At 31.8% G+C, this 72,089-nt stretch overlaps 1 protein-coding gene across 1 annotated transcript; it reads right to left on the bottom strand.

Moving 5' to 3' along the window:
- Positions 1-33,235: 33,235 nt before the first annotated feature.
- Positions 33,236-70,751, bottom strand: LOC124369678 (sorting nexin lst-4). Its single transcript, XM_046827729.1, has 11 exons — positions 70,740-70,751; positions 67,896-68,057; positions 64,771-64,869; positions 63,898-64,030; positions 60,814-61,079; positions 58,608-58,722; positions 50,107-50,341; positions 48,076-48,257; positions 42,732-42,904; positions 41,192-41,398; positions 33,236-39,257 (listed from the first exon to the last, which is right to left on the bottom strand). Exons 1-11 carry the CDS (start codon positions 70,749-70,751, stop codon positions 39,210-39,212), a joined length of 1,632 nt encoding a protein of 543 aa, XP_046683685.1. The 3' UTR covers positions 33,236-39,209.
- Positions 70,752-72,089: the final 1,338 nt, after the last annotated feature.

Genomic DNA, 72,089 nt, shown 5'->3' with positions numbered 1-72,089 from the left:
AAGCAGGATCATCTTTATACAGTCTGGCCTTACAAAACTTTTTTTATTAAAAACTAATAGATAATAGTAACATATATAAATAGTAGATCGTAAATAGATTCAAAAACCAAAAAGGAGAACAAAGTACGCAGCTGTGGTGTAAAGTTGCCCCATAAATCAACTTAAACCTATAATATCATGCACGTAACATGGGGGTTTATATCACTGTGACCAGACAGGTAGAGACGTGAATCCCTTTCGACACCTATATAGCTGCATCGGTCCTCCCGGCGGTGTGTGGCGCGCGTGGCTTTATAAAGCGACATTACACGACACCGTCACACCGAGAACTGCATATTTTAACCTCTCTCCCCACTTATATAGTCAAGTGTTTTCTGTCCGTATCTGTATGTTGTTATTTAAAATGTTTTTACCTATAGATTTAAATACAATTTTTCTTTGTGATTAGATTATTTGTAAATTTTATCAGATGGTCAATTTTCACTTTAAAGGCAGGACTTTATTTTTATTTTTGTTTAACGGCATTGACGCTGTAACATATTTTATGACTTTTATATCGTGAAGATTTGAGGAAAAACAGAGTAATTTTCGTAATAGCAGTTACTCTTGTATTCTAGAACCATCTGCCAGGAACACAACAAACTAATATTATACACGATTATTGCTCGTGCATAACAGTTAAAAGTAACAACATTACAACTAGGGCATTTATTGTTAGTCCTGCACATATAAATGTCTCACATATATGTGAAGAGTTATATATATATATCACCGTATACATATATTTATACATTTATGTTTTGTGTGTGTGTGTGTGTGTGTGTGTGTGTGTGTGTGTGTGTTGTGTGTGTGTGTGTGTGTGTGTGTGTGTGTGTGTGTGTGTGTGTGTGTGTGTGTGTGTGTGTGTGTGTGTGTGTGTGTGTGTGTGTGTGTGTAATTTACATCTTATAATAAAATACAATAAAATCAGTTTATAAGATCATGTATATCTTCGAAAAGAAATAATAAAATGTTTATTTAACCGTTTATTTAAACAATATGATAATGTGCAACGTTTTATGTATACATGTATAATTTGGTAAAATTGTAAATTGTTGCAAAGTACTTAATTTTTAATTTATAGCTTTTATGTAGCTAACATTTATAACTTTGAGTTTTTTAAATCAAATTTATCTTAAAACACATAGATCAAAATGTCTTTTTTATTGTTTTATGTATTCAATGAATGATAAAATTGTAGTTATTCATCAAAATAGTATACGTATGTTACCGAATTTTTATATTTGTGCTTCTGAATTACAGGGAAAATTATAACTTTCCTGATATCATAACCTTAGCAGAAACATGGATGACTTCAAACCAAGCTGACTTTTATAAAATACCAAATTATAATTTGATAACTAAATGTAATGATATGTATAGAGCTGGAGGTGCGGCGGTTTATATTAATGGTTTCATGAACAATGTAGATTTTATCCAATTTCAGTTACAATCGGCAGATGCGTTATTGATATCTTTTGTATTTTGTAAAGAAACATTATTTACTTGCTGTATGTAGGTTTGTGTTTAGTGCAGCTGATATTTTCATCGATGAGTTTAGGTCCCAATTTAACAAGTCAAATCGTAATTTTGTAAAATATGACAACGGTTTTACTTATTGGAGACATTAATATAAATATGTTGGACAATTTCTGTGCGTCTGTAGATGGCTATAAAACTCGGATGGCTATAAACGGGGTTTGAGAGTTTAACACAGGAGCCAAAAAAGAAAAGTAAAGATGTCTTATTTTATCAGGCGAATTTAGGGCTAAGAAGCCCTCTCTAACACTTTAACATGTGTACCAACGGCTTATTATTCTCTTATTATTCACTTAAAAGAGAATTACCCCTAACACACTGCTTCCTATCTTCCAAGTAACTCTGAAACCACGCATTCCACATTGATATAATTTGTTCAATAAAATGTTATGGTTCACTGTGTCAAAGGCGTTCAGTACATCGAGCAAAGGACCACTAGTCCGGTCAATTTAGACATTGACCCTTGCAAAAATTCCCAGAAAGCTGAAATTTTGCATAGATGTTAGAGACACCATTGTTATGAAATTGTGAAAAGTCCCCATCCATTCCATGTCTGCAAATTTTTTTATTCGAGGTCAAATTTCACAAAAATAGGTTTTTTTAATGTTTCAGTGAAACGGTTAGTTTTATGAAAAAACTTGTCAAACAAAAATTGTAGATCATACAATTATCTACAAAAAGCTCCTTATGCTTTTTTCATAAACCTAACCATTTTTTAGATAAAACAATTACAAAATTTTCTTACGCTGTATTGTCTATAATATGAACACGTTTCCACGCCACCCATGAGGTAGTGTACCTAGCGCGATTTTTTTAATGTGGTTTCCCCGGTAGGCCTATTCCACAGTCTATTCCAGTAAAATTTAATTAATTTTTGGTTATTATTCTTCTTTTTAGTCGTTGCACTCTTGTTAGTGTGGTCGTTGTCGATCAGGTACATGGTTAGTGTTATGAAAAAAAGTATAAGGAGCATTTTTGTAGATAATTGCATGGTCTAGAATTTTTGTTTGACATATTTTTTCATAAAACTAACCGTTTTGCTGAAAAGTTCAAAAAACCTATTTTTGTGAAATTTGACCTTGAATAAAACGTTTTGCAGACATGGGATCGATGGGGACTTTTCAAAATTTAATAAAAATTGTGTCCCTAACATCTATGCAAATTTTCAGCTTTCTGGGAATTAATGCAAAGTTACCCCTATTTTTTTGCTAAATTTACCGGACTATCCTTAATACAAACACTTATTCACTGATATAGAAAATAATTATGCAATAAATCTACACTATTTAACGATGTGTTATTGTTTGACCACAATAAATCGATACTGGAAGTATATGAGATATAAACTAAATAAAAATATATTTTAAATGATCAAGAATTAGTGCAGATTGTTCATACCAGTTTATTAATAAAAATATTTCTATGAAGTATAAAGATGTTATATTTTGCTTACGATACGTTGATAAATTTTCTTCCATGCATACAAAACAATCAGGTAATAAAGTTTTATTTGTTAAGCCTGACCGTTATTTGGAAGAAACGAAATATATAATTTTATTTTAAACATAGGTCTGTGGTAAAAGAGAATTGGATACAAGCAAAATATAAACATCAACTGTGATGTGTGTAAACTGTTGATGGTTTTTGAAATATCAAGCAAAGAGAATAACAACATAATAACAGGGTATAAGCAATTTAAAACATATTACAGATATTAAAAGAAAACTGAATTTTAAATTTAAGAATTATATCAGATTATTGGTTTTAATATCATACACATTGTACATTTCTGAGTACTACATTTTAAACTCGATTTAATATTAAATCTGCTCTAATCAACAGTTAGACCAGTGTTGTAGTTTAAATTAACGAAATCGCCGATTTTGTTTTTATATACAAAAATTAAGTAATATATAGTTCTTTTAAAAGCATTAATTCATAAACTGGCATCAACTGGTGAAAAAATTGCAATGCATATATAAAATTGTAATACTAATCTTAGAAATGAAATGATAGACGTTAATTTTTATGGAGAGGCTGGTCTCTTTCGAATCCTTATTCTGCTCTTCGTCATGTGCCATTGGCCTTTACGAGGATCTTAACAAAGATTATAAGGGAAAGAGTCGATACAGTACAAGACCCACAGACTGGTTTAAAATCTTACTTCAGTGTATCTTGCCATTTGAAAATAGGTGTCGGTTTTGTTTTGAATTGTTTTGCGTTATACATTTGCGTTTAAAATTGTTTCCTTTCATCTCTGGTTTTGTCAATAAATAAAAGTACATAACTTCGCTTTTTATACACACTGTTTTGTAAAGTACTAAATTTGTTACTGTTATGCATCCATTTACTATTTACAAGTTTACTGTGTATTGGGAGGGGCATCTTGAGGGGGTGTAAAACGTCTCCCTCGAATCAATTTTTGTTCATAATTTCTTAAATTATTGTTCAGTCTGAAACAATTTTTTGCAATATGACCTACTCGATTACAATTATAGCATTTCTTAACTTCCTGAATATTACTAACAAATCTTGGTTTAACATTAACATTTTGAACATAAACATTTCTTCTTTGGTAATTTGCTTATGCCACATTTTTAGCTTGTATACATAACCTATCAAGGTCCACAAAATTTGTTTGATTGTTCATGAATACTAACCTAGTCCTATCTTCCTGATATATTCAAGCTTAATAATTTCCACTAGTTCTGTAGTTACAGTTTAAAATATTTGAGGTTTCTCTAACCTCAGTTATATACATATAAAGGATAGTCCCCTTTGTTTTTGTTGTCCAGTTACTAGTTTCATTTTTAAATTTTCCTTCAAACCTTGTGGTACAAAATAATGTAACATTTCACTATGTAACTCTTGAATGTATTTTTTCCGATTTACACTCCATTATTTTGGAAAGTAAAGGTTCGGTCGCATAACCTAAGCACGATTCTATAGATTCGGTATCCAATAAATGTATTTCGTTATTTAATTTTAATAAGATTTTATAAACTCAAGAAATTAATTAATATTCAAGACACTGGTAATTTAAAGATGTTTAAATGTCTCTCAACAAGATTAGGAAGTTTTGATAATATGGTAGTAATAGTAGCTTCAGCATTACCATACACTCCCTCTTTTCTGCGAGTTAAATTAATTATTGGGGTATTATCACTATTTTTAATTATACTGAAAGTATCTTTTTTTTTCAAAAACACCCCTTAAGTCTTCTTCCTCCATATTTGTGTCACTTAAATTTCTACTTATTATTTTACATTACTGTCAAATTGTAGGGTTTTAAATTTTTTTTTAGCCACACCTAATTTTTCTATACATTTATATAACTATTCCTTTTTGGAGCTATCAAATTTTAATCTTAGCAAATTTTTATTCTAATTTGAATGTGAGTTCATTTTTGTTCCCACGTAACAATGTCGATAGTTGCTTTAATTATTATTATATATTCCACTGAACTCTAAAAGGTTGATGCGTTCAATTTTATTATTTTAAACTCCTCAGCAATTTTAAGATTATTTTGTAGGTTTAAAAGTTCTTTTTTAATGGGAACACCAACTTTGAGTGACATTTTAAAATTTTACACTTAATCAATGACACTAATTAGAACCCCAGGCGACGAAATATCGTCGCCGAGAAGATATGCGAAGATCCCCGCGGCGACGATGTATCGTCGCCAATGAAGTTGCGACAATCCCCGGGCGACGTAATATCGTCGCCATGGTATATGCGTTTAATACATATTTATTTGAAATCGTAAAATACTTATTTTATGAGTATTAATACATATGTATATGTATTTTATTAAAATACTAATTTTTTTTTATTTATTTATTTACTAATTTATTTATTTAGGTAATATCAGTGATTTTTGTGTTGTACGCCTAGAGGTTTTTACAAGTCGCATACTTTTATATAAAAATTCAAAAAAAGTTTATTTTTAGAGATATCAATATAATTTTTTTGTACATACACAAAACTAAATTTAGAAAAATAAAATGTGGGTGCCCATAGTAAAAATATTTCTTATTTTTTAATTAAAAAATCTTAAAATCAATTTTTTTGCCTAAAAATCTATATACATATATTTTAAAATTATTTTAATGCTGTTAAACATTTTTTTATACTTCAGACTAATCTTTTTCTGTGTATACAATTTCATTCTGGACATTTTGGTGTGTAATACAAGACAATAGCATAAAAAATAGCAAAAGTATTAATTTTTTACAAACAGTATGCAAAACAGCTGTTTCTGCTCCGGGGATTCTCGGTAGTTCTTAGGTCAAATGATTATGGTACGTTTTTTCCACCATCAATATTTTGGTCTGGGGTTCAAAGGGTTAAACTGTTCACCTATTTTCGAAATCTCACACTTAAATGGAGATACACAACTCCATGTTTCTTTCCAAAATTGAATTAATTAATTTTTGCAGCAGAGTTGTGCAATTTATTTGTAACATGCTGGGACTAATAAAATATATTTATTAGTTATGTACTGTATCCTCTGGTGGAGATACTCCAATATCTAGACATATAAATAATTATAACCAGATTCATTAATAAATAATGATATTTAAATGGAGTTGGTGTTCTGGTAAATAAATGTATTGTCTCGTCATGATGTTAGCAATTCCTTTTTTATTACTTTTATTTATCTCGTAGTAATCAATTTACAGTTTTATCTCTGTACAAACTGAACTCAATTATTAAATTATACATTTTATATATAAATTTTAGTAACAGCACATTTAAGAATAATTTTTAAACTCAAATTATTGTATAGTTCCTGAATTTAGCTTGAATTGGTATATTCCAACAAAAAACTAAAATACTTCTTATTAAAATTAACTAAAACAACTTACACCTCTTATTGGTAACTTGTCCGGCTCACCGAAAACCCTATTAAGAAACAAATTACAAATCTTGTTATGGTTTAAAATGTTTATTACTTTGTTATAACAAATTTATTTTTCAGTTACTAAAGATTTTTTAATGAAGCTTTATTGATACTTAAAATATATTATGTTAGGGCATTGAATTTAGAGATTAATCCAACGCCGACTAATAAATATATAATTATCGAGAAAAAAATACAAAAATAATCACTTCCGATCGGAATATACTAAGGAAAATGAAATAATACCTCAGTCAGTGAAATCCAAAGTAGTCGGAACTTCTTATCAGTAGAGTTTTTCCGGTGTATTATCTGACCGGAAGCGATTTTTCAATTTTTCTTTGATAATTATATAGATATTAGTCGGCGTTCAATTGATACCTAAAATCAATGTTCTAACATAATTCTAAGTACCACTTTTATCTCAACGACTCAACCAGTGAAATCCAAAATCTGAATCAGTAGAGCTTTTCCTCGGTATATTCGGACCGGAGGTAATAATAATATAATTATAATAATACTTTTTATTGTGTCAACAATAATAAAAATTGCATACAATCGTCGAATTAAATTATTTAGAAATATGTATATCTATTTTAAATTGCCCCCATTCATACCCGTTCATACACAGTCCACACTCATTCCTAAGACTGATACATACTTACAGCCATACGTTTTAAAATCTTCTAAATTTTACCACCAGAAATAGAGGATGATCGAATTACTTTAAATTTCATCCCAGTGGCTCATCATAAACTCTTCCACTGAATAAAACACCCTCGACACCAAAAAGTGTCTCAATCGAGCTTTAAATTTTGTTGGTTCATTCAAATTTTTGATTTCATCAGGGAGCTTGTTGATCAGCTTAACACCAACCTCGGATGGCAAACGTTTGAATGCGGCTGTTCTGTGCGGATGTAACCGAAGGTTGTCCCTGCCTCCTGTCCCGTATTGATAGACGTCACTGCCCCGGACGAACTCGCACTTAAATCGGCAGTACAGGGCGACATCGAGGATGTAGAGACAGGGCAAAGTTAGCAATCCAAGCTCCCTAAAGGCATCTCTGCATGAATTTCGGGATTTCAATTTTGAAATGATGCGGACAGCTTTCTTTTGACTTCTAAATACTCGCTCAAACTTGTATTTAGAAAAGCTGCCCCATAGCCTCAACTCGTACATTAGATGGGGGTGTACAAGGCCGAAGTAGGCCATTTTTAGTACATCCCGGGAGCAAAATTTTGAAAGGTTCCGTAGAGCATAAATGCCTGAAGAAACCTTGCGCAGGTACTTTCAATGTGATTGTCTCAAATCAGACTTCGATTAAGGTACATTCCGAGGAACTTGGAATCAGTTTCCTCTATGAGGACATCGTCCGCCATCACAGCAGCGCGATCCTCAATCTCTCTTTGCCGCAAACAGAAATTAGTGCATTTGATTTGAAGTTGTTAGTCCTCAGATTTAATTTAGAAAAAAACTGAATAAATGAATTCAGTTCTAAAAAGGAAATGATTTCTAATTCATGTTTTGTTGGAGCTTTAATGCAGAGCGTTTGTATCGTCAACATACTGGACCATTTTCCCTCTCAGGAGCGATAGGTTCCGCCTGCTAATGTACACAAGGAACAGACTGGTCCAAGTATAGATCCCTGTGGGACTCACAGGAAAAAAGTCGCTAATTTAAAGTGATTTAATTGGTTTTTTTCTCGATAATTATATATGTATTAGTCGGCGTTGAATTAATACCTAAAATCACGGTCCTAACATAACCCTAAGTACCACTTTTACCTCAACCACTCAACCAATGAAATCCAAAATCGTCAAAACTTGAATCTGTAGAGAGCTTTTCTTCGGTATTTACCGACCGGAAGTGATTTTTTTTCTCGATAATTATATAGGTACGGTGTACAGTTTAATGATAACAAAAATCGTCGTCCTAACTCAATCGAAAACCCCACGTTTACCTCAATCATTGAAGTCCAAATTAGTTGAAGTTCTAATCAGTAGAGTTTTCAAGTGTATTTTCCGACCGAAAGTGATGTTTTTCGATAATTATATACACGTTTACAGTTTAATTACACCTAAAATCAACGTCGTAACTTAATTCTAAGCAGTCACTTTACGTCCCCACGACGAATTTGAACGAAGTGGTCGCTAATTTAAACTGTTCGTCGTGTTACGGTTCAGGTGACTTTGCGACGTCACGTGACCGCGCCCTATAGAAATACCGTGATTACACTACTCTATCCGAAAGGCCGAGCCCAAAAGTATCGTTTGATACTTTATGATTTAAACGAAAGGACAATTATATTTTTAACAACAGTCACTTCAATCAGTGAAATGAATCAATTTAATGTTTGTAGACAAGAGTAATGATAACTGTCCTTTTTTCTCCTGCTCCATGCTTTATTTTTTAATATGTCTTAAAATTTCGGGAGGGGGTCCGGACCCCTTGCTGTGTTCTATACTGCTAGTTCAGTTCCTGTCCACCAGGTGACGGGATGAGTTAGTTTACACTTAGTCTGTTAGGGGCGTTGTTGTAGTTGGGTTTTCTTCTCTAGTTAATACTTATTGGTATTTTAAATAAAATTACAAAATGTTCTTAACGTAAATCAAACGTGGTTATATTTAAAAGTTTATCCCTATAAATATAAATTCGGTATAATACAATATAAATACAAACAAAACTATAAAATTAAACGTACTTTTATACACTCTCGTCCGCAGATTTAACTGTTTATTGTTTAAATACAATCATGCTACATCATTACTTATGTAGTGTGGCACCTGGATGGTTTACTATTATTTAGAAGCTGCAATCAGTCATTCTTACCAGAATGTTGATATGCAGCTCATCTGCTAATCTAGTATAATATTTAGTATTCTTCCTTAACGACTGTATAATATTTTGAGTAGGTAAAGGTTATTTATAGACACAAAAATATAAATAAATATTAAACTGTATAATTCAGTGTTATTAGAATACCGCAATTACGTAGTAAAAATTAATTACTTACATTTTACCATACTTGTATAGTTTTGTAAATATAATTATCACACATGACAAAACAGCAACAATTTTAGATGAAATATTCATAAATAAAGAAATGGGCTACTTAAATAAAACAAGGAGAAAAATTGTCAATTTATTATTATTGTGCCAATATAGTAGTACTAATAAGGCTAGGTTCTTACAATGTAGGGCTATATCTTAGTGCTTGAAATTATATTGAAACATTCAGTTTAAAACCATGAGTTATGTATACCATAACTATAATTCTGGAAGATTTTGCAACTTATTTCTCTTTTCTACCCCATGAAACGGTATATTGTTTTGTTTATCTTGAATTGGTACATAAAAATAATATTTATAAATTGGTCTTCTTATTATAATAAACTAAAACAACTAATACCTTTTAGCTTGTTTTTCTCTGATTTACTATCACCTCTTATCACTTTATTACGTCGTACAAAATAAATTTTGTACTGAAACAAACTGGTTAATACATTAAGATGTCTAGCTTATTTTATAGTCAATAATACCATTCCCACTTGCTTAACAGGACGAGGTGTAAAATAAAAGCATGGGAGCCATGCCTTGAATAAGCACACCCTTCGAGTAAAGGGGGTCCTAATTCAGCGCCTTGACCGTGTCCATGTGCTGATTTAGCACCCCCTTTGAATCAGCGCTTACACCTTGTTGGTGTGAAGAATAAGCACCTCTAACTGAATAAAACAATAAAACTCTAATCATATTGCGATTTGTTAATTGTTGTGATTTGACCTTAATATTAAAAATAAACAAATAATTAATTACCTATAATAAAAAATATACTACCTGTAAAAATACTATGCATCCAATATGCTTACGTTAAAAAATTAGGATCTAAACATTAAAATACAACTTTATTGTAAAGTAAATTTAATTTGAGTCCGTGGTACAAACAACGCAGAGGGCTTGATATTGCTTACATACGGTATGTGTAATAAATATGCATGGTCAGAGATTCTATCAACCATTATCTATTTGTTTTGAATTTTGCAAAGACCAATCAAACTCGGGAAAACTTTGTACTGTGAAAGTGTAATTTTCCAAAGGCTAAGGATCAATGATTTTTAGGGACAGATCAATTTAAATAGTATGGTTCAAACACACTGGACAAAAAATTACAATATTTTGTAACGTTTACAAGAATCAATATCTGCTATCTACATCGTGTTTTTAGTTTGTACAGGAGTTTTTTTTTGCAAGGCGATAAATGTTCGTTAAGTTTGACTGGATTCCGGTTTATACTTCTCATCAGTTTTTTAAACATGTAATCCATCAAAAAAATAAAATTGGCTGTTTAAACAAACCATGTTCAAACACACTGGACAAAAAAAATTTACAAGATTTTGAGTAAACGTTTACCAAGAAATCAATTATCTGCTATCCTACATCGGGTGTTTTAGTTTCGTATAACAGGAGTTTTTGCAAGGCGATAATGTTTCGTTAAAGTTGAACTGGACTTCCGTTATACTCACATCAGTTTTTTAATACTAGTAATCATCAAAAAAGATTACAATATTTTGTAACGTTTACAAGAAATACAATTATCCTGCTATCTACATCGGTGTTTTTATGTTTGTACAGAGGAGTTTTTTGCAAGGCGCGATAATGTTCGTTAAGTTGACTGGATTACGTTTATACTTCACATTCAGTTTGTAAACTATAATAAGCATCAAAGAATTTACAATTATTTTGTAACGTTTACAAGAATCAATATCTGCCATCTACATCGTGTTTTTAAGTTTGTACAAGAGTTTTTGCAAGGCGAATAAATGTTCGTTAAGTTGACTGGATTCCGTTTATAACATCACATTCAGTTTTTAAAATAGTAAATCATCTAAAAAAATATAAATTTGCGTGGTAACTAAAACCATGTTCAAACACACTGGAACAAAAAATTACAATATTTTGTTAACGTTTAACAAGAATTCAATATCTGCTATCTACATCGTGTTTTTCAGTTTGTACAAGGAGTTTTTGCAAGGCGATAATGTTCGTTAAGTTGAACTGGGATTCCGTTATACTCCACATCAGTTTTTAAACTGTAATCATAAAAAAAATAAAATTGCTTGTAACCAAACCATGTTCAAAACACACTGGACCAACAAATTACACTATTTGGTAACGTTTTACAAGAATTCAATATCTGTCTATCTTACATCAGTGTTTCCATTAGTTTTTAGTCTGATACAGGAGTTTTTGCAAGGCGATAATGGTTCGTTAAGTTGACTGGAATTCGTTATAATACTCACATACAGTATTTTTAAACTATAATCATCATAAAAAAATATAAAATTGCTGTAACAAACCATGGTTTCAATACACCACTGGAACAAAAAAATTAACAATTTCGTGATTTTTGCAACATATTTTTCTTTCTATCTACCCCATGAAAACGGTAAATATTGTTTTGTTTTAATCTTGAATTGGGTTATCATACAATTAATATTTATAAATTGGTCTTCTTTTTGATAATTAAAACTAAAACATAACTAATGTACTTTTAGCTTGTTTTTCTCTGATTTAAACTATCACCTCTTATCACTTTATTACGTCGTACAAAATAAATTTTTGTGTTCTGAAACACAAACTGGTTAATACATTAAGAGGTCTGGTTAATTTTATAGTCAATAATATCCAATTCCCCACTTGCGTTAACAGGACGAGGTGTAAAATAAAAGCCATGGGGAGCCATGCCATGAATAAGCAACACCCTTCGAGTCAAGGGGGGTACCTAATTTCAAGGCGCCTTGAACCGTGTGTCCCATGTGACTGATTTAGCACCCCCTTTGAATCAGCGCTTACCACCTTGTTGGTGTGAAGAATTAAGCACCTCTAACTGAATTAAAACAATTAAAACTCGTAATCATATTGCGATTTGTTAATTGTTGTGATTTGACCTTACTATTAATAAAAAATAAACAATAGATTTAATTAACCTATAATAAAAAAATAATACCTGTAAAAATACTATGCATCCCAATATGCCTTATTACTGTTAAAAAATTAGGGATCTAAAACAATTTTAAAAATACAACTTTATTGTAAAGTAAGATTTAATTTTGAGTCCGTGGTACAAACAACGCAGAGGGCTTGATATCGCCTTACGATACGGTATATGTGTAATAAATATGCATGAGTCAGAGATTCTATATCCATTATCTATTTGTTTTGAATTTTGCCAAAAGACCAATTCAAACTAGGGAAAAACTTTGTAAACTGTGGAAAGTGTAATTTTCCAAAGGCTAAGGATCAATGATTTTTAGGGGAACAGATCAATTTAAATAGTATGGTTTTCAAACAACACTGGACAAAAAAATTACAATAATTTTGTGTAAACGTTTACAAGAATCAAAATCTGCTAGTTCTACAAATCGTGTTTTAGTTTTTGTAAACAGGAGTTTTTTTTTTGGCAAGGCGATAATGTTCGGTTAAAGTTTGACTGGGGATTCCGTTTATAACTCTCATCTGTTTTTAAACTGTAAATCAATCAAAAAATAAAATTGCGCTGTAACAAACCATGTTCAAAACACAACTGGACAAAAAATATAACAATAATTTTGTAACGTATACATTGAATCAATATCTGCTAATCTCACATCGTAGTTTGTACTTTGTACAGGAGTTTTTGCAAAGGCGATATCATGTTCGTTAAGTGAACTGGATTCCGTTATACTCACATCAGTTTTAAACTATAATCATCAAAAAATTACAATATTTTGTAATTCCGTTTACAAGAATTCAAATATCTGCTAATCTAACATTCGTGTTTTAAGTTTGTAACAGGAGTTTTTGCAAAGGCGAGTAATGTTTCGTTAAAGTTTGGACTGGATTCCGTTAGTAAACTCAACAGTCAGTTTTAAAACTATAATCAATCAAAAAATAAAAATAAGCTGTAAACAAACCATGTTCAAACCAACACTGGACAAAAAAATTACAAGTATTTTTGTAACGTTTACAAGAATCAAATCTGCTATCTTACATCGTGTTTTAGTTTGTAACAGGAGTTTTTTTTTTTTGGCAAGGCGATAATGTTCGTTAAGTTGACTGGATTCCGTTATACTCACATCAGTTTTAAAATAAAACTGTAAAACATAAAAAAATAAAATTGCTGTAAACAAACCATGTTCAAACACACACTGGGACAAAAAAATTTAGCACAATATTTATTGTAAACGTGTACAAGAATCAATATCTGCCATTCTAACATCTGTGTTTTTTAGTTTTGTACAGGAGTTTTTGCAAGGCGATAAATGTTCGTTAAGTTGGACTGGATTTCCGTTTATACTCACATCAGTTTGTAAAAAACTATAAATCAATCAAAAAATAAAATTGCTGTTGTAACAAAACCATGTTCAAACACAAACTGGACAAAAAATTACAATAATTATGGTAACGTTTTAACAAGATTCAATATCTGCTATTCTACAATCGTGTTAGTTTTTAGTTTGTACAGGAGTTTTTTTTTTGCAAGGCGATAATTGTTTCGTTAATGATTGACTGGATTCCAGTTATACTCACATCAGTTTTTTAAACTATAATCATCAAAAAAATATAAATTGCTGTAACAAACCAATGTTCAAACACACTGGCCAAAAAAATTACAATATTTTGTTAACGTTTAAACAAGAATCAATATCTGCCATCTACCATCGTTGTTTTATTAGTTTTGGTACAGGAGTTGTTTTGCAAGGCGATTTAATGTTCGTTAAGTTGACTGGGATTCCCGTTATACTCACATCAGTTTTAAACTATAATCATCAAAAAAAATTAACAATTATTTTGTAACGATGACAAGAATCATATCGTGGCCATCTACAATCGTGTTATTGAGTTTTCTTACAGGAGGAGTTTTAATGCAAGGCGATAATGGTTTTCGTTAAGTTGACTGGAATTCCGTTTTTAACTCAACCATCAGTTTTTAAACTTTAAATACATCAAAAGTACAATATTCGTAAACCGTTTTACAAGAAATCAATTATCTGTCCATCTAACATCGTGTTTTTTAGTTTGTACAGGAGTTTTTGCAATGCGATAATGTTCGTTAAGTTGGACTGGATTCCGTTTATACTCACAATCAGTTTTTAAAACTATAATCATTTCAAAAAAATTTTACAATAATTTTGTAACGTTCTACAAGAATTCAATATTCTGCCATCTTACAATAGTGTTTTTGTTGTACAGGAGTTTTTGCAAGGGCGATAATGTATTCGTTATTAGTTGACTGGAATTCCGTTATACTCAACACATCAGTTCTTAAACTTTAATCAATCAAAAAAATTACAAATATTTTGTGAACGTTTACAAGAATCAATGATCTGCTATCTACAATCGTGATTTTTAGCTTTGTAACAGGAGTTTTTTGCAAGGCGATAATGTTCGTTTAAGTGACTGGACTTCCGGTTATGACTCATCATCAGTTTTAAACTATAATCATCGAAAAAATTACTAATATTTTGTAACGTTTTTACAAGAATCACTAATAGCTGACCATCTTACATCTTGTGTTTTAGTTTGTTACAGTGAGTTTTTGCAAAGGCGTTAATGTTCGTTTAAGCTTGACTGGATTTCCGTTATACTCACATCAGTTTTAAACATAGAATTCATCAAAACAATTACAATATTTTGTAACGTTTCCAAGAATCAAATATACATGCCCATCTAACATCGTGTTTTTTTAGTATGTACATGGAGTTTTATTGCAAGGGCGATAATGATCGTTAATGTTGACGTGGAATTCCGGTTATATACTAACAATCAGTTTTAAACTATAATCATGCAAAAAAATTAACATATATTTGTAACGTTTAACAAAGAATCAATATCCTGCTATCTACATCGTGTTTTTAGTTTGTAACAGGAGTTTTTTGCAAGGCGATAATGTTCGTTAAGTTGGACTGGATTCGTTATACTCACATCAGTTTTAAAACTGTAATCATCAAAAAATTTAACAATATTTTTGTAACGTTTACAAGAATCAATATCTGCTTATCTACATCGTGTTTTTAGTTTTGTACAGGAGTTTTTGCAAGGCGATAATGGTTAGTGTCGTTACACTACATGTTCGTCGAGAGCTGGATTCCGTTATACTCACATCAAGTTTTTTAAACTGATAATCATCAAAAAATAAAATTGCTGTGTAACAAACCATGTTCAAACACACTGGACAACAACATTACAATTATTTTGTAACAGTTTTAACAAGAAATCAATATCTGCTATCTACATATCTGCTATCTACATCGTGTTTTTAGTTTGTACAGGAGTTTTTTGAAGGCATGCGATAATGTTCCGTTATAGTTGGACTGGATTCCGTTATACTCACATCAGTTTTTAAAACTGTAATCATCAAAAAATAAAATTTGCCTGTAACAAAAACTCATGTTCCAAAACACACTAGAGGACAACAAAATTTAAACCAATAAATTTTTGTAAACGTTTACAAGAATCAAATATCTGCTATCTACATCGTTGTTTGTCGTTTGTACAGGAGTTTTTGCAAGGCGATAATGGTTATTCGTTATGTTGACTGGAGTTCCCGTTATACTCATCCAAATCATTTTAAAACTTATAATCATCAAAAAATGACAATATTTTGTAACGTTTACAAGAATCAATATCGGATGCTATTCTATCATCGTCGTTTTTAGTTTGTACAGGAGTTTTTGCAAGGGCGATAATGTTTCGTTTAAAGTTGACTGGAAATCCGTTATACTCACATCAGTTTTTTTAAACTGTAATCATCAAAAAATAAAATTGCGTGTAAACAACACCAAATGTTCAAACACCTTCTGGACAAAAAATTACATATATTTAGTAACGTTCTACAATGAATCAATAATCTGCTATCTACATCGTGTTTTTAGAGTTTGTACAGGAGTTTTGTGCAACGGCAGATAATGTTCGTTTAAGTTGACTGGATTCCGTTAATACTCACATCAGTTTTAAACTGTAATCAATCAAAAAATAAAAATTGCTTGTAACAAACCAATGTTCAAACACAAACTGGACAAAAAATTACAATAATTTTGTAAACGTTTTAACAAGAATCAATATATGCTATCTAACATCGTGTTATTTTAGTTTGTACAGAGAAGGTTATTTTTTTTGCAAGGCGATAAATGTTCGTTAAGTTGACTGATTCCGTTATACTCACATCAGTTTTTAAACTATAATCATCAAAAAATTCACAATATGTTGTAACGTTTTACAAGAATCAATTATTGTGCTATACTACAATCGTGTTTTTAGTTTTGTACAGGAGTTTTATGGCAAGGCGAATAATGTTCGTTAAAGTTGACTGGAATTCCGTATTAATACTCACATCAGTTTTTAAAACTGTAATCAATCAAAAAATAAAATTGCTGTAACAAAACCTATGTTCAAACACACACACTGGACAAAAAATTACAATATTTTGTAACGTTTACAAGAATCCAATATCTGCTATTCTACAACATCGTGTGTTTTTAGTTTGGTAACGAGGAGTTTTTTGCAAGGCGTATAATGTTCGTTAATGTTGACTGGATTCCGTTAGTAACTCACATCAGTTTTAAACTTGTGATCAAATTCAAAAAAATAAAATTGCTGTAACAAAACCATGTTCAAACCACACTGGACAAAAAATATTAAACAATATTTGTTGTAACGTTTTACAAGAATCAATATCTGCTATTCTTACATCGTGTTGTTTATAGTTTAGTACACAGGAGTTTTTTGCCAAGGCGATAATGTTCGTTAAGTTGGACTGGATTCCCTGTCAATTACTCCATTCCAGTTTTAAAACTATAATCATCTAAAAATAAAAATTGCTGTAACCAAACCATGGTTCAAACAACACTGGACCCCAAAAAATTCACAATATTTTGTAACGTATTACAAGAAATCAATATCTGCTATCTACATCGTTGTTTTTTAGGTTTGTACAGCGAGTTTTTGCAAAGGCGGATTAAATTGGTTCGTTTAAGTTGAACTGGAAATTCCGTTATACTCACATCATCAGTTTTTAAACTATAATCATCAAAAGAATTACAATATTTTTGTAAACGTTTACAAAGAATCAATATCTGCCATCTACATCGTGTTTTTAGTTTTGGTACAGGAGTATTTTGCAAGGCGATAATGTTTCGGTTTAAGTTGAACTGGATTCCGTTATAACTCTCATCAGTTTTAAACTATAAAATCATCAAAAAAATTACAATATTATTGTAACGTTTACTAAAGAAATCAATAACTGCCATATACATTCGTGTTTTTTTAGTTCTTGTACAGGAGTTTATTGCAAGGCGATTAAATGTTCGTTTAAGTTGACTGGAATTCCCGTTATACTCACATCAGTATGTTAAACTAAATATAATCATCCAAAAAATTAACAAATATTTTTGTAACGGTTAATACAAGAATCAAAATCTGCTATCTACATCTTGTTTTTTAGTTTGTACAGGAGTTTTTGCGAAGGCGATACTGTTCGTTAAGTTGACTGGATTCCGTTATACTCACATCAGGTTTTTTTTTTATACTATAATCATCAAAATATTGACAATATTTTGTAACGTTTACAAGAATCAATATCTGCTATCTAACATCGTGTTTTTAGTTTGTACAGGAGTTTTTGCAAGGCGATAATGTTCGTTAAGTTGACTGGATTCCCGTTATACTCACGTCAAGTTTTTACACTCATAATCATCAAAAAATTACAATTATTTTGTAACGTTTTACAAGAATCAATTTCTGCTACTCTACATAGTGTTTTTTAGATTTGCATTGTACAGGAAGGTTTTTGCAAGGCGATAATGGTTCGTTAATGTTGACTGGATTCCGTTATACTCACATCAGTTTTTAAACTATATTCATCAAAAACAAATTACAATATTTTGTAACGTTTACAAGACATCAATTATCTGCTATCTACATCGTGTTTTTAGTTTGTTAGCAGGAGATTCTTGCAAGGCGATAATGTTTCGTTAAGTTGACTGGGATTATCCGTTTAACTCACATCAGTTTTTAAACTATAATCATCTAAAAAAATTACAATATTTTTGTAACGTTTTAACACGTTTAACAAGAATCAATATCTGCTCATCTAACATCGTGTTTTTAGTTCTGTACTAGGAGTTTATTGCCAAGGCGATAATGGTTCGTTAAGTTTTGACTGGATTTTCAGTTATATACTCACATCAGTTTTTTTTTTAAACTATAATCATCAAAACAATAAAATAGCTGTAACAAAACCAGTGTTCAAACACCACTGGACATAAAATTTACCAATATTTTTTGTAACGTTTTTTAACAAGAATCAATAATCTGCTATCTACATCGTCGTTTTTTAGTTTGGTACGAGGAGTTTTTTTTGCAAGGCGATAATGTTCTGTTTAAGTTGAACTGGATCTCCGTTTATATACTCCAACATCAGTTTTAAAACTGTAATCATAAAAAAATAAAAATTGCTGTAACAAACCCATGTTTCAAACACACTGGAACAAAAAATGACATATTTTGTATAAACGTTTTTTACAAGAATTCAATATCTGCTATCTACATCGCTGTTTATTAGTTTGTACAGGAGTTTTTGCAAGGCGATTAATAGTCTCGTTATGTTCGGACTGGATTCCGTTTATACTCACATCAGTTTTATTAAACTATAAATCATCAAAAAAATTAAAATTGGCTGTAAACAACCATGTTACCCCCCCCCCCCTCAAACAACACTGGACAAAAAATTAACATTTTTTTGTAACGTTTTTACAAGAATCAATATCTGCTATCTACAATCGGTGTGTTTAGTGTTGTAACAGGAGTTTTTTGCAAGGGCGATTATTGATTTCGTTTTAAGTTGACTGGATTCCCGTTATACTCACACATCAGTTTTTAAACTGTAATATCAAAAAATAAAATTGACTGTAACAAACCATGTTCAAACACACTGGACAAATAAAATTTACAAATAATTTTGTAATTTTAACAAGAATCAATAATCTGCTATCTACATTCGCTGTGTTTTTTAGTTTGTACAGGGAGTTTTTGCAAGGCGAATAATGGATTTCGTTAAGTTGACTGGGACTTCCGTTATAAACTCACATCAGTCTTTAACTAATAATTAATCAAAAAATTAAAATAGCTGGTAACAAACCATGTTCAAACACTACATGGAACTGGACAAAAAATATACAATATTTTTGTTAGACGTTTACAAAGGAAATCAATATCTCTACTCTAACAATCGATGTTTTCAGTTTTGATACAGCGGTTTTTGCAAGGACGATAAAATGGTTCGTTAAGTTGACTGGGTATTCCGTTAATACTCACATCTGTTTTAAAACTGGAACCCCTAATCATAAAAAAATAAAATTGCTGTAAACAAAAAAACCATGTTCAAAACACCACTGGACAAAACAATTACAATATTTTGTTAACGTTTTAACAAGAATCCCAATATCTGCTATCTACATCGTGTTTTTAGTTTGTACAGGAGTTTTTGCAAGGCGATAATGTTCGTTAAGTTGACTGGATTCCGTTATACTCACATCAGTTTTAAACTATAATCATCAAAAAATAAAATTGCTGTAACAAACCATGTTAAAACGCGTAGCAATAAATATATTGCCATATTGTCAAAATCATTATTGCTCAACGTGACGTGAGTATTAGTCAAATGTTTATGGCGGAAAGGCTAGCTGCAAAAATGTATTATGATAATATCTTTAATACTTTCAAAATTGTAGCTATTTTCTTTTTTAATTTTTACATTCTTAAAATCTGCAATTTTACTATGGTATTGCAAGGACTACATTCTACCACAAACTTATGTACAATAACATACACACAGATTTACTGTGACAAAACACGGTCGACATTGAATTTCTCAGCGAGTAGCTCACAATAAAAAAAAATCAAACAAATGGCAGCTCCACGCCTTTATGAACAATTACAGACAAAAATAAAATTCTTAGTTAACAATAATAAACTGCTTTGCTTACCATAAGGCTTAAAATATTCACAATATATGTTACAAAACTAAATAAAAAAGACTTTAGATTAACTGTTGTATATTAGGAATAATAAACAACAAGCACAACCATACAGTAATTTTCAGACAATAATTCTTTTATAGATGACAACATCATAGATAAGCTGTTTTATTGGAAATACACCTGATTGTCGTTTGACTAAATTTTAATAAGTAAATATGCCCTAAAACAATAAATATTAAAACTAGTTCATAGTAGTAAACAAGTTGCCCGTAGTAATATTAAACGACTAACTCTACGAGATGTCACTTAACATTGCGGGAAAATAAAGAGGAACAGCTTTAATGTGTTCCATTTAATTCCAGAGTAAGTATAATGGTATTTTCTAGGTATAAATAATTAACCATTAATTTTTACTCAATAATATCTTTAGGCGTAAAACATGGGTTATAGCTTTATAAAATGGTCGTGTGTAATTTTACTTCTTTGTACTTAAATGTGAAGTATTGACAAATATGAGATTTATGATGTTTACAGTGAGCCAGAGACCGCGCAAAGATTAATATTTCAACATTTAAGATTAAGGATAATTTTTAAATAAATAATAAATGCAAAAAAACTGTAGCACTACACAATTAATGTAAGTTATTACTATAATCATTAACTAAATTTTTGTTGACTTTTTATTTAATTTCCAATCTATCCCTCCTGAATTTCTTTCAAAATTAGTGTGAGTGGGCATGAATATACGGAACTTTAATTAACTCTGCATCCGAAAAATAATTTAAGAAATTATGAACAAAAATTTATTCGAGGGAGACGTTTTACACCCCCTAGAGATGCCCCTCCCAATAAACAGTAAACTTGTAAATAGTAAATGGATGCATAACAGTAATACATTTAGTACTTTACAAAACAGTGTGTATAAACAGCGAAGTTATGTACATTTATTTATTGACAAAGCCAGAGATGAAAGGAAACAATTGTAAAAGCAAATGTATAAAGTAAAAATAAAGATAAATAATGAAAGTAGTAAAAACTGGTTTACATCTCAAAATACAAGCTGTACTTTACCTAGTGTAGTAGTTGAATTTATTAAAGATTTTGTATAAAATTCCCTTATTGACACAGGGAGTAGTGTTAATTTAATTAACGAGACCATGTTGAGTATGTTAGTTAAGGAAAAACTTGTAAAACATTTGTATCCTTCTGACAAGGAATGTTTTACTGCTACAAATGATTGCTTGTTGGTAGTTGCATTGTTAAAATTAAAATTAGAAATTTTACTTGGTATGTTAAATTTATAATAGGGAAAAATGTTGCTTGGAATATGATATTAGGGGCAAACTTTATGAGAGATGTTGGATTAGTTATAGATTTGAACAATGATGAATGTAATTTTAAATTTACAAACAATTTAAATATTATTATCAACATTAACGTTATTAGTAAAAATGAAAATATCCAAATTATTGGCTGTTTTGAGAAGTCGGATTTGTAAGCTAACGTGATATAATGCAAAACCTTAAGGAATATGCTTCTGTATCTTAGTTATAGTAGAAGTTATAGGATTATTTTTACTAAAATAATCTGAATTTTTTCTAAAATACTTTTGAAAATCATACAGTCTTTTTAACGGTATTATCTCCAGGTAGATCAAAGTATGATTTTGCATTAAAAACTTCATGTCAGAATCAATTGTAAAATACATTGAATAAGTTTCTGTTTAGCTGTTCACTACCATTTTTTTCATATTCGAATTTTAAAGAGAGATATAATCCATGATATTTTTATTATTTCTAAGAATGTTTCCATCAAATATTTATTATCAGGTCTCATTGCAGAAAGGTATGTAAAGAGGTATACCACTTTCGATTGAACAAATGAATTTGTTTGAATATGTTGTTTAAATATTCCCTTAATCGGTGATAAAATCTCGACGGTAATTAGGTTTTCGTTTTTAAACATTTCAACAGTTTCAGATCTTAATTTTTGTAATACATAACTTATCAGCAGTTAATGTATTTTTTATTACTAAATAGATTTTCAACTTTACAAATTTACTTTAATTCCCGTAATATTTCTGTATTATACATATTTTGGTAGTTATTAATTTGATTTTCTTAGGGCTAAATGTAAATAATTTAATTAATTCTCATAAATCTTCTTTTTTTTTCAAGTGAATCTATGAATAATTGTCTATTATAATGATATTCAAAAACTTCTTTATAAATTATACCCATTAGGTTAGAATGAAAAGTTTTAATTGATTATAACAGAATGTTTATTAAAACATACATTTTATTTACTGTCCAGAACAACAGGCAGTTATTTTGTTAATTATTTTTTACAGATATTTCAATAAAAAAAACACGAATTAATATTAATAATATTTTACCAGGTTATATATTTATTCTGTATACACATGTAGTAGGACATATGAGTTAGTTATAACTGCGGCTACTAGGTGCGCTGATTTAGTTCTGCAGTGAGCCGAGAGGTGCGGTAGTGTTTTGCGTAGTTCCGCTGTCCACATAAATACATTATATATTTTAGTATATTGAATAAATAATAATTGATCGCTCCAAGATAAATAAACTGTAAAAAACAATGTAAATCATTAGTGTTTAAAATAGTTGTGCACAATGATATTCAAATCGTGTAATATAATCGTAAATATAGACCCTCTCGTTTCTATAAGATATTATTGTCTTCTACAAGTACCTCCCCATACCCTCACTATGTTATTTTACATCTTCAAAGTATTGGTTTATAATTTGGAAGCTACTGACCTATGTGAGGTTCAGTAGCTCATTAACATCAATTAACCCTATCCGGGCCAGGCGGCAATATATTGCCGCCATAGATCGCACCTGAAAAGCGCCAGGCGGCAATATATAGTCGCCTTGATATTCGTCGTTTTCTTAAATAAATACGACGTCAAATGATTAAAGTTTTATGTTTTTTTATTCCCTGGTATATTTGTAGATAATTAATATGAATATCATTTTTATTATGGAGGTCTATCCATTTTTATTTTATAATTGTCACGTGACATTATCAGCTGACTCGATCTATTGTTGTTACTTCTTTATGCCTTAGTGTAATCGTACTATTGTATGCTGGATTATTCTTAATTATTTTATTTTGTGGTTGTAAATATTAGTAGTGTTAGTAGTTACGTGCTTAGCTATTGTGTGTACTAGTTACAATGACTGAGAATTTGCGATCTCACGGGAGTGAAATTGTAAGTAGCATATTTGTAAATAGAAAAAGTGTAAATAAATTTCAAATAAAATTGTGTAAATATTTCTTGGTAAATTGTGTTTTTAACTGTATTGAAACTGTTTATGGATCCTACAATTATATGTTTACCGGTAGATCCGTAATGTGAATATTTATTTTAAGTTTCTTGCAGTGTAAGAGTCAGCTGCTTTATCACTTATTGCGAAGTACAATTATGCGTATTTATACAAAATGTGTCATAAAAAATTTATTTATGAGAGAAATAACACACAGTTTTGTATGGTTGTTATTTTCTAAATGTACAATATGATAAAATAGCTTCCCACGGTAAAATTATTTTTCCTTTTTAGTTATTTACAAAAAAATAAAACATTTTTATGTAATCTATTAAAAAAATATATAAATCGTCCTCCTCATCAATATATAAACTCTAATATTTTTTACTGGCTACGTTCATGCTTGTTATTGCTACTGTTATTTTAGAGCTATTCTCTCTTTATTGTGGGAATACCTTTGTTATACCTGTAGTAGGCTAACGTTTTAATTTTTAAACACTCGACTACTTATCCAGGCAACGATATAAACTATACAATGTATTCGCATTTAGTTAATTTTGATCCGGTCTGTGGTTGTGAAAAGAAGTTGCTATTTTGTTTACAATGTTTTGTTGTTATAAGAACACACAACAACTGTATATGTGACTGTTGGATTTATTATAGCATCAAATTGGGTTTTAAATTCCATTTATACCCCAGAGTCTCTTACTAGCGTCATGAACTTTTGGATATAATATTCTCTAAATGATGATTTCATGTTGCTATCTTGCTAAAGGTTGCCACGTATGTTATAACTGTGTCGATTCTATGACCCTCACCATAACACCTGTTATTTATAAAGTCCAGGGTGATTGAGTGAGGTTCTCTAAAGAGTCTCTATTCCACAACACTTTTTCTTCATTGCTGTCTCAATGGAAGTGTATACTAACCTGTTGAAAACCGTTTCAATATCCAAAATCAGGCTTATTAGACCTTTTTCATGTATCTTCACTCACCACACACAACAAATTAATGTAGAGTTATTATTGTAACAATGTTAATGGTACATGGAAAAAGGTATGACTACTGGTATGATATTCTTTGAAATAGTTTCAAATAACCAGTTTTGTTGCAAGCAGTATGCCCAGAGATGTGTATTAAAATGTACTTTGTGTCCTCCACGTTTTTGACAACAACTTACCTCCTGCTAACTCATGCACATATTAAATTCTACTTATTTTTATGAAATCATTTTTATGAATTCTTGTTATCAGTAATATCAATGAATCGTGTTATGTAGTGTAGATTATTCTGCATCTCCGATAGTGCATACAAGATCATTTTTCCATTATTTTCAAAAATTGTTTTTGGAAGCCCTCATAACTGATCTGTGTGCTGGTAAACGGAATGTAGGTCCACGTCGTAAAACTGTCGGGACAATTTCTTACTCTAAGGGGTGGACAGTGGGTCCACGGTCCCGGCCTGGGACCCACTGTCCGACTCACGTGTTTCTTATGACGAGGAGTTGACAAGGGATAGTTGTATTCACTCTGCAGCTCTTGAATGAATGTTTCGAAAACTATACTCTATAATGTAAATACTTTTCAGTAGACTACAGAAGAAGACAACTACAGGAAGAATTAAACAAAATCTATATACATAAAACGAAGACAAGTTAGTTACAACATTTATAACTTAAGAATGGCTGTAACGATTATAATGGTCTGCTTTATTGGATACGTTTTCGACCCGACTAGCAGAACAAGGATTAAAGTATCGCAAAAGTGCATGGAAAATCAGGAAAGAGAACGAGACTTTTTTATAATATAATAAGGGCCTTACATTTAAACGTAATTTTACAAGTTTTATGTTTATGCCTACCGACATTGAAAAAATACATGCAACAAAATTATCATGCCGATCAACTCTTTAAACTGGTCATACTATCTTTACAAATAGGAATTATTTTTTAAGTGTTCGTATAAAACATAAATTAATCGAGAACGCACATCTAACGTTCATTTACTTTATCGATACGTCCTCTACGGTCGAGTTCTTATATTTGGGATTTTGTTTTATTTTACTGTCAACAGGACACCTTTGTGCAAAGTTTTAATACGAAAAACTGTATGTAATTGGAGAACGATCGCTTTTTAATAATTAGTTTTATACATTGTACCTAAAATGTAAAAATTGTTACATGGGAGCGGAGAACTACGTGTAGCAGTACAGCGCTCTGGTAGCAGAGTACGGAACTACACTGCAACACCACCTAGTAGCACTTGCCGAAACTAACGGTTCTATAAGACATGGGCAAAACTATTTCATATCCTTCAAGATTATTTAAAATGGTTAGGATGAATCTAAAATGCATCTAAAATAAAGGCTTTGATTGTAGCTGTTGAACCTGAAGTAGGGGTAGATGATATCAGGATGTTTAGATTGGATGTAAGGTCTAAATAGCTGGGTGATGTCAGACCTCTCAAACTAATTTTCAAGAACAGCCAGAATGCAATTACAGTCCTCAATACATTTTCATCTAAGGTTCTTGAAAGCTTAGATCAATGCTTTGCATATGTTGGTCTCGCAAGAGACAGGACCAAGAGAGAGTGGAATTTTCTTTCAAATTTACAATTTATACTAATATTAAAGTATATTACTAATGACAAAGTTCATTCTTGGAAACTTATACACGCGTTTTTTGTGTGCAAAAATATGATTTTTAAATACTTACAAAAGTATTAATTCAACAATCAGGATTAATTCAAAAGTGTAAATAACCACATTTCTTAACATAAAAGAATACATGTTCATGCATTCAAAATTCATATTGATTGTGAGAGTGCGGAGAAAATAATATCAACTACTGCGATTTCTTACCTACTACTTCAGTTCAGTATTTGTAGCGATAACTGCGATTTGTGTGTGTATTTAAATGTAATCGATACAACCATGTCTTAAAATAATAGTAGTAGATATTTTACTTCAGCATGGCTGAAACCGTATATGCTGAATAATTTTGACATGTTTGAAATAACAGCAAACTTGGAAGTAAGGTGACCAGTTGTGAGTGTTTGAAAAATTGCTAGAGTCTATAATACTACAGGGTAGACAAGAGTATAGCTACGCTAGATAAGGTAACAGAAGATGCAATGTTATTACTGTAGAAAATTTAATGTTATTATTGTTTTAAAATAAGACTGCTGAGGTAAAAGCTGTTATTGAGTGACGTGTGGTGTATGCTGACCTCAGTACTTGGGTAAAAGTACGTAGGAGTGGTGTCCTTTCCTTGGGTTTGTGCTCTAATATGTGCTGATAGTATTGTGATTGTAAGATGGGCGTGGAAGGAGCACAAAATAATATTTAAAGTCTTGTATGTGTATGAAATTCATGTTAAATAGGTGGAAACAAAATAAAATTTTGAGTTTTCCATTCATTTATACGAGTAGCTGCTATATGTATAGTCAGGGGTGCTAGCCCCCCCCCCCTTACAAAGGTCTATGATTCCGATCCTCCCCGAATGAACTTTAATTTTAAAAGTATTATTTAATTATAATATGCCTCATTGTACTTAATTTTCTTCAGTATTAAATTTTCTACAAGTTTCTCTTTAAAAATGTATGCATTTACTACCTATTTAAAACATTAACTGTACGTTAAACATGAAAATCGTTTTTTCGAATGCTCTTTTTTGTGTTTTACACAGTACATCACAATGAGAGGGATACAGTAATGGAACAAACTTTATTCAGTTTATCACGTAAATAAACCGTTAGAAAAACTGCATTCGATCCTCTTCCCAAACTCCCAGCAAATGATCATTTAACCTCGTGTACTAAATTGTTGGTGAAATCTTTTGTTGGCCATTACTCAGTAACAAAGCAACCTATGCTTATATAAACTTTGTTCATTATTTTGTATACGGTAGTACAATAAGCTGAGAAAGTGCCGGTAACACTACCCGAATCACCATGTATACTACTAAATTAAAAAACCGTGCATGCCTCTGCAGTTAGCAGCATATGTGATCACTAAGCTCAAGTTCAATGAATTTGCACCACATAGAACATGTATATTCACTGGATTTTGTATGGATATTTAGCATATCCACCTGATATCCATTCTATACATATCCACTGTATCCATTGATGTATTAGTCTTCAACAAAAATACACAGGATACGTATTTACCCAGCTATATGATTCTTTATATACAGTAAAACTATCCACCGTGTACGCAATTTCTAGAATTGGGTTTCCACAATAGTGTGATATACAACTAGAGATTCAGCAAAATTATATTACAGTACAAGCTATATAGCTTACTAGTATATAGTGTAACGGATATGACATTATTAGAAAATCTAAATTCATGCGGATACCAAAATATTGGTACTCACCATTCACCACTAGAGATTCGGAATAGGCTTGGTCCAGGAGTCGTAGGGGGATGCTCAAACGGGGAGGGGGTGTGCGGGAGTGTGATTCGTGTGCGGGAAAATACTTTAGGCGTAAAAGTGTCTTGTGTCAGTGTCCAATAATTATGTAAGTTAAGAATTGTGTATCTAAATATTAAAAAATTAACTTTATATGTAATATGTAATAAGCTTATTTTAATACAAATAAAATTTAAGATCAATATCATCTTAAAACAAGTAATCCCTGAAGTAGCTTGAATTGGACAAGTTCAGCTCTGTAAACTAAAAAAACAATAGTATACATATTGTAACTATTGCCATAGACGGTACATATGTAACACTTCCAAAGTGATATTCTGATCAAAAAATCGGTAGGTAAACATAAAAATACCAGAAACGGTTGAATTGTTTAAGCTTGTCCTGTTTGAAGTCGGTTAAGAAGAGAGACAATGTTAGATAATAAACAGTATTATTGTAATAATAAACTTAATTGGCTGAATCTAACATCTAACATTCTAAAAGACTGTTAGTCTATTTTTGTAACTATAACTTACCTTTGGGTATTTTATGTAGCTGAATACAAGTTACTAATCTTTATATTTATGCTGTAATGTTTAGTTAATAGTAAATTAAATTCCATTAATAAGAAATTTATTAATTGTTATTTGTCCTTCATGTTTATATGGCACCTATATTTATTGCCTTAATATTATATATCATAATAAACATATCCATCTGCAATAATCTAAAAAATTATTTTCTGTTCCAGTTGAATAGATACTATTATATTATACTATTATTATATATTAGATACTATATATAGTTTAAATGTAAATTGAAACAGTAAACTATTAACAGCCGTCTAATTTTCAATTTAAATGTTTATTTTTGTTGGGGCTAAAAATTATAATTTTTAGAGTTGGTTTGAACTATCACAAATTATGTAACTGAAAAACAGAAAAATATTCATTGATGTGGCCAAAAAGAAATTGAAATTAATTAAATGTATTTACTTTTAGTGGATACAGGGCGAGCTAATTCGTTCACCTGGTGGCAAAAGCTCGAGTTAACTCAGCCTTTTTTGTTGGCCAAAGAAAGACCTTGTACAACAGATTGTACTGACGACATCTTCAGAAACGCTTACACCCTAATATTAAGGATTTTAACACATATGTTCTCACTTAATTACTTTAGAGACAAAATAGAAAATTAAAACCATAAACTAGTTCATATTTCTTTCAGAAACATAATAACTAGAGTCATACACTAACATATTATATAGATGTTAAATATTTGAATAGCAGATTTTAAATTGTAGTTATTTTGTATGAGATCTTTTGTTACTATTCATAATAATACTATAATAACCCATTTGTTACACAAGAAATTTGATCACTTCTACCTTAATTTTGACCAATTGTTTTGGAGATACCTCCTCATTTGAATCATATATCTTGAACTTGTCAGCACTCGATAGTAAAAATATTCTTATGATATACTTTGTGTTTATAAAAGCTTTAGCAATATGAGTAGGATCAATATAGAAAACAAACGCTTCAGAACAAGCACGAGTGACACTTGGTTGAACAATTTATTAATTTTAAGCAGCGAGACTAATATTTTAAACCAGTTATCGCATGATGAAATCGTTGATCAGTTTTCCATAACCACTAAATATAGGAAAGAGTGGTTATCAATATGTTGAAACTCATTTAGCTAGTTCTTCTCTGATTTACTATCACCTCTTCTTATTTTATTACATCGTAAAAAATAAATTTTGTACTAAAACAAACTAGTTACTACATTAAGATGTCTAGCTTATTTTATAGTCAATAATACCATTCCCACTTGCCTAACAGGAGAGGTGTAAAAGAAAAGCATGGCAGAGGATAAATAGTTATTTCGGGGAGGATCGGAATCATAGACCTTTGTAAGGGGGGGCTAGCACCCCTGACTATACATATAGCAGCTACTCGTATAAATGAATGGAAAACTCAAAATTTTGCTTTGTTTCCACCTATTTAACATGAATTGCAACCACTTACTAGACTTTAAATATTATTTTGTGCTCCTTCCACGCCCATCTTACAATCACAATACTATCAGCACATATTAGAGCACAAACCCAAGGAAAGGACACCACTCCTACGTACTTTTACCCAAGTACTGAGGTCAGCATACACCACACGTCACTCAATAACAGCTTTTACCTCAGCAGGGCACCTCAGCAGTCTTGTTTTAAAATAATACTAACATTACATTTTCTATATTTAGATTATTGCAGATGGATGTTTATTATGATGTATAATACTAAGGCAGTAAATAAAGATGTCATATAAACATGAAGGACAAATAACAATTAAAAAATGTCTTATTAATTACATTTAATCTACTATTAACTAAACATTAGAGGATAAATATAAAGATTAGTAACTTGTATTCAGCTATATAATATACCCAAACGTAATTTATAATTATAAAAATAGACTAAAACAGACTTGTAGAATTTTAGATGTTAGATTCAGCGTATTAAGTCTAATTATTTCAATAACGATGTTTATTATCTAACATTATCTCCCTTTCTAACCGACTTCAAATAGGACGAGCTTATACAATTCAACTGTTTCTGGTATTTTTATGTTTATCTACAGATTTTTTTTAACCAAAACTTATTGTATGTAATAAGCTTATTTTAATAGAAATAAAATTTAAGCTCATGTTAATTTATTTTCACGAACCATGTTTTTTACAGTAAAGATGCTCTTAATGAGTTATTTATTATTATTTTGAAATAGTATTTGAGTAATTAGATTTGTTATACTATCCACGATCAGATTTATTCTTGTATGGATTTTAAGACATTCAAAGTTAACCAGATTTAATGGATGGCCGCCATTTCGAAAGTATTAATGAATATTGTTTATAGCTGGCCTTATTACCACAAATATTTGATCCAAATTAGGTAGGATTTGTTTATTCGTTTTAAGATATTAAAGCGAATTTGTCTATAAAAAACACATACATACTGACGGAAAGGAAACTAAGCACCAAAGATCTATTTCCATATTCTGAAATGCGTTTGCCATGACCTGAGCAGTTGCGGTATATATACATTTCCTAAGAATTACAGGACACTCTGTATATAAAATTATTATACAGAGTGTTCCACAACCTCTACCAATATTTTCAGACATTATTCATGGACCAAAGGCAAAAACAATCATATTCACCTTTCTAAAACTCAAAAATTACTCAAATAGTCACAATTTTGTTTTGTTTTCGTCTTTTTTACTTTACTATTTATATTTGATGGAATGTTTAGGTCAAACTTTTGTATATACCTTTATAACATTAAGGAATAATTACATCAAAAATTTAAATTTCTTACAAGCTTTATTTTCAAAATAGTGATTTCTAAAAAATCTTTAAACGTAAATATCTTAAAAGCGATATATGGTAAAAAAAGGTCTCAATTATTACACAATTTAATTAAAAATCCAACGATACCAAGTTTTAAAAATTGGTTGTGAAATAAGGGAGATAGTTTGTTTTTTAAAACCAATTACCAAACAATATCCGCCTTTATTCTATGACAGCACTGAATGTGGGCTGCAACAATCAGCTGTTTTGATTTTAGCTGCTCTAATCATGTGATTTTAACATTACATTGCTGAACTGTGGTAATAATATCCTTAATTATTTCTGAATATAAGTTTCTTTTGATTAATACGTCAGAAAAAACACTCTAATACATGTTGATTACCTAAACCAAAAATTAAAAATGTCTTTATATTTATTATATTTCTATTTAATATTTAGTTTTTTAAATGGAAGACCTCAAACCTACTTCTGACTTGCAAATTTTTACGGAGTTTGTAGATATGCTATTGATTACGATGGTAAACGTAGATGCTTAAATTTACCAGTAAAGATTGCTATTTGTTGCAGTTGTCAAGTTTGTTCTAACCGAGGTTTGAAGATTTTGTTCTATCCGGAAAATAAAACATTAAAAAACATAAAAGTTTACTGTATACAAAATGAAATATTATGTATATTTATATAGTATTTTTTATTATTAATGAAGTAATATTTATGCCTCTATATATCTGTTGACTACCTAGTTTACAAATCAGTTATAAAAATTACAACGAATTGAAAATTAGAGTGTAACAACAAAAATTGCTTTTGGAATTTCCATGGTTCTACAGGATTCCCGGCTTATACCTGGTGCGTTAAATTCCTGTGTATTCCTGGTTTTCCTGTTTGGGTGGTCACTCTGAAATACTTCTTTTACATTTAAGACATTTCACAATTTCATGAAATACACAATTTTATACACCATAAGTATGAAGTATTTTCTCATAAGGGCTCGAGCCCATTCATTGCCTTATTTACCAGAACATTTCAAGGTGGATCCCTTACTATATTTGTGGCGGAGCCACGGTAAGTCCAAAAGGGACAAGGTACAAATGACGTAGGAAGGGTGGGGGGTTATAGCGATAAAGTCAGGAGTCGGGGACAAGCTCTTGAGGCGTGCAGACCGCGGACGGATGAGTACCTTAGTTTAAGATTGTAGTAACTTATTAATACCATGTTCTAATTCACTTTAATTAGGGGTAGAGTCCCGGGGGTGAGGTGTTAGGAGGGAAAAATTAGTTTTAACAATGTAGTTGACAATTATTCAGTTCAAAATTAGCAGGCCATGTGGAATCGGCAGGAATCAGCCAGCACTAAATAAAACTGGTTACACGATGATTATTATTCTCAATTATTCGTAGGTCCTCATTAAAGCTGGGTGTGATTTTAATTAGTAATTTAGTTTAGGGAAACAGCTCTGGAGTAGAATTAACTATTTTTCGAACTAATAATTAAGTATTTGGCCAGCAATAAGTCTTCCAGTCCTGAAGGGACACGATGTCGAGGCGAATTGTTGTATAAAATTACATATCGGCATTACTATTTGTAACCGCAGGTTACATATTGTATAATTAATTATGAATTGAAAGTTTATATTTTTAGGACAACTTGTCAAAATAAAACAACCGCATATTATAAATAATTGAAATTTATTGGTCACAGAACACAAAGCATATAACTAAAATAATAGATGAAATCTTATATAAAGAGCCTGTCTAGTTTAGAATAATGAGTCGGCTGGCACAGCGCAGTAAACTAGAGCCGAGAACACTTGACGGACACAGGGATTGTTTATTTTCCAACACAGTATTTAAAATAAAGTATAGGATTGTGTTTTACACTGTTTGTGAGTTTTACGTGTAGGATGTTGTGATTTTTGTGCATTTTAGGCAGAAGCCACAGCTCGTTAATATAAAAGCAGTAAACAATACTTTGCGATCGATAATAAATATTGTAGCTACATATAATTAACAACATAATATTATAATTTAGGTAAACTATACTTATTACTCACTTAATTTATTGTGATTTCACAAGTAATGTTATTTCGTGACTACTTTATGAATATTGTAATAAATAATTATATCTATTGTCAAATCTAGTGACAGGATATGTTTTCAATTGCTTCTTTTACAAACACTCCACAATTACACTTACAATTCCATAACTGTTCTATTTATTGCTTGTAAATTGATTCTTTTGATACAATATTCAAACTGATTATTCACATGGAACACATTAGCATACATTGTATTTTCTAGGTACAAATAAACCCACAATTAGCATGTATCAGTAGTACATAAACATAGTAGTATTATTCAATTATAGAAATAATGTGATGCAATTTATGTCAACTTACAGACAGACGTGAAGAGTTCCTTTGAACGTATTATCCGAGATAAATCTAATGACTAGGTCTGAATGGTTCACTGCCCTTTCTTTGTACCTTATTTGAGTATGAAAGTTGAGTACAGATTTTATACATTATGCACACAACCACTTTTATTAGTACTGTTGACAGTGTAGCCGATTACAGAGCGGGGAAATATGAACCGTCATGGATATTCAAATGTTTCACTAAAAATTATGTATAAGTACGCAAAACTAAAGCCCGTGCGGTTCAGTTCAATACGAAGATACATTTCTTGGTTCTTGGTGCAAGATCAATATTTACAGCGCAGAGTATAAGGCTTTAACTGTAAAATTATTTTAAAGTAGTTGTTACCGCCCGGGAGTGCCGTACACTTGCAGGTATCTGATATTTGCTTTTTAAATTAAATCCATTAAATGTTATAAATACTAATCGAAGAACCTCGTTTATAGTGGTTATCAAGATATACAGGATCGGTTAATCGAAGTCGGGTGTGACAGGGAAAAATGTACAGTCAGATATTCGGCATGTTTTCAATTATTAAAATCTGAAAAACGTCTCATAAAAGGTAAACCTCTACGGTAAGGTGGTCGAGCAGGGTTTTAATTCAGAAACCTCTGGGTTATATGGGTCCAAAACACTTCTGCTGTACCGATCTGCTTTTGAGGTTAGAATCCAAACTAAAGCCGGTTCCCACAATAAAGCGGTAAAAGACAGAAAAAACTATCCAGCTGAAACACGACTGGGAGGTTACAGATCAAGAAATGTATGTGAAAGCTTACAAAAATACACTGAAATGAAATTCCAAGAGCAATTCGATGAAGGAGAGACTAGTAGAAGTTGAAGCTCTTACGATGGACTGATTACAGCTTTTAAAAGCTCGATTTCATTGAGCTAAAAGACAATCTGAGGGCAATAATTAGCCCTGCTGACCGATCCAGAATGTTTGAAACATTCGGGTGATTCATTACAGACAATTCTGAATGCACTGAGTGACAGATTCAATGACCCCAGAATGATAACTGTCCTCAGTGTGCTACTTGGCGTAAATTTGGCTGCAGAGAATTACGAGATGTATTCCACGGATGTTGATCCACATAGCAGAGCAACTCCTCTGCCATGAGGCTGATTCATTACAGACAATTCTGAACGCACTGAGTGACAGATTCAATGACCCCAGAATGATAACTGTCCTCAGTGTGCTACTTGGCGTAAATTTGGCTGCAGAGAATTACGAGATGTATTCCACGGATGTTGATCCACATAGCAGAGCAACTCCTCTGCCATGAGGCTGATTCATTACAGACAATTCTGAACGCACTGAGTGACAGATTCAATGACCCCAGAATGATAACTGTCCTCAGTGTGCTACTTGGCGTAAATTTGGCTGCAGAGAATTACGAGACGTATTCCACGGATGTTGATCCACATAGCAGAGCAACTCCTCTGCCATGAGGCTGATTCCACTCCACGTCCACCTTCAGAGCACCTCTCCTTTACGCCTCAAAAGAAAAAAGCAAAAAGAAAAGAGACTATAGCGTATAGGAGTAACGTTGCGGCTCTGTACTCAACATTGCTACTGTGTATTTTTCTAGGTTTGTAAGAAGTGTATGGAAACGTGTGAGAAAACTGGGGTTTTATCTAGAATAAAAGCAAAAAACTGTGATATCACAATTAGAGAAAAAATTAAAGAAGAAGATTGAAGGAAACAACTTAAAGTTAAAGAAGAACATAAGTATTACAGCTTAGGGTGATTCTGTGTAGGCCAAGTCATTCCCCGACCTCTTTAAAAATGGTGACTAAAATGACTTCTCATGGAATGAAGCCGTAACCGTAAACAGCAGAAGGCCTTGGAGGTCCAAATAACCACAAGGAGGTTCGAAAGCGAAATAAGGAAGATACAGCGCTAGTCCTCCTGCAGAAACCTGCCATGAGATAATCTTCCAATAGATGCATAGTGATCCCAAGGCCCTCCAAGATCACCTAAAGAAAAGAAATCGCGGCGAAAATTTAAAAAGTATTGGAGTCAAGGCTTCAAGTCGACCACTGAACATTACAGCAGACCCACAATTGTACCATTCCGAGGGAATAAGACTTGCAAATTGTACTTTATCAGTTACTTATTCTTCATTCATTTCTAATTTATTTTATCTACATACAGAACATTCTTGAGCTACTGCAAATTCAACCGTGGCGTTTTATTTTCCATTTCATTCAGAGTACTTACTCGTAGTATACAATACATTTTGTTCCTAATTATGAAATCATAACTCTTATTTATGTACAACTGCCAGTCAGAATGCACACCGCTGTAACTCGATTAACTAACTGATAAAAATGGTGCCAAAGTGTTATTTTTGTTATGTTTACTCATTAGTTGCCCTGTTTCTCACCCAGCTTTGATGAACTAACCCTGTATAGCTTTAAAAATGATTTTTAAATAGGCTCCTTATTAATGTTTACAACATTTTATAGATTTTCTGTAGCAAACACTGTAACACACTAAAGATTGTCAATATGCTTCTTTGAATACCATCTGAACCAAATTTGCTAACACACTGCAGATCCCAAACAGGCATTAATCCAGCAACCCCCCCCCCTCCCCATCAACACAACGTTTACATCCGTTGATTAATGTTTCACAAAGATATTTAATTATTTTAAAACAATTTAAAAGGAATTATACTTTGTCTGACAAAGCGTTTGGTTTACAAAACAATAACGTATCATTTTATGGAATTACAATGAACACTTTCAATAAAAATAACACTTGGACAATAACTGTTTTAAGTGACAATAACAGTACAATGGGGACTTAAGTGTTTAAGGCTTCCGTGTATTTATTGACTACATATTATCATTACAACTGTTGATTAAAAAGTTTCAGTTTGTCCGACCACATTGTTTACGATAAAGATTTTGAATCTAAAACTTTTTTTTGGACTGTAAGTGGTTATCAAAATGTTCAAAAATTTTGTAATTTTTTTACAAACCTTAAGTGTGTCAACATTTAAAAGAATGGAGGAGTGGGTCCACCGGATGAACAAATCACAATCAATATTATTTTTTATTTTACCGTTTCTGTCACATATATGTTAAATAACCAAACTGATTTATGATCGGAAGATCAAAATACTACTCAAACGTCATTTTACGTTCATCAAATTTGTATAAACAGCAATAACTTTATTTCATTTAAATAAATGAGGGATCTGGGTTTCTCAACAACGGGCTTTCCAATATCTACTATACGCGGATATGATATGTAAGAACAGTGTTCACTGCAATAACCATATCCTTGAAAAGATTAATTATACTGCTCTAGAATACAAAAAATATAAACAGTTTCGATTATTACAATCGCTTAACATTTGTTTTGCTAGTGAGTAAATGCTATATTCTTGCGTCTCAAACAAAACCTTGAAAAAAGTACATTTCTTGTATTTAAAGACCAAATGTAAATGTTACTTCTTATGAAACACATAACTACTAGCATAAATCACATTTTTTATGAAAAGACTAATCCGAACCTACGGTAATATTACTTTCTGTTTTTTTTTTTTTTTACCAAAATTCCACTGGAATCAAATATATATATAAAAATAAGGTATTACATTAAATGCTCTTAACCTTAATTTACAACGTATTCTTGCATGCAAAATATACATAAAACCAACTAAATATACAGAATATTTTGTTTTCCTATTTTCAGGGTATAATCCGGTCCAATAAACAGACCAGTCCAACCCAAGCCTAAAACATATCATTTTGTATCGACGTGTACAAAAAGTGGAAGCACGAGTAAACACGTCGTACTGAGACCAGATACGTGTACGTGTGTGACAGTGGATGTGAGCCTTGACTCAAAAAAAAGGTCCGATCGAGCCTCAGTACGTCAGTGAGAAACGTGCGTTCTTGAACTCCCACATCCTGCACACACTCTCGAGCTAAAACACAAACAAGGATAATATTCCTAGAAACTAATGTAACAATTACTTACAAAGTATATCTAATATTATCTGTCTTTGTACAAATTAATCAAAATATACAGAAAATGTTACCACAGACATAAATAATAAATCATTGATCCTGAACAAGGCAAAACAATAAAAATACCCACAGAAATTCCTTAAAATGATCTCAAAATATTAACAGTACACATAACAACAATACTAACAAATATACGAAGAAAATTAGTAAACTTGTACAGCTGCATAGGCATTTCAAGACCTTTTGTTGAACACTAGTCACGTTTCTTAGTTTTTGTACTCTTCAGTTTAAATAGAAAAAAAGAACATACATAACAGAATAAACTACCAGTGAATAAAAATGTGAATAAGACAACAGCAAGCCCTCTTCTATACTTTGCTCTACAGTCTACAAGTATTGTAATTTCTTCCAAAACCTACATTTGAAAACTCTTACATTAGTCAATAAAACCGGTAAATAAGAACTGAGTGATTAAAAATATTGTACAAAAGCGTCAGGTTCTTAAAATTTCATAATTTCTTTGCATTAAATTTTAGGTCAAGTCACAAGTGGAAAATAACCAATGATTTTAGCTAATAATTCTTGTACCAAATAATTAAAATTATGTGCAAATTCTACGATAGTTACTTATACTTTGCAAGTTTTCTTTTTATTCTATTCACTTCATTATTTTCTTAGTAATATCTTAATTTTCTACTAGTTTGTAGGCACCATTCCGATTCAAAAATACAACAATATTTAAAAAAAATAAAGATTATACAATATATAGCAAAGTAATATATAAAAATATTATGTTGATGAAATACACATAGATAATTTACGACATAAACAAACAGGAAATGTAGAATAGATTGAAATATAATTAGTAATTAAGGTAACAAGCGTCAGAATAATAATGTATTATATGGAGTTAACAAGTATTCAACACTTATTTAAAAAAAATACAAATATATAGGAAATTACATAAAATACATTATTATGTAAAACACTAGCAAGATTAATAGACTAAGAGTTGTAAACTGATACAAAACTATATTTCATAGTTGGCATTGACATGCTGTGATTTTTATGATTCAATTATATTTTACAATATGTACAGTTATACTTGTATATTAGGTTCATAGTACATTATTTATCACTTGATGGTAGTTTTTCAATACATAAATAAATATATCTTATACATATATATACTTAAATACATTTTACAAATGGAATATTGTTACAAGGCAATATAAAGGCTTTTTCATTGGTCTTCGAACAGTGAGTAAGCGTCCTGCAGTTTTGCCGCAATCTAAAACAAAATTTAATCCAAACGTAAATATAAAGCCTCCACTCAAACCTACTTTTAAAATGAAATAAATAAATAAAAAAATAAAAGGTTTGCTTGCACAAGCCAGGAGCAACAAAATTAATTGTCATTTGTAAGGCATCAGCTGTTTTGACAAGTTTGTTGTTCCCGGTTTGTGCAAGCGTACCGTTAATTACCCGCTAAATAAAATGGCTGTTACTCGCTTTATGTGTTGACGGATTTTGTTGAAAAAAGTATGTTGGAATTGTAAACTAGTTGGCATCTTGTAAATTTTGTATAACTATTATGGTATTTTTGTTATTTGACTTTAAACAATTTCAACATGCCCCCTTTTGTTAATACAAGGTGTGTTCAGAAAGTAAGTACCGTTTCATTTTACTGCCGCTGTAGCGCTGCAATCGGTGTTCCGCAAATGCACACTAGTCGTCCTTGTTCACTGGTTATCTACTCACTCCATTTTAGTTGTTCTACGTTGTGTTTTCAGTTTTCTCTCAATGTTTAAATTGTTTAAAACAAACACTCTTTTGTACGAAATTGTTACGGACCGCTTACGTTATCACAAGCTGTGTTCCCGATGGGTTCCAGAAATGCTCACTGATGTGCACAAAACCAAGAGACTTGGAAGTGCTTTGACTTTTCTCACACGCTACAGTGATGATGGTGAGGATTTTTTACACAAAATTGTGACAGGTGATAAAACTTGGGTCCGTCATGTCACACTGAAATCCAAACAGCAGTAAATGGAATGGCGACACACGCAATCCCGAAGAAACAAAATTCAAGGCTCTTGCCTTCTTATGTCTGCACAAAAAATCATGTGCACTGTCTTTTGGGATCGGAAAGGTGTTCTGCTGATTGGGTTTCTCACAAGAGGTGAAACCATTAATGCAGCAAGGTATTGCGAAACCTTAAGAAAACTAAGGCGGGCAATTCAAAACAAATGGAGAAGAATGCTCTGTAACAGAATTGTGTTGCTCCATGACAATGCTCGGCCCCATACTGCTTGTAACACTCAATTGGTCCGACAATTTCGTTGGGAGCAGTTCGATCACCCGGACTTGGCACCGTCTGACTACCACTTGTTCCTGCACATGAAGCGCGTGCTAGGCGGCCAACGCTTTGAAACCGACGATGAAGTAAAAACTGCCATGGAGTCGTGGCTACATTCGTTAGCGGGAACCTTCTACAAAGAGGGTATAATAGACAAATTGATCACCCGCTACGACAAGTGTTTGAACATCGGTGGAAACTATGTTGAAAAATAGTTTCATGTAGAAATAAAAAAAACGGTACTTACTTTCTGAACACGCCTCGTATTTTAGGGAAATCACACAATTGTTAAGGAAACAGGATTTTTCCGGACATTTGCCATCGTTCAGTGAAACAATAAATCAGTAACACTACGTTTCGAGATCTGCAATCTGATCTCTTCTTCAGGTAAAGAACTAACCTAATACATAATTACAAACTAGATTAAATTAAACAAATCTTACCCAAGCGTTGTGGCACGCCTAAGTCGGGAATCACAACCTACATGTTGTTTGTCAACTTCACTAACTCTATAAACATGCACTTAATAAAAAACTATACAAAACACTAATCATTAAAACTAAACTATGGAATATTTATTGTTTGTATGATTTATTGTTTCACTGAACGATGGCAAATGTCCGGAAAAATCCTGTTTCCTTCACAATCCTTCCATCGTCAAAAATAACCTTCAAACACAATTGTTATTTTGAGTTTTCTTCTTATTACCCAAGATATCTGTAACTTAACTAGTTCTAAAGATAATCATTTTTGTATGAACAAACCTATGTCTTTATAAATCATAAGTATTATCAGCCACAGACGTTTGTGACACCCTTCTCTGAACATCCTGTGTTATGAAATATAGAAAGTACTTTTGCACTTACTTTTTGGTAAAAAGCCACCTGTTCACACAGGAAGCTTTTCATGGCTTTCCTAATCTGGGTGGTTCTCTCTGCGTGGAAGTGGTTGATCTCGGCGAGTAAAGCGTAAGACACGACGTCTGTACGCTGTATCACCTGCTGTAGCTGACTGGTCTCCATTTTGTGATCCAACGTTAGCCTCTCACAGTCCTTGCGTTTCGCCATGGTGTCCTGAAAGTCATTTTCATTCACAAACAGAAATTGACATGTGTTTTCTAGAGAAATGGTAAACCAAAGTTCCACTCTCAGACAATGGTTTTGATTAATCTATAAATGACCTTTTATTAAAGCTAAAATATTACAGCATTTTAAGTACATCTCTAATGTTGTTTTTAATTTTATTTTAAGAAGCGTTTACAGTTGGTTTCAGTTAATGGTAAAATATCCAAGGATACTTTTATTGAATGGGGAGTGCCTCAAGGATCTGCGTATTTTTTTATTGTATTACTGATTTTTCAAACTCATTAAAAAAAAATCCTTATTGTATGCAGACGAAACTACATTCTTAAATATTACTAATAACACAAATGAACTTAATTTAGTACCTTAGGCCATTATAACGGATGCTGCTACTTGGTTCACAATAAATGGATTTTTAATAAATAAAAATAAAACTCAAAAGATTTTATACAGTTTAAAAATGTCCAAGATTAAATTTGTATGAATGTACATTGATAAAAGTCACGTTGGCAGGCTCATATAGATCATATAGCTTAAAATTATCAGGAGTTGTACATCTTTTACAACAATTGACAGATTGAGCACCAAGTCACTATCTGAAAACAGCATATTATGCTTGTTTTCAATCAGTCCTTCAATACGGTTTAATTTTATTTGGCAAGTTTCCATTGATGAAAATCTGACTCTTAAAAAAAGAAAGAAAAGCGATTAGGATCAAAATCAGAAACTAAAGCTCAATCTAGACCTTTGTTCATTTAATTAGGAGTACAAACCATCATACATTAAATAAATATTTGATTTTATTCCTTTCATTCTGAAGAATTATGACTTGTTAAAATTACGTTTGTTGAGATTTTATTAAGTAGTAACTAGTTTTATCTGTCTTTTTTATTAACTTATTTGTCATGACTTTTAATGTTTTTATATTATTTATTTAAGTATGTTACTGAAGTGGCAATACTGCTCAATACAAATTACTCTCAATGCTTTTTTAAGCCTGGACAATAATAACAATATTCTTATTAAAACTCTTTTAAACTCTAGATCTCACGTCTAATTTAAGTTTAAAAATATTTACTTGGTTTCTAGCACTCTGTAATCCTAATGCAACAATGGTTTTTTATAAGGTTGCATTCCATAATCCACATTCTGTCAATCAAATATTACATCTCGACCCAATTTCTCACGTAGTGAAGACCATACATTTAAATCTAGCTTTAAAACCAAACAACTCACAAGGGGTTGTACTGTAAAATATGTGAAGTAAGTAATAAACTAATAATGAAGGAAAAGGAACTAAGAATTAAAAATATAAAAATGGTACCTTATGGACTGTCAGAATGTCAGGGAATGCTGCAAGAATTCCCTTGTAAATGTGCAGAATGTCACCTAGGGGCCCCCAATCATGCTTGGGTTGCTCATCAAAAAGTTTGCCGATATCGTTGTAAGTGTCTCCCACATAACGTATAGATTCGGACAACCCAGAGTTGTCTGACCCTGGAACATCAATACTTATTGTTAAATCAATCTCTATTTTATTAATCCTAATACAATTATTATATAATTATAATAACTATTCATTCTAATAAAAAAACATTTTATTAGTACTAACAAAAAGACTATTTAATAATTCTAACAGACACTACTTTATTAACACGGAAATAGTTGTCATGCACATTCATGTAGAACTGTAAAGTAGAGGTAACATTATTTGTGAATATATTTATTGAATATGACTTTTAGGAAAGGTACATTCTGATACTTGATACCACGATAACAGAGTTATTTTCAGTCGATTTCGATACCAATATTTTATTACAAAATTATGAATAAAATCTAGAGAGGAGCTTAAAATACATATGGAAACTAAAAGAAAAAAAAATAAATAGTTACAATATTTTATTTGTTTGTCTTCATTCTGTAATAAATTATGTATTTAAATAACAAAAACATTGTTAAACAGAAAATAATCATTAACAGTAGCTTATATTCCAGATAAGTACCATTCTACTGTCGTTTTCAATCTCTGTCCCATTTGTAGAATCAATACTTCTTTTATTATACATGAAAAACAAAATCTATTTCATTACTCATATTTTATAATGAAATCTTTTAAATTTAACTGTTAATATTTCTAATAGTATTATTGAGTTATTATATAAATCAAAATATCGTAATGTGAATTATAACAAAGTACAGTTTTTAAGCTCAGACAAATACAACTATGGATAATTATTTCCTTGAAATAGTTTAGTATATTGTTTCCTTACACAATATCATGTCCAACAATTACAGTCACATACTAGCAATAATATTAACCCTTTGCACTCGAGAGTAAAATTTTTGGTCACTACCAAAAACTCGGGCCTCTATTGAACAAGTACTGGCGAAAACCTCGGAGCCCTTTTTATCAATTTTGTAAAGGTTTTGTTAAAAGGTTGTAACTTTTTCATTTTAGCAGTTAGAGTTATAATTTTGGTTTTGTTTTATTTCTCATAAAATTCTATTTTGTAAAAAAGTCTATATTTGTAATTACTTTATTTTTAATACCTTTTTTCACTTATAAAAAGAGAAAAGTTGCAAAAATTTTTAAAAAAGTTAACTTTTAGCTGTTATAACTGAAAAAAATTGCATTGACATTATATATACTATTATTATTTCTAGGTTCCTTACATAAATGTAAACATGCACATACAATTTCATAAACGTACCTCTATAAACAGAAATGTTATAGGCAGTTTTGTAATTTCCGACAATTTCCCCAAATAGTGAGTTATTTGTCAAATGATTGAATATTTTCTTTTTTATACCTTTTTATGCCCATAATACCGGTACTTTGGGATTATACCGACCACACCAGTACAGTAGAACCCCTCATATCCGGCCTCGGTTTTACCGCACCTCGGTTTATCCGGCCACTTCCCGGAAGCCAATATCGAAATTTATTTACCACGGCTTGCAGACGTGCAGTTGCACGCACTAGTCTCCCACGACTCTTGCGTTATTTTGGTGTATCTATTTGTTTACATTTTCCTGTGTTGTCCTCAGTTGAGCTAATAGGTTTAACCTGTAATCAGTTCGTTGATTATTTCCAGTACAATTGTTTTGTTTCGTCAAGTGCTGTGTACTGTAGGTTGGTTTATCCGGCCGAATCGTTATCCGGCCAGGGGCTCGGTCCCATGGTGGCCGGATATGAGGGGTTCTACTGTATGAAGAATACAAAAATATAAATTTATAGAAACAAACATGATAAAACGAAAAAAAAAATTCTTTAATTACAAAATTACAAACTTACAACGATTATCAATGGGGTCAGATTCCGTTAAATGCCCCCAACGTACATAATTGCCTTTCCATTACAGTTCAATTTATATTTCTGATCAGCCCCTCTAGAATTTGATATTTTACTGATAGGTACTATCTCGAGGGATGTTTTTCTTTCGTTGACATCAGCGCGGGCTTCGGCGGGATGGCGGAAGCACTCGCATTTTGGGTGGCGGAGTGTGATCAAGAATAAAAACAAGTTTTGTGTGTTTTTTCAATAAAGGGTTTAGTTTTTGTTTGATAATCTTTGTTTTTGTTGAATTTTTGTGTTTGGAGAAATGTAGGGGTAAAACACAGAAGTACAACAAAGCGACGCACCAGCTGAACGGGCGGCAAGACTCTGCAATCACGTTATCTACTAGACTGCTCGACTTTGACCTTTGTCTGAGGATGAGGAGAGGTTTGCGATAAGACAATTCCTGTTTTATATTGACGAAATATTGTTCTACGCTAATCTAGTAATCAGTAGAAGCAAAATGTCAAATAACGATTCATGTCTGGGTGTGGTCGGTATAATACCAAAGTACCGTAATACCTCCCTCACTTTCACTTTTGGCATCGTCAGATGATTCTGAATCTGATATATTACTGACAAATATATCACTCAGATAGTCAACATAACCTTATTGACTGAAATAACTTATCAGACTAAACAAAACAATGAAGAGATCAGCTGTTGAAGTTGGGATCAAATCAGCTGACGAAAAAAGGTGAAGTTGACAAACCTCTACAAGACAATGTAAAACTGAAAAATCACCGCCATGGAGTATAAAGGTTTACTACGTTTTTACATCCAACAACTATCCAGCTTTCGTATATCGCAAATTTACCACATTTGGATAATTTATAAAGGATTTACCAAACGTTCGAAATGTCGAAAACAACGTTGTTGGCCAAAACAACGATGTCCGATATTTCGGACGTCGGAGTGCAAAGGGTTAATTACCGTACATTAATATTTATAATGTGATATTAGAAATTGGTTAGCAAAATAGATTTAATAAACAAATATATTTTATAAAAATAATTTCGTCTACTAAGCACCGCAATTATTGAACAGGTTTTCAAAAACTCAAAAGAGAGCAATCCGAATTCTAGGAAATTTGAAATTTAATCAATCATGTAGAGGACATTTTTTTTTTTTTTTTTAATCTTCAAATTTTAACAGTAAGAAGTATTTACATAATGGAAGTTTTAACTCAAACATATAAAAGAATACAGTCCAATCCCTTTATCTCCCATCATAACTACACAACACGTAATAGTTATTTTCTACCTGTTCCTATACACAGAACAACCCATTTTAAAACATCTTTCTCTTACAATAGTCAGCATTTTTTTAACAAATTACCTTTAGCATGGAGAGAGATTCCTACATTAAAGGCTTTCAAAAAAACTATTAAAGAATACATGCTTCAAACTGAAATTTATACTTTTGACGATTTTCGTCCGAATTCACCAGAAAATAATTAAGATGTGAAATATCATACCACCTAGTATTAGCTATATGTTACTTGTGTTGTAGTTAGTATTTTTTTAAAATTGTTATTTAGTATTTAGTGTTATTATTTCTTGACGAGCCTTATAACATTGTAATGTTCTATTGGGCTAATAAATAAATCAATCATAAATAAATCAATCAAATCAAATCAATCATTAAATATGGAGGATCATACCACTTTCCCAGTCATACCATTCATACCAGTCACATTTAAGCCTGTGTTCCATTATTAAATTTACTACTACATTTTATGGTCCAGTTTTTAATAACATAATTTGTTAACGAGAACAAGATGTTTAATCAAATTGTAAAAAGAAAACAATATGATGAGATACTTAATAAAAGTGTGTAATGATGTACTTTATCAATTCCTTTCCAACTGGTCATTTAGGCTTTCGATTCCGTGTGAGTTTGTGTGAATCGTCTTAAGTAAATCACTGAGCATTTGATTATAAAGGAATGATGTATGACACACTCTCATGCGCTCTCTCTCAACTTAGAGTACTAACACAAAATATTTTCTAATTTTTCCAGTTGTATATAATAACTTAAGATAAAATATTACTTAGAAAAGAGCTTTAAAAAAATTGTTGAAAAGAAATTACACAATAAATGTATATACTCAAAAACGAAATATAGGCCTTGTACTAAAATATGTCTTATACCTATGACAAACTAATAGAAAAGTGACTAACTACAACAGGTATACCAAACTGTGATTGTAAGACCTTGTGCTCATATTAAGACCTTTTATTAACAGTACCACTGAATATTGTAATACTGAACGAACATACTAAATTATCATTTAAATGCATATACTATATGCCAGTTCAATATTATAGGAGAAAGAGGTCAGTACTGGCTGAGAGAACGGCATATTATAACCGTAAAGGCCGGGACACACATAACCGCACCACGCCCGACACGTGAGTTGGCCGTGTGTCGGCAATCATACAGTAAAAGAATTGCAGAGTAGTTTTCAACCTGCAAGTCCACACATGTCCGCACCGACATTTTGACGGGCACGATGTGGTCTAAGAGCGGCATCAGTCATTGGTATAGAGAAACTTATTGAAGAAGTGAGGAAGATATTTTTTACAGTAAACTATTTATGATTTCTTACTGCACTAACATTACTTCAAAACACATTAGGTGGAATTTTAAATATTTTTACTGATAAAAAATTACAAAACATGTTGTACATTTCTTGATTTTAGAGCAACTAAATTAAAATAATGTAATATATAATTTTTTTAAATTTATAAATAACACAAATTAATTTATTTTGCACTAAACTATATTTATTTTGGTTGTATTCAAATTACTTAACAAAAATCTTTCCTGCATTTTGTAGGGCTTACGATTTAAAATGTTTCTATGACCTTTCATATTTATTTTATTCTACTAATTAAAGTGCAGTCTTAAAAGTAAAATATTTTATTTGCAGTCATAAGGTTTGAAAGTATGAAAAAACATTATACTCTAATATATATTTTACAAATATTTACTATGTTTTACCAGTTATTATAAAAAGACTTACAAAATGACTAAGTCACTACTTTTCAACTTTCTGAACATTTTTTTAAGTATCTGTCACTTTAAAATCCAAAAGAAATATGCTCTAGTACAAACAGTTAGATTTTTGCGCTCGGACAGCATACGGACATGTGTGGCTTCACAGTAACCGAGTCGGGCCCGCACTGACACTCGGCCGATTCACGTGTCGGGCGCGATGCGGATATGTGTGCCCCGACCTTAACATGTAACTGAATTAGTTTGGGTTCCAAACTTGTCTAGTTTGGCACACATACTTGAAACTATGTTGCTGCTGTTTAGAACCTACCTGACGCTTCTTCCAAACCAAAGGCTTGAGCGAGATTACAGAATGAAAGCCCAATTTTCTCGTACTCCCGTTTATAGAGGCCTTGATGTTTCTTGGTCTGATCTTGTGAGCAAGCCATCAGAACCTTAACTGCGATATCCATGCTGTGCACAAACCTGGAGCAGCTCTCTGTCTCCTGCTCCCTGCAGCATATTCATACTGTATTACTTGTTTTTAACACATAATGAGAGTTAATGTGAGGGTCACTCTGAAAGTTTTGAGTTACCAGAAGGCTGTGCGTACTGCAAGAATCTTATCTGATTATCTAATCCACAGTCAGTACCAGCAAATTGTGTTCATCAGTGTACTTGTGTAGTGTATTTGGAAAGATCGATTTCATGGAGTTATCGAGAGAACATTTTCGGACTATGATATTAAAGTCGGTTTGTCTCAAGAGGAGTGTGTCGAACGTCTCAAAAGTACGTTTGGTTCTGAAGCACCATCCCTTGCTACGGTTTTAGGTGGTATTCAGAATTTTAAAGGGGTCATAATTCACTAATCGGATTTTTTCAAAAACTGTCACGTGTAAACTGTACATACCATTTAATGAAGTTCCACCTCGAGGTGAAAGTCGTGTATGGGTGATTGAAGATGAGTCATCCCCCACGATGGTCAAGAAACATTCACAATGATCGGTGAATAAAGTAATATACACTGTTTTCTTCAGGAGTACGGAACTGGTGAAGGCTATTAACTTGATACACTGAACAGAAGTTCTTCAGAATTTGAACATTAAGAGTTTAATTATACGCCACGACAATGCCTCTTGTCACACTGCTGCAAAATCTTTGGAGTTTTTGTCCAATAATGCCATCAAAAATATAGGCCAACCCCCCTTTTATTCAACTAATCTCACTATATGCAACTTCTGGTTGTTCTTTAATGTGAAGAAATATTTGCACGGGTTATCGCTCTTTTTTGGAAGCTGAAATCGATGATGAGATTCGTAAATATTTTGAGTCTATTTCATAAATTATGTGACTGGATGCTTTCGAAGAGTGGAAAATCCAACATCAAAATTGCGTTGACACTGGAGGGGATTAATTTGAACACGCTTAATGTTTGATAAGTCTACCAAACATCTTCATAATATATCTAAACATTTTCACAGTGACCCTCGTACTTGCATTGCTTCTTGTTTGATATATGTATGTAACTGATGTTGCTGTTTGTTTTTAATTTAAACTAAGATGGTTTCTTACATGGATAGTATTATCAGTCAGAATCAAGTTTGTATAAAGTGTAGTTTCAGTGTTCTTGTAGAGATAAAGTGTTTAAAGAGACACAGTGTTTATTCGCCCTTAGAACTTTTTTAAAGTAGTTATTATATGTTCTAAACTGTTGCATGATTTTTATATGATTGTAGTGACAAATTTCATTTTGGAAGAGAGAAGTATGTGCTTTTTTTCATTTCCCTAAATAATGAAATTGAGTTTATTTTGTCAACAAAACTTCTAATGGTCAAGTTTTTGTTCGCTGTCATCATTAAAGTTTTATGTTCTTACATACAAAGTAATATCGAATCAGATTGTTTTGGCATTTATGTTACTAAAAAGTTGTTTACTTTTGTGTTTACAAACTTTTAAAATATATTTTTTATATTACATGCAAATATTATACTCACATAATTATTATTATTTAGTATATTTAATTATTTGTAAATAGTAACCGGTTTTATTCCCATAACATGTATAAGGTACAAAACTAGGATAATTTCAATACAAGTAATAATCACAATCTCTAGTACCTAATCGATACTAATGACTAAAAAAATATATTTTGAACGTTGATATTTACTTATGACTAATACTTAGTATGATTATATATTACATTATATTTATTACAACAATTAAGCTTAATTTCATCCTCATGACGTAATAATTATTTATACAGTTAATTATTACTATTATTAATTAATAGTATGACTACATGTTGTACAATTAATTAAATTTACAACCGAATCAAACAGTGACAGTACAAAACGATACTCACAAGTTGTAGATGTTGATGGCTTTATCCGGGGCTTGTAATGTCAAGAAGTAGTTGGCTCCAACGAGTTCGTCCTTCTCGGCTTTCCTCTTGCCTGGTTTCCACTTTTTCTCGTCCGTACACGTGAGAAAGTGTTCCCACACAGAACACTGGGACAGAACCGGATGTCGACATACAAAGTCAACAAACGCCTGCAGCTGGTTCATGCGGCGCTCGATTAACTGTCTCTCGTATCGACCTTCAAATACAGTTTCAGTGTTTATCGTGTCTGTAGGAGAAGTAAAGCTAGAGCTTAAAGACGAGTCACTTTGTGTTAGTGATAATCTGGTAGTCTTCCAAACCACCAAGTACTACCCTTCACAAACCATTAGAACCTCCCACATCTAGAAACATTCCTTTAACTGATCCTTCAAAATAGATACTAGATCCTTCACCATGATTTGTGTACTATTTACTTGTCCTCAAATCTTATTACTTTTAGAAAAACTATTGAATTTTGCACAAGTAAACAATTTACAGGCAGCATTAAGAGATCTGCTGAGAAACCAATCGATTTATTTGTTTTAATGAGAAATGAGAGAAATGAGAAAGTTTATTGTCTTTAAACATAAAATATGCAATCGACAAAGTCATTCTATGCTAAAGCTTAAATCCCACTATTATATATTGTGTACATTAACAAACTTGTCTAGCGGGCTTAGTCAATGTTACAGGTAACAATTATTACATTCTTTCATCAACCAGGCTTAGCTCTAATTTAGCTAAAATTAAAAAATTTAACAACGATATAACAGAAAAATTTACAAAAGGATAAATTGTAATAGATAAATTATTAACAATTAAATAAATAAACAGGGGGTACTACACTAATTTTAAAATCTTAAAGTACTAATATCACAGGCCAAATAACTTTGTACAGAGTAAAACGCTTTATCTTTGAGCCAATGTTCTAAAACTGCCTTAAATCTTTTTAATGTTACATGCCATGCCTCTTGAGGCAGTTTATTGAACATCTTTAATTTCATAATACAGTGACTACTTCTAGTTTTTTCTAATTTTATTGGTAACATTTCTATCATATGGTTTTTCCTAGTAGGATATCTGTGAACTTCTTGTCTAACCCTGAGTGTTTTTAGATTTTCTTTAACATCAACCAAGCAACAGTAAATGTATAGGCTAGGTAGAGTCATTATCTGTAGTTCTTTAAAAAGAGGCTCACAGGACTCTCTTTCTGGGACATTTTTTATTACCCTTAGGGCTCTCTTTTGCCATATGAAAACCTTTTGAGAACCACAGCTATTATCCCATAGTGTAATGCCATATCTAAGATGAGAATGGAAAAAGGCATAATAGGTAGTAATTAGCATATTCGTTGTCACAGAATTCAAAAGCTTACGTAAAAGAAATGTGACTCTAGATAATTTTTTGCATAACTCTTGAATGTGTTGGTCCCAGCTCAATCTACTATCTAGGTGAAGTCCCAACAGTTTTACAGGCTTTACATCTTTATAAATATAGTGAGTCAAGGAAAAAATAATTTTTTTCTGTTTTGTTACTATTTACAACAAGGTTGTTTGCTTCAAACCATTCTAATGCAGTTTCTATGGCTTGTGTTTCGTCCTCAAGCAGTATATCCAAACTTTTATTCCAGCTCAAAAGCGTAGTATCATCAGCGTATAAAACTGATGGGCAAGGTAAATTAAAAGCTATGTCATTCATTGATATGATGGATAAAAATGGTCCAAGGACAGATCCTTGGGGGACTCCCGCATTCACACCTTTAAAACTTGATTTTTCTTGGCCCTGGACCACCATTTGTTTTCTATCGTTAAGGTAAGATGCTAATAAATCAAGTTCTTTATTCTGTATTCCATATGCAAACAGCTTTTTTACTAATAAATTGTGCGAGATACAGTCAAAAGCTTTTGTCAAGTCAATTAAAGTAGCAGATGATATTAATTTGTTCTCAAAATTAAAAATAACTTGTTCCACAAGTTTTTCTACTGCTTTTACTGTATTTCGCCCCGGTATGAAACCAAACTGTTCATTACAAAAGAGGCTATTTTCAGTAAAATAGCCGCTTAACTGTTGCTTAATACAAGACTCCAATAATTTACTAAAAATGGGAACCAGAGATATTGGTCGATAGCTTGATGGGTCATTTTTGTCTCCTTTTTTAAATATTGGAGTAACTTTAGCTATCTTAACCCTCCAGGTGCTGACATCGCGTAGCGCGATGTTAGCGTACCTGTTTCCAGTGCTGACCTCGCGGAGCGCGATGTCAGAAACGCGATCTCTTTAAACCACGCTAGTGGCTATATATTACGGAATATCACGAACTATTTTATATAGTATTAAACTAGAAGAAATGCGGAACTCGTTATACTCTATGGAGCACGTCTTTGCTCAAAGACCGGCGCTATACGACAGCTGTTTCTAAGCGTATGTTTATTTCCAAGTCATACGGTTCGGTCGTTCTGTTTATTGCTGTTCCGTCGTTGTTTGCATCATACCTTTGGTGTTGTAGTTGACTATTACTGTTTTTATATTGTGTTTTATTGTAAAAATGAGTGAATTAAGTAGGTCTAGTGCAATAAGGAATGTGAAAGGTGTTACAATGTAGTACACAATGTTTCAAATATCACTGATTTTTTACGTGTTACAATTTATCGTTTTTTGCTCTGAGTGAATTCTGTCAATATGTAAACCCATAAGATGTATATACTTTTGGGTTCATTATTAAATTACCTACAACTTGTATATCTTGGATTTTTATTTTCATAACTTTGGTGAAATGATATCTAAGCTCAAAGTGAAAAAATAAAAACTTTTTTTTTTTTTTTGTCAAGATTTACATTCAGCAATATTTTACCATGTAAAGGTAAGTCATATAAGTATTATTATCATATTCTGTGATCTTTCCTGAAAATAATGATATATAATATGTAGTATTTACATTAAGGTAACAGTATATAAAAAAAAACTTTCTAAACGCTTGCAAACATACTGAAAAATGCCCAGCACTTAAGGCAGTTCTAACCAGCACTTGGAGGGTTAAAAGAACTGGGATATACACCTTTCTCTAATACCCTATTAAAAAGAAAATGTAGGGGCTCTAAGATTATTTCAATAATTTCTTTAACAATAAAGTTTGAAAACCCATAGTAGTCTTCACTATGAGATGTACTTAGATTTTGCACACTTTTTAAAATATCAACTTGTCTAATTGGTTTCCATTTAAAATGTTTTCCATCCTCAGAACAATTTGTGACATATGTATTTACATAATCAATGGCTTGATTCTCAGTTACATTTCTATTAGAACTACTTAAACCTAACTTACCTACTAAATTAACAAAATAATCATTAAACGTTTCAGAGTCAATAACACTAACTTGACTAGAGCTGTTACTACCATTGCCATTATTTGATTGAGCTTTAACTATATTCCAGGCGGCTTTACATTTATTTGAAGCATTGGCAATAAAGTTTTCATTGGCATGTTTTTTTTCTAAAGTTATTTTGTTTTTGTAAATTCTTTTTGCATCAGTATATGCTTCTTTATGTTTACTTTCATTTATTGTACCCTTACTGTTCTTGTATCTGTCATAAAGTAAAATGATGAATTCTTTCATTTTTTTCAGTTCTGGTGTAAGCCATTTATTTCTTGGCCTGTTAGGATACTTTAATTTAACCTGTTTAATTCTACAGCATTTGTTATAAGAATTTTTCAAAACAGAAATAAAATATTCACTACCCTCTTCTACATCGGACATACAATATAGTTGCCTCCAGTCTCTTAAAACTAACATGTCTTTAAAGTTTATAATAGTTGTAGGGGTTAAATCTCTAATATTTTTATATAAATTGCTTGGATTATGAGGCCTAACTTTATTTGCAAGAAATAGACCATACAGCTTTGCAAACACAGCTGCATGATCTGACAAATGTGGTTCAATAACCTGACATTCTGTATTATCTTTGCTAATATTTGTAACAATATTATCTAGTACTGCATCTCCCCTAGTTGGGTTGTGATTCAAGCAATATAAATTAAATGATCTCAACAAATTCAGGAAAGACTGTGATTCTGAGGTTATTTTACCAATATCTATATTGAAATCTGCTGAAAGTATAATTTTTTTATCACCGTATTTTTTATTAACATGTAATAAAAATAGCTCTAATGAAATCAGAAAACAATTTACATTAGTGTCAGGTGTTCTGTATAAAGAGGCAATTAAAAGATTTAATTCAGGCAAAAATACTGCTGTTATTTCAAAACCAAAGTCATAAGCAAACATTGTTACATCTAAAATTTTACATTCAGTTTCCTGTCTGACAAATATTACGCTGCCTCCTCTTAACAAATGTTTCCTACAGTAACTATCAGCCAATTTATAACCACGGGGAGTATACAGAGATATCTCTTCTTCACAAAGCCAATGTTCACAAATAGTCAAAATATCATAGCTAGTATTATCTAAGAATAAATCTAGTGAGTCAAGCTTATTCCTGATTGATTGGATGTTTAAGTGGAGTATACTTAAGGGTCTGTTGTCTTGTCCTGTTGAGAAAGTTATGGGTCCGTTGCCTCGAGGGTGTTGAGGTCGTTTCCTGAAGAGGGCTCAGTGCCGGGGGGAGGGGGCTGATCTCTACTGATGCTCAAGTTCAGAGCCTCCTCAGTAGTTGTCTTCTTGGTTGTCAGTTCCACAATTTTCTTTGCTAAGAGTTCAGCGATCCATCTTTTCCCCTTCGTATTGAGATGAAGTCCCTGCTGAGTATGTAGGTGTCTTCCTGCTTCACTTGCTTCTACACACATTACATTACTATAGTTTTGGCAGAAGTCTTTAATTCGCCGGTTTGTTTCATAAACTTCTCCATTCACACATGACCAATCGGCCAAATCATACCTCTTTGGAAGGTCCACCACAATAACATTAGTCTCTGTAGTTTTTTGTAGTGTTGATGTTAAGTTTACAAAAACTTCTTCCGCTTCATTCCTTGCAACGTCATTGGTCCCACACAATACAATCAGTACATCGTTTTTCTTTAATTTTTCTGCTTCTATATTTCTTTTATTTAGTACATCCCTTGCTCGACCACCTGGTCTTACAAACCCTACAGCTTCATGTGTTTCTTGAGCTTTGTTTAATTGCCAGGCAAGGTCACGGCCATGGCTGTCAGCACAGATAAGTATTTTGTGTTTTTTTGAGGTAAACAGATTTTCATTTAAGGTTTCGCAATCATTCTCAATTGAAATTACATCCTCTTCTTCCTCAAGTAGCTTATAGCGGTTCTGTGTTTCAATAGCAAAAATTGAACCCGCTCTTGTAGACTTGGCATTGGATTTTTTCCCTTTTACAATTGTTGAGAAGGATTCATTTGGATTATTTTCAGTGTTAGGCCTACACATTTTGTTTTTCTCCATCATGCTTCTACAGATAGGCGTTGAATGAGGAATGGGCAAACTACGATCTGAACATCCTGAAACACTTTTGTTTAACTTAGGCCATACAGGTTTTTTAACTATAGAATTTAACTCCTGGACTTGTTTTTCTAGTAGCAATATAGTTTCTTCTTTATTTAAAACCATTGTTTCAAGTTTTGAGCAGTGGGTTTTGAGTTTTCTGATTTCTTCATTGGCTAAATTTAAATCTTCATTTAAAATTTTTATTATCTTATTTTGCGTTTCAATCTCCTGGGTTATATCATTGGCGATTTCTTCATTTTCTTCTTCAAGGCCAAGAGTAACATCAGTTGATGAGCACTTATCACATACCCAGTTCCCTGGCGTCTTGTGCAAATCATTGAATTCAACTAAAGTCAATGAAGTGCATTTCAAATGATGCCATTTAGCGCACAGTCCCTTACATAGAACAGCTTTACATTTGTTAACATTTTCTGTGCACTTTCCACAGGGGTATTGTGTCCTTTTCACCATTTTATTAGTGTAATTGATTAAGGAAGAATGAGACTTAGACCTTAGCAATGCAACTGTATTTCAAAACTATACAAGTTAGTTTAAACCATAACTCGTATTATTAATAAATTATCAATAAATAAAACTTACAAAATGTCATTTAATAAAACAATTGTTCAGTCACTTTCATCACAATAATTCAATCAAAATGCTATAATTATTCTCATACTCTCACATTATTCTCTGACGTCAAGTAAATAAAATAATAAATATAAATTTATAGCCATAAAATCACAGAAAATTATTTTAAAAAATGCTAAAATACTCATAAATATTATTGCAGCATATGTTTATTGCAATAAATCATTAAATATGCTACACCAGTTGATTTCAAGTTTGCAAAAATTATTTGCTACTAGTGGGATTTGAACCGCCAATCTCAGGGCCAGCTGCCACTTAACCAGTTCAGTAGCAGACAGTGGCTAATAGAAGATATAATTCATTGTAATTGCCAGCTGAAGTAAACAGAACAGCTGATAAGCAATCCCACTGTCACAGTTTGCAGACTACAAGTTTCCAATTGGGCAGATCATGTAGTGTTCAGACAGGAAATAACTACTTGAGTCAAACACTTTTTTACTTCCTATTATTTCTGAGGAAAAAATTAAAACTATTTTCAAAGTGCAATTTCTTTATACCAATTGTGTTATAGTGTTTTTTTAGAAAGACTTTCACCAACCAATGGCATCTACACATAATTTATGTTACAAATTTAACACTAAATGCAGTCCTCAGCTAACATGTGGCCTGGCAAACAAATAGTAAGTGTTTATTATAAGTTAAAATATTAAATTAGTGACATGTTTGCAATGCAAATTTATATATCTGATATCTAAAATGCACTTATCTGTGAAACTTAAAACACTTTACAAGTCAAACAAGTTAATTATTTCAATTTATTTAAAAAAAAACATATCACTACACCATATAGTACTGAACACCATGAAACAACATTAGGCCATCAACTTATTTTCCTTATTTCCAAGAAGAAATATAGAAACAATTAGTAAAATGAGCCAGTACATTGGCCTAAGGAGGAATCCAGTTATGATTTTTCACTTACATTTCACAGAAGTTTGTAGTTGTCTCAAGACTTATCGATAATACTACTTTTTCACAGTTTAAACTCTATGAGCATACTCATAATAATTCAATGATACTAAACACGAATAAAATTCAAAAATCTAAAAACCTAGTTTGACAACAGATTATGACTACAGACAAAATGACCTTGTTTGCTCATCACTTCATGAAAAAGTGTTGTATAAAGGTTAAAAACTAAAATACCCTTGTTTTGGGCATTTAAATTGCCATGGTTAAATACCCAGATTATATATACCTTCTCACTTGTTACTCAGCCCACACTACTATACATACAGAGAAAAATTGTTGTAAGATTTTATAATTAAAATTACTAAAATATTTACAATGATTGTTCCTCATATAATGATAACCATTTTGAACCCAAATTTCCAAAATACACAAACAAACCTAAATGTCTTCCGAATGAGTGTATTTAGTGTTACCAGTGGAGGAGCACCTTGACTTTCTGAACGCAGCATTCATCACCACGAGGCAGCTTAAAAGATATCCCAATACTAGTCATCACTTCTGTAGTTGCGGGTTCCAAAGTTGTTATTCAGCCATCCTCTGTTATAAGGTAGCTCGTCCCTTCCCTCTAGTGGTTTATCCCCAAATCAACATAATAAAGAGCTAACTACATCTGTGATGGACTATAGGGCCCCACTACACAATAATTACAAGTTTTAAATGTATCCATAAGGTAAGCATAGTTATTCTGGCACTACCGTAGTGCTCCACATTCATGTACACTAGTTTTGGTGGTTCATTGCCTCTTAAGCCTACTGAAGTCATAAAAATTGTGTAGTCTTATGTTTTCAGTTTTCTGTGATCATCATTTATAATGTAATTGGTGAAAACTCTAACTTAAGTGTTTCTTTCTATTCTACAGTTGTTGGACACACGATATGTTAAAACAGCCAAAACACTTTTGTCACATATGAGAAACTATCATTGAAAATGATACGTGTGTTAAATTTCAACCTGCAGTGCAAAATAATTAAGTAGAATGATGGTGTAAAGTAAAATGTTTTATTTTACCACGTGAAGTTAGGGCTAAGAAGCCTTCTCTAACACTTAACCTGGGGAGCAACGGCGTAAAGGTGACTTCCGAACCACCACCAATGGCGGGACAGGTGGGCTGCTTGCAAGGACAGGATCGCTCAGCGGTGACCCATCCAAGCAGCAGCCACGCTCGATGTTGCTTGATCTAGTTATCTCGTGATAACCGTTGTACCCGCTACACTGCGCCATTGGCATTGGAAAAAAGGTATGAAATAATGGATACTATGACTTTGAAGGATACTTCGCTACGGAGGGTTCGGATAAATTGGTCTTCCACCACTATAATAGGTTGTAATTTAGGTATGCCTTTTTCATATAAAAACAAATGAATACTCTCAATACTTTATAACAGTGAATTCTTTAATCTATTACATACCTGATATCTGCTTCTCGGGCAGTGGTGGGATGGGAATCAAACTGAACTTCTCTTCTAACCTCTCGTGTAACCAGTCAAAGTGCTTGTATCTTCTGGACACTTGGATATTGTTGAACTGTTAACACACATTATAGTACACCTATTACTAAATTTATAATAGTTATTTCAGGTATTTAATTATTATGAAAATATTTTCAAACTTAAAACTTATTAAACCTTTTACCACCACAGATGTAAGCAACTTTGTGCGGGATGACCACCAAGGTTATTTAAACGTTGTTGACCCTACAAGTCGTCTTACGACTAAAGAACGCTGGGTGAAATTCACTAATTTGCTAACATCTTTTGAAACGATCATCATGTTTACCTTTCATTGTTATACATTTATTTGTTAAGTTTGAAAAGCTTATACCTGCTATTTAATTTTACTAGTGTAAAAAAGTCTCTACATTGTTTTATTTTAAAGTTTTAAGGAAATGTATATGTAATTAGTTATTATGTGTTAACTATATATTTTCATAAGTACAATTATCTTACGAGAATATAGCAACAATTTTAAGATGAAATATTGATAAATGAAGAAATATAAGTAATAAGAACAAAATGTGTATTTTGACCAATACGATTCTTTGTAAGACACAAGTAATTTCTTACTGTTGAGTCATAATAACTCTAGTTGTGTTCTTACACTGTACACGTGGGTGTACAAAATCACTTTAATATTAAAAACACAGTTTATAAATATTACTTATAACTTTGTAACTCTGAAAAACTAACTCTTTAATTAAATGTTTTTAATTATGGCATAATTTTATTACTGCTATCTCAATAATCACATAAAATCACATCTCAATAAAAAGTTCACAAAAAACATAGTGCAACATACAAAGTATAAACACTATAGAAATAAAAAAGTAAAGCACAGTTTTAATTCCATTTATAAATAATTACAGTAAGCCTATTTTATATTTTTCATTGGTCTGTTACTCTTAGGTATATTAATTTTACAACTTTACACAAACCAAATGTTTAGAATGGTTCTTGACCTATATTTTGGTATAAATTTTATGCTTATTGATTTTAAAAAGTAACCACTTAGTAAAACAAATACTCAATGCCAATTTAATTGGCCTGCTGTTACTCGGTCTGAATGCATAAGTCAAACACATCTGCCCATGGCGGAAAAAGGGTTCTTGTTTTAATTATTGTACTTATGTTAACTCTTTGAGTCTTGTGGGTGTGCTAGCGCATAATATGTATTGAATAGCTAATGTTCAGTTGGTGTGCTGGCATGCTATGATTAAAGTGGTTGGTAGAAGCAGAATAGATTTCATACTCTAAGAAATATTGAAATGTGCCGGATTCGGAATTATCGTTAGTAAAGAATCAGACATTTATAATACAGAGTAGTTGGTTTGTTTGCCATCATGGCCACTCTGTAATGCTCCGATATTTTGTAGCTTTCACCCGCGTTAGTTGCTTGAAAACAAAGATATTACCAACACACATTGGATACAAGTTCTTGAGAAAAGTTTTAGTTACATATAGAGCTAGATGAACTTTTAGATTTACTGCACTTTAGTGAAAGTTACAGGGACAAACAACAAATATTATTTCATCACAGTTATATACAGAACTACCACTTGTGGAAAACATACCCGGGCCAGAAGTGGAGTACTGCTCACACGCCCACAGAACTTAAAGGGTTAATTAATTCACGTATATGTGATCTTTTACTTTACAGACAATATTTTCTGTGTAGAATTTTTTAAAGTGAAATTTATTTATTAGTAAAAAGATGTTCTAAGGCATATTGACAACCATTTCGGAAGTATCAAAGGTCCTAGTGGATGTCTTATTATAGTGTTAATGGGCCTCAAATGGCCCAAGCCGGGCTGAACTAACAACAAATTCACTATTAGCACCAAGGAGGCACGAAATAAGACAGAGTGGGTCAACACATACAGTACTGTGCAAACAGTACCTCACAATTTGCTCACCCTCTTTAGTCTCTTCTACAAAATACATTAGATAACTGAGAAAACTGTTTTGCAATTCTAGTTTACAGATTGAACTAACAGTAAGGCATAAACTAGAGGCCGAAGTTGGTGCAAACAAGTTTACGAGGGTAGAATACACTCAAATCACTCACAAATGTAATGCTATTTTAGTTAATATTCGTAATTAAACTCCCAAGCACACTTACGGTAGGTGTTAGCTGGTAAGCTATGAAACTCTTAAGTCCTCTGAATTTGCTTTCTTTTTTATGCGAAGCGACTGCTACAACATACGGCTGTGTCAGGGGGTTCCACATCACACCCCCCTGATCGTTCTCCACGATGTAGACTTTGTCCGCGTCCGAAACGTTCAGTTTCAGAGTTCCCATGATATAATTCTCCCCTCCGGATTTGACAAACATAGAAAATCTGTTGAGACTCTTTTTTGGCATTGTGGATTTGCTATCACTTCTTCCTGTAACAAAAGAAAACCACTTTAAATCGTCTTCAGACGTGTCAGTATTTAAAGTACTAAGTACACTCGGTATATTACTCGGAACAAATAGCTAGAGTATTTACACTTTGCATAAGGTTAGGAAATCCAAACGGAACAACCAAAAAACACCTAAATCGACTACCAGTTAGGCAACTAAACTACAATAACACTGATAGTTCACCTTTACTACTGCCTTCCTCAGGCATGTGGGAGACACCCTTCTAGCCCAGAGCATTTTTTAACTCTTAAATTCCACGAAAAAATTAAGTGTACACAAAAGATTATTCAAATACACTTTTTCATGTTAAATGTCATATAAATTTAATAACTAAAGGGGCAAAGTCTCAAATAGAATTTCAACTTAACCTTGGAAGTGTTTAGCAGAAATTCTACAGTGTGCATTTTACAGTGTCCCTTTGTATGTTTCATAAAAAATCTTTATTTAGTATACGTATAAAATGTTATATATAATTTTTCTTGCTAAGAACCAGAGAATAAAACCACATAATTTTAAAGTAGAAATAAAAACAAATATATTTTAAAGCATATATTGTAATTAGTATTCAACATGTGACAACATGTATCTTGTGAGTCAAGACACCAGAAATCACTTACACATACTCAAACATATTAGAAAATATCACATTTTTGTTGGTTACATATGGTCCCAAAAACATTGATGCCTTTGTGTTAATTATGAGCAATAGTTAATTTGGGTCCACAGCCTATTCCTGTTTATAAAGTCTAGTTCTTCACATAGAGTAAATAGGTCTTCTTCAATTTAACTGATGTTTGGACAATGTTAAGTTACAGCTTATTTTTTATATAAAAGTGAGTAATTTAAACAAAGTGAAAAGTAACTGAGTACTTGTAGCTAAACCTGAATATCGAATCAAGTGATAAAATTTACTAGTTCTTAGTAATAAAATTAATTAACTTACTATAAGATAAACTAAGACTCACCTTGTTCATTAATAATGCACATGATTTATACTTATTTTATTAAAACTTGTTTTATTTTAAAATTACACTTAATTAAAATAAGGACGTTTAAAAACTTTAAAAAGATTTCATCAAGATTTTTAAAAGTATTTATGCAGCTCAGTTTTTACCAAGTCAAGATATACTAAAAGACTGGATTGAACACTGAAGTTTCACGTTTCTGCAGAAATAATATAACACGATTTAACAGATCATCTGATCAGGTAGTGACCTGTTCTAACTAGCAACAGCTGTTGATTGTTGCTCATAACTTCCTATCAGTTTTGCATTTCTTATCAGCCTGACCAGCTGGTCTTATCTGATAATAGCTACCCAACCTGAAACCTGCTGTCTTTCCAGCATGTTCATCTTCAAGACAATTAGATTAAAAAATTTAGAGAATCTGAAGCGGCATATCTAGTAATGTTTTGACGGTACACTAAATTATGTTTACAATAAAATAAACCCAACTTATATTATTTTAAAACAAATTAAAACTACTTAGCAAAATTACAGTGACATGCTTGTATGGAGTGGTTGAAAATGTGGAACAAAAAGTAGATGTATTTGTTTTTAACGTAATTTTCTACGGTTCCAAAGTTACAGGAAAATACCCATCAAATGAATTATCAAGTTCTACAGAACATAAAAATTCTTGTAGAGGAAAAACTTTTTAAATGGAATATATGCTTTAGCTATTAGGTAATTAAAACTACTTAGCAAAATTACAGTGACATGCTTGTATGGAGTGGTTGAAAATGTGGAACAAAAAGTAGATGTATTTGTTTTTAACGTAATTTTCTACGGTTCCAAAGTTACAGGAAAATACCCATCAAATGAATTATCAAGTTCTACAGAACATAAAAATTCTTGTAGAGGAAAAACTTTTTAAATGGAATATATGCTTTAGCTATTAGGTAATTAAAACTACTTAGCAAAATTACAGTGACATGCTTGTATGGAGTGGTTGAAAATGTGGAACAAAAAGTAGATGTATTTGTTTTTAACGTAATTTTCTACAGTTCCAAAGTTACAGGAAAATACCCATCAAATGAATTATCAAGTTCTACAGAACATAAAAATTCTTGTAGAGGAAAAACTTTTTAAATGGAATATATGCTTTAGCTATTAGGTAATTAAAACTACTTAGCAAAATTACAGTGACATGCTTGTATGGAGTGGTTGAAAAATGTGGAACAAAAAGTAGATGTATTTGTTTTTAACGTAATTTTCTACGGTTCCAAAGTTACAGGAAAATACCCATCAAATGAATTATCAAGTTCTACAGAACATAAAAACTCTTGTAGAGGAAAAACTTTTTAAATGGAATATATGCTTTAGCTATTAGGTAATTAAAACTAATTGGAAAATAAAATGAGATTAAATCAATCTCATTGACTTTTATTTAATGATAAAATTAACTCTGCCCTAGGAAATAAACCTTACAAAAATTACACTTATCTACACAGCTTATCTTCTTATACCTCTGTGTTATAGCTGTGTTCTTAGCTTATACTTATGTAAGCTTCAATGAGTAATTTATCTACACCTAAAGGACTGATTATGTCAAATTCATACAATATACAATAAAATCCACCATAGCCTAAAATAAAAGTTTCTAAAGTGAAACATTTATGGGTCTCAAACAAGTTATTATTTATAACATAGTTTTAAATTTCACACCCATGTTAAAAGCAGAGCCTCAGATGTGCGTCCGACAGCTTACTGGTTTGCCCTCTTAATGCAGTGTTGTGTGTGTGCGCGGACCCACATTAACTTTCAAAATGAATATTTGCTCATCTCTTGTCCGACTCACCTAACGACATGTCATCTCCGATACTGGATGACTTGACAGGGATGATGGGGGGCATTGGTAATGGAGGGGGTCCCCCACCACCCTCCGAGTCATCATCCCACTCGTCATCCCAATAGTCCATCACCTCATAGTTCTGTTACAAAACATTCAATTTGAGAAATAGCTAGAGTCAAATATTGTGTTGAGTAATATCATATTAAAAATGTTATGATACACAATTAACTAACTTAGATTGGATAAATAACTGTACGCAAGGCTTTTAAGAATCAAAAATTTCTGTAATAGTCTTAACCCTCTGAATGCCATTTGAACCATTTTTTGGGCATGTTCTTAATGACGAATGACAGAATTTACTTTCTTTTGTTTGTATAAAGCCATTTTGTGTTTGGTTTAATGGTTTACTTAAAATGTAAAAATTTAGAACATTATTCAAAACTTTGTACAATTGTTTACAATATTATGAAGTATATATTAAAACATTGAATATTATTTAGATAAAGCAGCATGATTTTTACACTACATACACAAAAAGGTTACAATAATTTAAAAGTAAATAGATTAGTCTTGATTTATTTTAACACGTAACACTTGCAGAAGTGTAAACATTTTTAAGAGAAACAGGAATTGGCTGATATGTTAAATAACATACAAGTACTCGACTTTCTTTGAAACTCAAAAACCAAAAGTTCAAAAAACAAACTGGCTGATCTCACAAGTTCAAGTAAGTCAGCAGAAAAGAGGTTCAACTTCAAAACGTTGTGTTGTTTAAACTATAAAACGATAACTTAAAGTCTAAGTATTGGTAGAAAAAATCAATAAAAATTATGGAAAGATTTTTCAACTTTCAAAATGAACCAAAGGTGAAAAACATACTTGATTGTCATTAGTGGGCTGGTTGTTCCACTCATTGTCTGCAAAAGACTCGGGCAGTGGAGGAGGAGGCATAGCTGGAGGGTTACTTGACTTCACTTCCTGGAATCATTAATTATAAACCAAATTAGCCTATTCTAGTGGTGAATGCTAATTGCTTGTATAGCCACATGTTAAAAAAACTTAGCTGATCCTAAGCACGATTTCTAACTCGGAGATTTGATTAGGCTACTCAGGTTCAAACTTTGTTTAATAGCTTATTTAAATTTTTTAAAGATTGTTGTTATTGCAGCTATGACTCAATTACTTAAGAGTCTCTGATCCATACAATTTGGAAAAACTATGTCTATTTCATCCTTTTTTTTCAACAAGTATTTTTCAACAAAAACTGTATCTATCCAACACAATAACAACCTTGCGACTCCTAAGACTCATTTAAAATCAAATTTGAAAACATTTCAATCAATACTTTTGGAAATTTGATTGACTTCCTATTATTCTAAACAGATTTCCAGAGCTTTACACAAACCATTTGTACATATTGTTATAATTTTTTAATAAAAGATAAACATTCTTTCAACGGTAACAAAATCATAATTTCGTCTCACAGTTTATTTTCAGAGCCACTGATTTGTCTGGTATGTCACAGATCTTTGTGTTTTCCTAACGTAAATAAACTAGTCTATTAATATGTAGTTTTCATATTGTTATGTTGGTTTTTCAGTGTGTAAATAGTGATAACCAATAATTGTAGTTCATAAGGCCACAATATAGCTCTACTCTACTATGCAGTCAAAATCGCAGCAATAATATTAAAATATAGAGCAATTGTTTTGTTTCCATTCATCATAGTTTTATTTTTATTAATTACCATAGTGTATTGATATAATTTTAAATTATTTAGTAATTTTTGTATTAAAATGGTTCAGAAAAGAAGGGTTTCACCAGCCAGCAAAAATACTTTGTAAGATTTTTATAAATTTATCTTTTTAATAATGTCCAGCATTTCCTTTGTCCTTACTTTTATTTGCAATGGAAAATAAAAACAAAACAACACTCCTTTCTATTCTGTCTAAGCTATATCATATGTATTTATTATTAAAGTTATCAATATTTTATGAAGTAAAAAAACCAAACTTGGTAATTCTAAGCAATATATGGGTCAACCTCGATTTTTCTCATATTACAATATAATGTTCCAATAGTCAATTAGAAAAGGAAATGACTAGAATTTCTTGCCGGAAAGCAGTTATAGGGAGCAGGCAACCGCCAGACGGTCATATATTGCTTAGAGTTACCTATTAGTGATCAGGGGCATTGACGTGATCTGGGCTTCAAATTTGGAACTACTCGAGTTAATTTTTTTTTCTAAAAGAGCAAGCAGCGCGACTGCGCAGCGGGCAGCCATCGTGCGTGATCCTTTTTTTATTAAAAATTTCTGATAAATTGTTATTACATATTACAATATAATGTAGGTAATGTATGTAAAACAAATTTAAACACATAATTACATGCTGGAAAGCAAAGTAAACCAATATAATCCGCCCAATACAAAATCTCCGTAAAAATCTGGTAAAGGAATCTGTGTCATTCCTTTGGCCTGAATCAATTCAGTATAGACGAAGATCACGCACGATGCTTGCCCGCTGCGCAGCGCTTCGCGCTGCTTGCTCTTTTAGAAAAAAAATTAAACTCGAGTAGTTCCAAATTTGAAGCCCAGATCACGTCAGTGCCCTTGATCACTAATAGGTAATTCTCGCGCTTGCCTGCTCCCTATAACTGCTTTCCAGCAAGAAATTCTAGTCATTTCTTTTCTAATTGACTATTGGAACATTATATTGTAATATGAGTTGCCTGCTCCCTATAACTGCTTTCCGGCAAGAAATTCTAGTCATTTCCTTTTCTAATTGACTATTGGAACATTATATTGTAATATGAGAAAAATCGAGGTTGACCCATATATTGCTTCGAATTACCCCAAACTTAGCATGGTAATACAATTAGTAAATTTGTTCAGTGTTTTGTAAAGTTAAAAATACGATTACTAAGTGTTTCAGATAAAACAAATAATTTTATTTCCAAATACAAGGTTCAAACTAAAAACTACCAAAGCTAACTGATAAAATTTGTTCTATGCCGTTTTAAAAAATTATTTTCTTAGAGCGTACTTTTTAAAAATAAAAAACTATAATTTATGACAGTTTCAAGCAATTTATTAAATTTAACTAAACTATGCAAAAGTTGCACTTTTGCTCTGACAATCTCTGGGAGTTATATGCAGAAAAGCCTAGCACTTAACTTGTAAAATTGCCTGGCACTCAAAGAGTTAATAGATATACAAGTATAAAGTGAAAAACAGGGATATATGATCAAATATTGTTCATAATACTAAAATGCAATGTAAAAGTCTGACAACCGAGTAAAAGTCGACTAGAAGCAGATCCCAGGTACTTGTCTGTACTATAAACCAATTGCTTATTAAATAATGACTCAAAATTATTTAGAAACTCTTACAGCAACAAAAGTGCTATAAGTAATTTTGGCCGAAAGCTAGTGTAATACATTAACACTAATGTCACTGTTTACTGAGCTGTATATTAGGATTTATTGAATAAACAATAAAAAAGCACTATTCTGAAGGTTTTCTGTTTCAGAGTGGCAAAAAAGTGGCAACAATCTGTTCATACACTCTCTGCTACAAAGCAGATGGCGTCTAATGAAGCACAATCATTGTCAATGTCATTCTCCGAACAAAAAGAAATGAGAATAAATAAGCCTAGTCTAGATATATTAATTTGATACCAGATGAAGATATTTGTTGGAGAAAATTGTGACATATGTGTCCGAAGATGAATCTTTATATGCAGTTTCAAAATTTAAGTCACGTTATCTTGTATTACAACATTTTTACATACTCATTATAACATTGTTTTCTACATTTCATTTAGATCATAGTCTCATTTTTATTTTTATTGATGTATTAGTGCTGTATTTGTAACCCAATTTTTACACTATTTTACAAATACTACAGGACTATCACCAATATACCTAAAAGAAGTTAAATTAAAATATACTAGAATTATCTTAAAGACATGCTTCAAACTGATGAGTAAACTGGCATATTGTACCTCTACATATGCGGCAGGGAAGAGTCCAGTTTGGCCCTTATCGTTGACTCCCTCCCACCATCCTTCGCCTACATCCTGCCTGGTCACCGTGAGGAACTCTCCTGCGACAATAGTCAACTCGGCTGATCCTGGCTCACCACTGAAGTCATACAATGCCTGAACCTATTACACCAAACAATTTTGTTCAGACAATAATACTGCTGGTATTAGACATTTTTGTCTACACACACCTATTACACCAAACAATTTTTGTTCATACAATAATACTGCTGGTATTAGACAATTCTGTCTATACACACCACACATGCATTAAGAAAACTTAGGACTGCTATTAGTACTGATGTTTTGGTTACTGTTTTTCATGGATTATTCCATTCTGTGATTACATACGGGTTTAGATTGTTCGGGAATACAACCCTTATCCGTAAAACGTTTTATGACAGAAAAAGGCACCGAGATTAATTGATAACTTGTCTCCAAGAGAATCCTGTAAATTTAGTTCTAAGAAGCACATTTTAACTCTACCTTCGATGTATATTTTTAGTAATTAAGTTCATATAAGATGTAATATTACTGAATTTGAGCTGCAATTCAATATTCATAGTTACAACACCGGATCCATAGCAAATCTAGTCATGCCTCATTTGAGATCGACATGTGCCTTGAAAAGACACGCTTAACTTTAACCCTTTGAGTGCCACAGCGTCTACATAGTAGATGTTGTTAAATGTGCATAAATTGCCGGCATCTACCCAGTAGACGATTTGTATTTAATTAATATCACATATAATTCATTTTTGTTTTGACAAATAACTTATTTCACGGCAATCTACAAGTTTCGAACAATCGATTGTGATTGATTTTTATTGTTCACCGCCCCCTTGTAGTTATTTGCCATCAGAAAAAAAATAGATGACGCAATAGTTGGTCAGCTGCTACTTGTTGCCATTAACTACACAGTTTCGTTTGTTGTGTGTTTACATTGTGCTAGTTTCGTGTGTTTATGCTGAAAACTGTTGTTATTACTATTCTGCAATTGTGTTCAGTAAAACGTACAATGCATTTATAAACTTCTTTTTTCGTGTTTAGTGACGTATATTTTATTGTTGGATTGGTGATGAAGTAAAACGCAAGTTCCAATCAAACTATTGATTTTAGGTGAAGTAAGGTTATAGAAGTAAGGTTATATTGTAGGCCTGTGTATATTTTTATATACTTTTTATATAATTAGTATTTTACAGTCGTCTTACTTCATTGAGTGAAATAGGATAGTTATAATATTGTTTCTAAACTTTTGACAAACTTGAACAAAAATTGCTTTTTGTTGTATTTTGTATACAGGGTGTATTATTATGTCTGGAAACACCCAAAATATATCCTTTTAATAATTTAAATATAAATTTGAAACCTCTTTACAATCGTGATAGAGATTGGGCATCTACTTTTTGGAAACAATGTTTTGTTATGTCACACCAACGGGGGACGTCCTGCCGAGGGTATCGTGAATATTCTTAATGGAAGCCTATACCTTGTGATACATAATTTTAAAGGTAATAGCTTTACTGAATTGAATGCCACAAACCGCATCTCAAGGGAATTATTCTATCAGAAAATAGAGCATTTTTAGTATTGAAAATTTACTGATGTTCAACAATGTAATTTTAACATGGTTCTTGCCACAAAAATGTGTTACACTAATTTTTTAGCATTTTTTTAAATGTTCAATTAAATAAAACAAAAATTTCATTTTAAGCTGGTTCTATTAGCACAAATTTTTGCCAGTTTTTATTACAGTACAATTATGGAAAATACTTATGTTATTGATTTTTTTTTCTTATTACAAATAAAAAATAATGTGATGCTGTTAGAAAAGTCTTACAACAACAAACGCCCCACCCCCCTTTTAGCCTGCATTTGGTGTTGTGTCAAAGCAATTGTTCGAACTGTGTTCCTTCTACGGTTTGACAATGAGCCAAATCTTGTGTAAAATGATTCGACAGAGTTGCCTAACATTTCTTCAGTTATCAAAGCAATCTCCTCTATAATCCTGTTTCTTAGGTCTTCCAAATTATGAGGCTTTCTTCTATAAACATTGGATTTTAAAAATGACCCCATAGGAAAATTAATCGATTGGTGACAAATCCGGAGATCTTGGAGGCTACATTCGATTTCTCCTCTTCGGCCAATCCATTTATGAGGAAACCTTAAATCCAAAATACTCTCTTACCTGTCTCCCATAATGGGGTGGAGCACCATCCTCCTGCTGAAACCATACATTATCAAAGTATTCTCCTGATGCAATTTGAATAGCTGGGATTATTTCATTTTGGGAGCATATTGTAGTAAAGTTCGGCATTTAAATTTCCATTGATGAAAAAGGGTCCAAACAATTTTGTTACCTAAAATTCCACACCATACGTTCAGTTTTGTGTGGTTGCTGTGAATGGGACTCAGTAAATTCACAGAATGTGGATTTTCACTAGCCAGTAACGGCAATTTGTGCCTGTTAACATTGCCATTTAGGAAAAAAGTTGCCTCATCAGAAAATAGTATGTTGGTCAGAAAATCTCTATTGTCATCACATTTGCGCATCACAAGTTCACAAAACTCAACTCTTCTGTCGTAATCATCCTCACTTAACTGTTGGACTAAATGAACTTTAAATGGTTTGTATTTATTAATTTTCAAAATCTTACTCATAGACATAGGGTGCGATATCATGTTGCTGTGCTAGCTTTTCTGAGCGATGTATGTGGGTCTTCAATAAATGTTTGCAAAATATCTAGTGCATGTTCTTCATCTTGTTGCAGATTGTATCCTACCCGACTTTGGCCGATTACGTACACTCCCTGTCATTTCAAAAACGCTCAACTAGTTTTTGGATATTGTTGAAACACTTATGGGATTCCTTTCTGGGAAAGTGTCATTAAACAAATTACAAACTTTCCCGATAAGATCTTTGACGATCGCCATATCCTCGCATCATCAACAGAGTAATTCGTTCTCTTTTCAGACAATTCCATTAAAATGCCAAATAAAAACTGAACTACTGTAATTAGATAACTTGTTGACAGCAATGCTTCAGAGACACTGATTAACTCCGACAGGAATGATATGACCTTTGTCCATTTGTAATTTCCGCAAGCTTAGACCTGTCTAGTGAAAGCTCCATGCTCAAATTCAAACTGAAACCTGTAGACCAGATGATTAATTAACACAATAATGTTTCTCATAGGCTAGTGACCTTTTGTCTCTTTAAACCTTCCTGCTGACTGGAAAACACCAAGTACAGATTCATAAGTAATCAGAGAAAAGTGACTCATAAGTTTTATTCATTGTAATAAAAAACTGGTAAAATTTGTACTAATGAAACCAGCTTAAAAATAAATTGTTTTATTTTATTTTAATTGAACATTTAAAAAATGCTTAAAAAATTAGTGTAACACATTTTGTGGCAAGAAACCATGTTAAAATTACATTGTTGAACATCAGTAAATTTTCAATACTAAAAATGCTCTATTTTCTGATAGAATAATTCCTTTGAGATGCGGTTTGTGGCATTCAATTCAGTAAGCTATTACCTTTAAAATTATGTATCACAAGGTATAGGCTTCCATTAAGAATATTCACGATACCCTCGGCAGGACGTCCCCCGTTGGTGTGACATAACAAAACATTGTTCCAAAAAGTAGATGCCCAATCTCTATCACGATTGTAAGAGGTTTCAAATTTATATTTAAATTATTAAAGGATATATTTGGGTGTTTCCAGACATAATATATTCACCATGTATATTGCCAGTATCTGGTTAAATATTACTGTAACACACCATATTATGCATGATTTTTGTTCAGTTTTTCATGCTCTTTCATATTGGTATAGCTAAAAAAAAAATTTAAAAAATATTGTATAAATAAAATTTTAGTTCAAACTTTAAATTTATTTTTTTTCATTTTTAGTTTTTTGTTATATAACCTATATTCTTTTTGTGTAAATAAAAATAAAATTATAAATATTATATGGAAAAATACCTTGTTTTATAACACACAAACTAAAAAAAAATTATTCAAATAGGTTGAATTAGTTTTTTTAATATAGTTTTTTTCCACACACGCTTGCAAAACAGAAGGAAATGCTTCCGGCAATTTATGCGTATGACTTGGGAAAATATGCTGTGGCACTCAAAGGGTTAAG

This window comes from Homalodisca vitripennis, chromosome X (assembly GCF_021130785.1).
Source record: "Homalodisca vitripennis isolate AUS2020 chromosome X, UT_GWSS_2.1, whole genome shotgun sequence".
NCBI classification, from domain to species: domain Eukaryota; kingdom Metazoa; phylum Arthropoda; class Insecta; order Hemiptera; family Cicadellidae; genus Homalodisca; species Homalodisca vitripennis.
Note: the sequence above shows the minus strand (reverse complement) of the source record. Positions and strands in the feature narration are given on the sequence as shown.

Bases quoted from the DNA above. Each gene is read 5' to 3' on its own strand.
- LOC124369678 (XM_046827729.1), bottom strand. The intron at 50,342-58,607 runs GTATGTAATAGA...CTGTATTTGAAG, and splicing joins GCCCGAGAAGCAGATATCAG to GTCGATACGAGAGACAGTTA. The intron at 39,258-41,191 runs GTAAGTGCAAAA...ATTTTGTTTTAG, and splicing joins AGGTGGCTTTTTACCAAAAA to ATTGCGGCAAAACTGCAGGA.